The 72,089-nt window shown below is 42.0% G+C and overlaps 1 protein-coding gene across 1 annotated transcript; it reads right to left on the minus strand.

The window, feature by feature from the left end:
* Positions 1–20,168: 20,168 nt before the first annotated feature.
* Positions 20,169–59,748, minus strand: MTAP (methylthioadenosine phosphorylase). The gene is made up of 8 exons (XM_063457237.1): positions 59,655–59,748; positions 56,426–56,512; positions 35,539–35,597; positions 30,548–30,715; positions 25,169–25,268; positions 23,044–23,283; positions 21,951–22,073; positions 20,169–21,013 (listed from the first exon to the last, which is right to left on the minus strand). The coding sequence occupies exons 1-8, from the start codon at positions 59,676–59,678 to the stop codon at positions 20,975–20,977; spliced, it is 840 nt and encodes a 279-aa protein (XP_063313307.1). The 5' UTR covers positions 59,679–59,748; the 3' UTR covers positions 20,169–20,974.
* Positions 59,749–72,089: the final 12,341 nt, after the last annotated feature.

Consider the following 72,089-nt stretch of genomic DNA (forward strand, 5'->3'; position numbering starts at 1 on the left):
AAGTATCAATATACTTCTGAAGATACGGTCTCCAGTATGGAGTACAATACTCCAAGTGAGGACTCACCAGTGTTCTGTACAATGGCATGAGCACTTTCCTCTTTCTACTGCTCATACCTCTCCCTATACAAGCATTCAGATAGCATTTTGTGCTGCTCCAGAGCATTGTCTGCCTACCTTTAAGTCATCAGAGGTTAGGACTGTATGAAATATTCTATACTCTGCCCTTGGGTTTTTACGCCCAAGATAAATTATCTTGCACTTATCCACATTAAATGAAAGTTACTACAGCCTTCTATGAGCCCTCAGTGTCAAAAGCCTTACTGAAATCTAGGTAAGCAATGTCTACAGCACCACCTTGATCTAATATTTTAGTTACCCAATCAAAAAACTCAATAAGATTAGTTTGGCATGATCTCCCTGAAGTAAACCCATGTTTTCTCTCATCTTGAAATCTATGTAATTTTAGAAGTTCAACAATCCTATATTAAACATGGTTTACATTACTTTCCCCACTACTGAAGTAAGCCTTACTAACCTATAGTTATCTGACTCCTCACTACTATCTTTCTTGTGAATTGCCACTGAATTACATAACATATTTGTTGATTAATGTAATTAAAGTGCAACATCAGAAATTATATCAGAGTAGAATCTGCTTCTCTGTGATGCAGCCTCAATATAAATAGTATGTCATTACATTCACAAATCTGATTTTAAATGATCACTCTAAGCACACCTCTCTATTCCCGGATTTACAACCCATAAATGGTCACTGGGCTGCTACTTTGAGACACCTGCCTTATATTAATTAAATAAAAAAAACACAACAAGGACTAAAAGCACTACAGAGCACTGCAGCTGTACGGTGCAAAAAATGTGTTCTAACACCCCCAAACGTTTCTACATTTTTGACAACTGACCAAGGGTCCACTGGTTAACAGTCACTTTTTTATGAAGCCAGAAGCTCTCTGCTCTAAGATAAGCCTAGATCAGGTATAGGCAACCTTTGGCACCCCAGATGTTGTGGACTACATCCCCCATAATGCTCTTACAACCATAATGCTGACAAAGCATGATGGGAGGTGTAGTCCAAAACATCTGGAGTGCCGAAGGTTTCCTATGCCTGGTCTAGATCATTGGTTGAGAGCTTACAGCTGTAGGCTTTATCTCAGGAGCACTAGCAAAAGTTCCAAGAAGGAGCTTGTGGCACTCACTGGCGGAACAGACAGATGCCTGTTGAATCTCAGTCAAGCAGTCAAACAATTAGCAATCGGATTGACAACTTACACTAGGTGGCATGAAGTGGAATGGAGAACTCAAATATACTTTTGACTATATATGTCCGTATGCCCCCGTTGGTTTACCGAACCCCCTCGCTGTGTGGCCACTTGTTCGCACCTTTTAATTACTGACCACCCCTGGCTGTTACCAAAAATTGGTTATTAAAAAATTGGTTCAAGTGCTTTCCCTGTGTGGCCGCCGATCGTATAATCGAACGCAAGTGTTCAAACAATGGCATTCCCAAACCAACAAAGGGATCGGAGTGATATTTTGGCAAAGTGTGCGCTCAGATCCAAGCTATTTGGTGATATGACTTTCGTGGGGTTCCAAAGTTATTAAAATGTATTTTTGGGGGGCTTTAAAATATTGTAGATTTTTCTGTACCTGAGAGAGAATTAAATTGTAGTTTTTGTCTCACGCAATTATCTCTTAGGCACAGAGGATCCTGGGAAGAAAAGCCCTGTAATTGTGACTGAGAAACCACATCCTAGGGGCAATGCATAAAAGCTGTGTGTGGCAGGAATAAAACCAGTTGTACTCCCAGAGCTGTGTGTCGTCCAGTTGCTGGGGAGAAGGTGTGATATTTATTTGATGTTTTCCTTGTTCTTGATTATACTCTGGTGAATCCAGTGGAGAAGAGTCCCTGCTAGGACTAGGGCTCCGCTACATGGCATTAGGGTACTCTTGGCATCAAAAGCACTACAGTATGCTGTATACCATGTAAATTAAAAGTTACATAGTTATAATGGGAAATAATGCCATGTTTGGGGTTTTGAAGACATTTAATCCAATCAACCATTGATCTTGTGGTTTATAAATATGTCTCCCCTCTATGGCATTATTATCCCAAAATACATACTTCACTGTTTTTTAATCCTCTATATTCAGCATTTCTTGTATAGTGCTTCTTTCTATCTATCTAGGAAATTTTAATCTATTTGTATGTCCACATAGTGCCAATTACCATTTCTTATGCTTTTGGGTCAGTTTTCGCTGGAATAGTTTCATTATGGCAGCCTTATCCCACACTGTACAGCAGCCATTTTATGACAAACATCAAGGCTGCAATGTCAGTATGAGAGAGGGCTCACACATACCCTCTTGATGTTACATATTTGATAACTATACTGTATGTAACACAAATTCTACTTCTGCTTTAATGCTAATATTTAAAATCCTGTAACACTTTTTGGCAACACCGGTCTCAAAGTTATGCTTTAAATGTATTTATTTTTAAAGTTAACAACCTCTTCTGACCCTGGCTGAAAGATTGCAAGCTTAGGGATACTGTGTAATCTCTACATCTTTTAACTTTTTAATAATATCAACAAGTAAAATAAAAATATATTTTTTGTATATAAAAATTTATATTTGTGTGTGTGTGTGTGTGTGTGTGCGTGTGTGCAACTTATACAGGGTAATGCTATGTTTGTGTGCTAGCTACTAATTGCATTTTTTTTATTATTAATACAATGCTATTTTTTTTTTTTTAATGTAAAGATGTTGGTAAAGGTAACTGCTGATTTGATAAAGTGTACATCAGGCAGTGGATGAACATTCAGGGATGTTTCTAAGGGGGGATTCTTAATACATATGACCTATTTATTTTCTTTCCTAACTGCACTATAGTACACCCAATAGATGGGTTAGAATAGATGCAATGCATACAGTAAAAAGTGATTTGGGGTACATGTATGACATTTCTCAGCTCCTTCTGTACATCCAACTTGACTTGTTGTTGGTCTCCTTATTGTACAGCGCTTCTGAATTTGTTGGTGCTTAATAAAAAACAATCATAACAATGTAGAGCAATATACAAATATAATAAATTATTTCTGTTACGTATACTTCACTTCATGGGTTTGGAAACGAACCTTCCTCGCGCTCTGAAGCTGCTTCCCTTTTTTTTGTAAAACCGTTTATTGTGTTCAAAAATTGCACACATCACAAGCAGTACACAATAAAATTGGAATATGACGTGCAGCCATTTTGTAGTGATAGGCATCCTATGAAGTACTGTGGAGAGCCATATAATTTGCACCAGTTTAAACTTTAACAGTTAACAAAATAACATTTAAGGAGTGGCAGTCGTGTAAAACCACCTAGCCACCCTATACCGATATACATTTCTCCTTTCTGAAGAATTCCCCTCACTCAGCCGTTTTCATTGCATTTTTATTTGCATACAAGTTGATAAATATTAAGTGATACTATGGGATTGGCTGGGGTCAAACCAACCAGCCAATCACAGTGTCTGATAGAGCGGGACTATTGAAATGTAGGGATCAGAACGCTGCATTAAAAAGCACACAAAGTATCAGTGGGGGATAGAATCTTCACGTACTCTACAGGAAGGAGAATGAAATCTATCACTGAATGACATCGCGTCCGTTATATACCCGCCCTGAAGAACACCACAAACGTTGCGACCTTAGTCAGAAGGTCCAAAATAATGATCAGCTGATCTGATAGCTGACTCTGAAATGGCAGTGTACATACGTGATCACTCCGGGCTGCTTAAAGGCTGCCTGAGCATAATAGGAAAGGGAGTTAAAAGACCCCAGGTTAGTCTTATCTGTTGTGTGCACTTACCTGCAGCCACTGACAGCAAGTGTTAAGGCTCTCTAGCTGTTTCTTCCCTCACACTCTATTTCTGTCTCTCCCTAGCAACAGCATCACTCCCATCACCCTAGTCCGCCTACTCCCAATCAGAGCATTGTTGTATGGCTGGAGATTGAATCAGTGGGTGGTGTCTGTGAGGAGAGCATTACGCCGGGTGGGGGCAGAACCCAAGCCCCATCCCCATGCTGCTTCCAATGAAAAGCATACAGATCAGTCGACATGCCAGCTGGGCGTTTTCTTCCCAAGGGCACAGAGATGGGCAGACATAAAATAACACCAGGAAGAGGACGGTGCCAGGATTAGGTGAAATCTGCACTAGAGCTGAAAACCATAAACCTGAAAGAGTAAAGGTAAATAGACATGTATCAGGAACTGTATCTAGATGTGTCAGTACTCATAGAGACTGCCTTGCAGTGTCTCCTCCACTCTTTGCTCTGGAAAGTCCCTATGACTGGAGACGATACGTTAAACAAAAACAAGCTGAAGTGGTTTCCTAAGGCTGCCTAATGAGAAGAATGGCTTCCTGGTTGTGATATTTACAAAGACTAGTCACTCCATGGCCTATCATGATATTTACACCAAGGGGTGATCCTTGCAGAACTTCAACGCTCAACTTAAGCTGGCAAAGCATCATGGGAGTCGTAGTTCTAAACCAGCTGGAGATCTGCCTTTCTGGGCAGCACAGGTTTATTGCATGAAGCCCTGATCTGATCTACCCTTTGTACAGCGCTACGGAATCTGATGGCGCTATATAAATAATAAAAATGATAATCACAGAGACACATTTAATATATTATTTTTTTCACATATTATAAATCGGATAATAGTTCAACAGATCAATTTGATCAGCATAACATGCATCATCCTTTCAGTATATATAGAGAGATGAATACTTCGGCATATAACCTATGATAGATTACAATAATACGCATGATGTGTTCTTCCAATGCACCCTTTTACCTGAAATAAACACAAGAATCCACACTAATTGTGTTTAGTTTGGGAAATGCGTGAAGGCCCATTTCCGGAGGGGACACCTTATAAATAATTTACCTTTGTATTGATCCTGGTTTATTACTGCTTCATACTTCATGTGATCCATAGTTTGTTTTTCCAGTGATAAAGAAATAATGAAGTAAATCTAAACGCTTTAAGCCTGCCTGCGGGTATTTAGAGATAGAGATAGCTCTCTCATCCAACTATATTGGAGTGTGTGTGATAAAATACACACAACAAACTATAATATTTTTATTTTTTTGCATTTTTGGAAGAGATGTTTCTGCTAAATAAACTCAGACCTAAATCCAATCAGTCAAACCAATAATAAAACTGGGTCATTTATAATGGCCTATACTTTGGATCTATACAATACATTCATAATAAATTAGCTCAAGTTCCCTACTAAAACTTGCAGTTTTCCCCTCCAATAGTAACATGTGTCGGAATCAATGAAAATTAAACAAAATAATACATATACACGTTTTAACCAATGATTTATTTTTTATTTTGTTAATCACCATTTTTATTGATGCATTAAACGTATAAACAATGGTGACATTAACAATTGCAATTACACCGAGAATTCCCAGGCCTCATTTTATATTCAAGGAAACAAAAAGTAAATTACACAGTGCATAGAGGTTAAAACAAAAGATTGAGGTTAAAACTAAAAAGATAAAGTGACACAAAGCTACAACAATTATTTAATTCAGCTAATATTATATACTGGGAAAGTGTGTGTGTGTGTGTGTGTGTGTGTATCAAATATACACCCATCTTAAAATATTGATAGTCACAGTGGATTTTCTTGTTCTCTAAATTATATTGTGAGTGCATAAAAAAAACATTTAAGCAATCAAAAAAAATATAATAAAAAAACTAAAAAACAGAATGGCACGTGACATTGTATAATGATGATCATTGTATAATGATGGGGATTAGGGCATGTCACTGGCATATTAACAATTGTCCCACTAAAATTAAATGCATGCAGTTTTACCTCTGTATAACCCTACGGAATGTGTTGGTGCTTTAAGAATGTTAAATAAATAATACAAATAATATTAATAAATAATAATAATTCAGCCATAAAATAAAAAAAAGTAAAAGTGAGAATAGAATGCCATTTGAGTTTTATAGAACTCCATGCAGTCAATTATAGCAAATTGATCGTAAATATCTACATTTTAAACAAAGGTTTTCAATGTGTTGAAAATAATTGTATGTATCCACAGCCGACAAAGCGTATTCATGGAAACATGGTCCCTTCGTTATCTTTAATTTAATAATCATTGCAATCCTCTGACGTGTATTAACCATATATTAATTTATGACAAATCCATTGCATTAAACTAATGAGGCATTATCTAAATATGATGTCAGTCATCAACATTTAAATCACAGATTGAAGGAAAAATAAAATTTCAATCCAAAGGCAAGTTGAGGATATTTTTTCTCACTTCAGCTATTTACTTTTGGCCTAGAATTTACCAGTAGGCTCTATAGTTTCAAAATGGTCAGTTTACGCCCTTCCTTCCCCATATTCCTAACATACATATTATATCTAATAGACAGAGGGATTGAAAGAGTGTGTGTATTAACCACTTCATGACCATGGTTGCACTGTGTTGTTCGCCCTAAAAGGGTTAAAGTGACAAAGTGACAGGTTTGGCCCACAGTGTTGGTCAGGAGGTGTAGCACTGAAGAAAGGCCCTTACTTGTCTCTATAGTTACACAGACATCAGGACAATGAGCTGAGGTCAGTGGAAAGCGGTTAAGTGCTGGAAAATCCCTTCCTACTTGCTCACAGCAACATCTGCACTTTTTACATATACAGTCTCATTTGTTCTTTTGAATACATGTAGCAATAATTATTTTCAGTTAGAGTCTTTCGAAATGAAAGAACACAAACTACTGATTTAAAGCAAGGTTAAAGAAAACACACTGATGTAATAAAATGAAAGCATTAAAAAAACAAAAAACAAATCACATTGATGCAATATATTTATTATCACAACTTTTTTCAATTGACTATAATTTGATTGCTTGCCCCAATAATGTGGCATCAGTCAGGGCCTTGGCAAAAAGAAAAAAAAATAGTTTTCACGTTTTCCCAATTATACAATATATTGTTGTGCCTTTTCAAACTCTTACTCAAAGGGTTGACATTCCTAACAATGTATGCCAGCCAATATGTATTAACCTTTAAAATGCCACAGTCATGCCATACTATGAACTACTCTGGAGTCAGTATTATGTGATACAAAGTGTTAAGGAGATCTATTAATGCAAAGTACCTGGAAAGGCCAGGACTATGGGCGGCTTGATGACAATGTTCCTTCTTGTTTCAGGGGCCATTGTGTGGCTCTCAAGAGTGAGAAAGCTCAAGAAGAAAAGTTTAATATATTGATTCTTTATAACTTCAGGGAAAATCGTTATTGCCACCAGTACAGTAAGTGTTTTGTATAAAGTACAGAACACGGAAATACCAAGTCAAATTACCCAATGGCCTACTACACCATGCTGAACAAGAATATTCAAGCCATCACTCAGAGATTCTCACTTGTTACCTTCATCATCGTCTCCAATCACATGTAAAACATAAGGAGCTTAGTGCAGGAAATGGCAATCTGGAGAGCGTGTACGTAAATATTTCGCCATCGCACAGATATATTTATATTTACAACTTATCTGCAGGCAATAATGTTTGTATGACGACATTTTAATTCCTTTCCCCCCACTACTTTAATAGCAATCCGATTTAAATGTTTGTTTTTTTTATTTCATCGTGATTCATCAGAATAAATTGATCACTTATAAGCTCTAACTATAACTGATATAATTGTTTATTGTTTTTCGATTTTTTAAAAAAGTATGTAATAATTTGAAACTGTTTTAATATATATGTTTCTGATATTTTTACATTTTCACGTATAATATATTTTTATATTTTACTTTAAATATAAAAAAAAGCCAAACAAAAAACCGTTTTAAAATATTATGCAAAATGTGACATAATTTCAACAGCGTATCCAGAAATATTAAATCGAGGTTTGAGTTGGAGAATTTGTCCAAATCAGCCATTAGTGCCGAATTTCTAGAATTCGGTTTGCAATTCAGTATAGTTAGTCAAACTGCTAACTTATTTTGATATGGCCATTTGATTTGTCTACGTACTTGTTACGCTTATACATCAGATAATTATTATGTCTCTGGTATTTTATTTAATTTGTGTATTTTTGGTGGCTTTTTATTACAGGTCTTGTATGGCGCTATGCCCTTCATAATGCAATTTATCTACTTGTGATCCTAAAACAATTAAACCTACCCCTGTTAACCACTTTACTGAATACAAACAGATACATTTAGCTTAATATAGTAACATCAACGTATTTATGAGTACTGATGTATGGGGTATATACTGCGTATACTATATAGTTATTTAAATTACTGTCTGGGAAGACACATCCATGGTATATTTGCATTACTTGCATATTTGTTTTTTTTTTTTTAAATCATTTCTTTTCGCAAACTGAACATTTTCGTGAGTACTCAATATAACAATCTGCATGTGATAGAGTTATGATCTGTATCGTTTTTTATTCTAAAAAAATATACATTATATGTCCCTATGTTTGAGTGAACAATAAATGCAGAAATTACATGACAAGCAAACTTTATGTTAAATTCCTAGGGGTAGGAATATGTAGCTCAGCAAATGTCATTGTAAAAAAAAGTCAGAGATCATGTAAATAAATATCGAAAAATAAATATGATAATATTGTAAAAATGAGACACGCATAAACAACAGTTACTACAAGTTTAAGAGGTATTACTAATACTGATTATATACAGGGTCTACCCCAAAATATATACACGCTAACAATGCTTATAAAGTCAGTGTTTTTATACCAGAAAGGTCATCAGTTTGAAAACAGCTATTGATAAAAAAAATAATAATAATATATATATATATATATATATATATATATATATATATATATATATATATATATATATATATATATATATATATATATATATATATATATATATATATATATTAATTTCTGTAGTTTGTTTTAAATTCTGAAAATGAATTATAAAATTATAATCGTTCAAAGTGTGGGGAGAATTTAGTTGGTGAAGTGTTTTACTAGCTCTTTAAATTACTTAAACAATGGATCATGCAACTAGTTTTGATAACCAGTATTGAAGTCGTACAGGAAAAGTATTGAAGTCGTACAGACTGAAAAAATGATGAACTGACATTAATACGTTAATTTTTTGCAGGAAAGCTGCGTTTTCTTGAGTCTACATAAAAAATGCTGAAGACCAAAAATAATTGTAATTGATTTTAAATGATCACGTTAAAAGTACGGAATGTCTATAATGTAAGTGTGGATTATGTGACGATCACACGCAATGTGGGAAATTTTGTGATTAATAGATGTGTAAATATAACTACTAATTAGCAAGTGCTACTAGGTGAGGTATGCACAGAAAGGACCAGTAAGCGTTAATTTCGAGATAAGGGAAAAACAGAGAGAGAGCAGAATTAGTAAGTAAAAGGACAATAGGATTTACTCACAAAATCGCATTTAATTGAAAAAGCTGTGAACATTCTTCCACTCGGCTACACTGATAGTGACTATATTAGACTACATTTTACAATTTGACTACTAATTACAGTAACAATTTGGAGCCCAATGGAGCTATTCACTGAACCAATAAATGTGAAGAATTGTCAAGTGAATTGCACATTTTAGGCGACACTATTTATCTGGAATTATTTTGTAACTGTATTTCTGTATTTTAGGTTCTTCTATTTCTGGCCTTACATTGCACTTCTCTCATCAATTCTTCAGTTGTTTATTTGTTGACTCAGCCCCAGTGATATCACATAAGTGGAGCAGTCAAGGTCATTCCCAGCCTTCGCCTTGTAGTTACATTTCATGCTGTATAATGTTTCTTTTTAAACATGGTTAATTTTTTCAAAACATTTGTTACAGTATTTTGCTGGTGGATTTACTTGCTATTCATTTTATGACCAGATAGAAAAGAAGTATGAAATTATGAAGTATAGACTTAAAGGGATACTATAGTCACCACAACATCTACAGCTTAAGTAGTTGCTCTGCTGAGTGTAGTCAGTTCTGGTGGGCATTTTGCTCTAAAGACTGTCTTTTCAGAGAAAATGCAGTGTTTACATTACAGCCTAGGAAAACCTCCACTGGCCACTCGTCAGATGGCTACTAGAGGTACTTCCTGGAGCAGTGCTGCGCAATCTGCTGCACTGCCATTCAGTGTCTCCACCCTCTGCATGGAGACACTGAACTTTCCTCATAGATATGCATTAATTCTATTCGTCTCTATGAGGAGATGCTGATTGGCCAGGGTGGCATATGGCACTACCCCTGGCTGAGATCATCAGAATTTACAATCTCACAATCTCACAATTCACAATTTCCTATGGGAAAGCATTGTGATTCGCTAAGATAATCGTTTCTGATCATGCCAGCCAAGGAGGCATATCGGGGCAGAGCAAGCCGGCTGACGAGGGTCATCAGAGCTGGACTGAGGTAAGTGACATAAGTGGGTTTTAACCCGAGGGAAGGCGAAGCACTATAGTTTCTCTTTAAAGAAAGAGTTAGTCTAACAAACTCCCTTCTTTAGTGTTCGGTTGTCCGTGTCCCTCATTCGTCTCCCGAACGGACTGTGTATGGTCCCCCCTTGTTATACCCTTCGAATGCTGACCTCCCATGGCTCCCCAAATTGTTGATTCACTTGAGTGCTTCCCTGTGTGGCCGCCATTCGTATAACCGAACGCATATGGTCCAGTGCAGGGTGGCCAGTTTGTCTCCAAAACGCTGGCAGTGGTACCTGGTCGTTGAACACCTGGAACTATTTTCGGCCTTGCGTTTCCGCAAACCCGGGCAAATATGGTACCAGGGGCGGACTGAGAACCCTCAGGGCCCCCGGGCGAAATAAATCAAGGGCCCCCTTACAGGCCCCACCCATACTCCGCAGCAAGCGCCACCCATGTCCCGCCTCCATGCACCGCCTCCAGCCACAACCTACACAATCTTTAGACACAAGGAACAAAAGTGCAATAATCCCTTCAAGGCCCCAGTAGAGACTACAATTGAGGGCTAATGGGCCATGGAGGGGGGTCTTTCTAGCAGAGGCTATCTCAGTGTCCTTTAGAGAGTGTGTTAGAAAGAATCCCCTCCAGGCCCTATTAGAGACTACAATGGAGTCTAATAGGCTTGGAAGGGGGTCTTTCTAACAGAGGCCATCTCAGTGTCCCTGCTGGAAACAGTCGCCTCCAGGCCCCAGTAGAGACTACAATTGAGGGCTAATGGGCCATGGAGGGGGGGAGCATTCTAGCAGAGGCTATCTCAGTGTCCTTTAGAGAGTGTGTTAGAAAGAATTTCCTCCAGGTCCCATTAGAGACTACAATGGAGTCTAATGGGGCCTGGAGGGGGTCTCTCCAACACTCTGGTTCCTATTCACAATATAGCAACACAACATAGCTGATACCTAGGCCAAGTTGGCTCCTCTTACCTTAATTACTGTTGCTGGCTGGCAGTCTGTGGGCTTGCTGGAAGGCTGTGGGCTTACTGGCTGCGGCTGGCAGGCTGTGGGCTTGCTGGCAGGCTGTGGGCTTGCTGGCTACTGCCGGCAGGCTGTGGGCTTGCTGGCTGCGGCTGGCAGGCTGTGGGCTTGCTGGAAGGCTGTGGACTTACTGGCTGCGGCTGGCAGGCTGTGGGCTTGCTGGCAGGCTGTGGGCTTGCTGGCTACTGCCGGCAGGCTGTGGGCTTGCTGGCTGCGGCTTGCTGGCTGGCAGGCTGTGGCTTGCTGGCTGCGGTTGGCAGGCTGTGGGTTTGCTGGCTTTAACCCCTTAAGGACCAAACTTCTGAAATAAAAGGGAATCATGACGTGTCACACACGTCATGTGTCCTTAAGGGGTTAAGCCTAACTGGTGGCCTGTAGGCTGGCTGGCTGTCTACTGGCCAGCCTGTGGGCTGGCTCGCTTGCTGGCTACTGGGGCACTCGCAGATTATTTAAAGAAATAATCCATGCACAATAACCACTACTACTCTGTGTAGTCGTTATGGTGCCAGGAGGGCCGGGCCCCCCTCCCAGAGTAAGTAGTCAAACCGTTTAAGAACAGTTTGACAACTTACCTGGGGTCTGCTGGGATATGAGGCTGTAGTAGGGTATAGGAGCAGTGGTGCAATGTGTAAGGGGTGCAGTGTGTGTGAAAGGTTCAGTGTGTGTGAGGGGGTGTAGTGTGTGAATGTGTAGGGTGTGTGGGGCAATGTGTGTACGAGGGGGCTGTGTATGTGTGTGGCAATGTTAGTATGGGGGGCTGTGTGTGTATGGGTGGGCAGTGTATGTGTGTGTGTGTGAGGCAATGTGTGTAAATGTGTATGGTGTGTGTGGGGGCAGTGTGTGTGTATGGGGGGCAGTGTGTGAATGTGTATGGTGTGTGGGGGCAGTGTGTTTATGGGGCTAAAGTTCACTCTCACCACTGCGACCACCAGGAATACCTGGTGGTCACAGTGTTGAGAGTGAACTCTAGCCCGTAGCTCCAGGGCTAGAGTTTACTCTCGCAAGAGCCGTAACGTTGCCGTGGTAACCGCGTCAACGATCTGTGCTCGCGCAAGAAGGACCCAGAGGAGCTGCAGGCTGAGCTCCCGGGTCCTCTCTTCCTCCCTCCCCTGCCGGCTGCCCGCATGGTGCCTGCGGACAGGGGAGGGGGCAATTGCCCTCCTCTTACTCCCCTTCCCCCTCTTCTTACCCCCTTCTTACTCCCACTCTCTTCTTACCCCCCTTCTTACTCTCCCCCTCTTCTTACTCCCCCCTCCCCCTCTCCTTACTCCCCCTTCTTACTCTCCCCCTCTTCTTACTCCCCCCTCCCCCTCTTCTTACTCCCACCTCTTCTTACTCCTCCCTCTTCTTACTCCCCCCTCTTCTTACCCCCTCCCCCTCTTCTTACCCCCTCCCGCTCTTCTTACCCCCCTCCCCGCTCTTCTTACCCCCCTCCCCCCTCTTCTTACTCCCCCCTTCCTCTTTTACTCCCCCCTCCCCCTCTTCTTACCCCCTTCTTACTCCCCCCTCCCTTCTTACCCCCCCTCCCTCTTCTTACCCCCCTCTTCTTACCCCCCTCTCTTCTTACCCCCCTCCCTCTCTCTTCTTACCCCACTCCCTCTCTCTTCTTACCCCCCTCCCTCTCTCTTTTTACCCCCATACTCCCCTCTTTTTACCCCCTCCCTCTCTCTTTTTACCCCCCTCCCTCTCTCTTTTTACCCCCCTCCCTCTCTCTTTTAACCCCCTCTCTCTTTTAACCTCCCCTCCCTCTCTTTTAACAACCCCCCTCTCTCTTTTAACCCCCCCTCTCTCTTTTAACCCCCTCTCTCTTTTAACCCCCTCCCTCTTTTAACCCCCCCTCCCTCTCTCTTTTAACCCCCCTCCCTCTTTTAAACCCCCCTCCCTCTCTCTTTTAACCCATCTCTTTTAACAACCCCCCCTCTCTCTTTTAACCCCCCCTCCCTCTTAACCCCCCTCCCTCTCTCTTTTAACCCCCCTCTCTCTTTTAACCCCCCCCTCCCTCTCTCTTTTAACCCCCCCTCTCTCTTTTAACTCCCCCCTCCCTCTCTCTTTTTACCCCCTCCCCGTAGCGTGGCCGAGCTGCTCTGCGTCCGCGGTGCCGGCCGGAGTGATAGGAAGGTGCACACACACTGAGTGTGCACCTTCCTGTCAGTCCGGCCGGGTACAGGAAACAGAAACTCCTGTTCTGCGCGGAACAGGAGTTTCTGTTTCCTGTACCCGGCCGGACTGATAGGAAGGTGCACACTCAGTGTGCACCTTCCTATCACTCCGGCCGGCACCGCGGACGGCACAGCAGCTCGGCCACGCTACGGGGAGGGGAGGTGAGAAGCTGCAGCCGCCTGAGCGCTCTTAAGAGCAGCATTTAAAGGGGCGGCCGGGCCCCCCTCCCCCTCCTGGCCGGCCGGTCAGTCCGCCCCTGTATGGTACCTCTGACCCTCCCACTTCCCGACTAACTAGAGGAACAGTGTTCGGGAGATAGGATCTATTGAACAGGGGGAGCAATTGCCCCCTAACAGCCAGGGGGAGCATTCATCGGTGTTTGTATGAAAACCCCCTAAAGATTACCGGTCGTTGCCTTGTTTTCTATGGAACTATTTTGGGGTATCAACTCTTGGCCGATCAGTCAAAACTTCATGCGAATGGCGTTCCCGAACCGCCAAAGGGATCTGAGCACTTTTTTTTTTACAAAGTGGGTGTTTAGACCCATGCAAGTTGGTGATATGGCTTTTGTGGGGTTCCTATGTTATTAAAATGTATTTTTATGATGTTTTATAATATTGTATATGTTTCCTGTATCTGAGAGATAATTGAGTTGTAGTCTTCTCATGCAGTTATCTCTCAGATACAGAGACTCCTGGGAGGAAAACCCTTTAATTCTTGATGTGGAGACCCCATGCCAGGGGTCAGTGCATACAAACCATGTGTGGCCAGAATAAAATCAGTTGTACTCCCAAAACCGTGTCATCCAGGCGGGCTATTCACTTGGCTATTTCTTGTTCCTGAATTCCTGATCATAATAGAGGGAGAGTCCTGGTGAGGACAGTTAGCATAGTAAAAAATAGCTGTGAAGCTATAACACAGGACAACTTCAGGTAAAAGGCAGTGTTTACATTACTGCCTAGGGACCCCTGCAGTGGCAGTCACTCATACTGCCACTAGAGGAGATTCCTGGGTCAGTGCTCCACAATTCCCATAGAGCTGCATTGATGCTTGATAAGCATTTAATTGGCTGAGATCGTAAAGTTTTATGATCTCAGCCAAAGGGGCAGAGCATGGGTGGGGCCAGCCACTACCTGATCCGTGAGGCGGGCTGAGGGCACTAAACAGCTATTTAGACCTATAATGTCAGGAATAAACATTTGTATTCATGACACTATAGTGTTCCTTTAAGCTAAAGTTGTTTTGGTGGTTAGTGTGTCCCTTTAACACTAGAGTAGATGAATTGAAAGCATAGCTGACTTAGAGACTTGTTTTCAGTTTGTTTATTTTGACATTAAATTCGAAATTTACTCTGAATTCACTTTGAATTCTTACTTTAATGAATAATCCTGACAGACATTTTTCATAGTACAGCTATTTTCACCTCAAATTTGAAAGTCACTTTGAATCCCATTGTACAGGACGGCGAGACCCCAACCAAGTTGTGGCGGTTCGTGTGGTCTATGGTGCTTAGGGGGTCCGGTGCGGTGCTTATGGTCCTCAGCTTCAGCTAGGAAGCATCGATTGGCGGAGGTACCCAGTTGGGGTGCCAGCCGGTCCGTCACATAAGTAATTTATAATAATTTCAGTATCATTTCTGCATCTTTTAAATATGGCCCATGTATTAATTTAACATTTTAATTTTGGGATTATGGAGCGGTGTATAAAAAGCTATGTGATTACTTTTTAGGCTGTTTTTCTGGCTATTTCTATTTGTGCCTGTTTATTCCCTTATTTGCGCTCAAACATATTTTACTACACCCCTTTAATTACTTAATTTCCCTGTTTCATCTGGTTCCTTTTTTAAGTTCACAAATATGTAGTTTCTAATGTATAAAAAAAACTTTCAAAAGTTAAAAAGTTTGCCTTTTCTTCTTACAGATCCAAATTATTTTCTTTTTTCTTTCTCCCTAGTAATCATTTAGTGACTGTAACCAATTATAAAATCATGAGGAGCAAAAATCTGAATGAGGAATTGGAAGAAACATTGATTACTTTGTCACACAAAAAGAAGAATAAAAGTCACCAATATTCAAAGGGTGAAGTAACCATTTTACAGATTACAAAATGGTGCTTCTGCACAAAACTGACCCAAATATTGAAGAAAAAAAAGATACATTGAGTCATAGTGTCTTCATGCAGAGTGTTCAGAAAAGGAAGCATTTACACTCCTGACCCTGCAAAGATAGCTCTTTGCCCAAGAGCCATTACATTAAGCTGTAGTGGTTTTGGTGCATATCACAGAGTTTGCAGGAATCTATGATCTGCAAACTTTCTTTGTCTTAGGGATGAGCATAACCATCTAGCAAAGCTAGTGGGTATGCGGCAGCAACACGGAGATAATTGCTGCTGCATACCCACTAGTGCTGTGTTGCCCCTGCATAGCAGCAGCATTTCAGCCAATCAGATACTCAGGACAGCCATGCTAAGTGCAGGAGCCCTGATTACCTCAGATTTTTCCAAATCTGAGGTAATCAGAACTCCCATCCCCTGATGGCTAGCTCAACCAACCAAAGCACTGAGTATTTATAACCCATTAACAAAGATAACAATATAATAACAACTGCAGTTTAAAACACCCCAAATTTGATCAAGGTTGAACAGCAGAAACCATAGGAAGCAAGGTCTTACTGATCCTGAAATCATTGAAAACGATCTTTGAGGCCATTTTATTTTACCTTTACAGTCAATCAGAAAACATCTGTCTCTCCATCAGGTACACAATGCTGAAACAGAGTACAGAAAGTAATATTTTAACTATCTCTTAAGACTTTTTAAAAATAAGGTGAGGGGACTCACACTTGGTCGCGTAGGTTTTGTCTATGTCTTTGTCCTTTGTAGGAATAGTGTTTCGTTTATGAGATATAACTTAAGATATTTAGATAAATTACAGATGGAAAATCGAATATGGTTCTTATCTATGAATGATTTATTTGTGTTGTGTGGCTGGATGTCTTTGTTACCTATGTGAAAATTAATTAAAAAACAATTTTTTAAAAATAAAAAGAAAGTGAATCTTTAAAGGTATATTTATTACTGGTGGATTGGCACCTTCTAAGTTTGTTTTAGTTTTCATTTATATAGTAGCGCTACACCGTTGGATATATTAGAACTTGTGGCGTGTATTTGAAAAGATAAACACACGGTGACACAGGAGCTGATTGGACTACGTGTACGTACTACACGTGGATAATACGGATAGAAATTATCGCTAGTGCACTATAATTTTGTATTGTATTCTAAGGTTACAAATATACCAAAAAGAAAACAACCAGTGACCGCATACAAGGTTAGTGAAACTGAAGTAAACCTAAACATATGTAAAAGATACCAATACTACACATACATATATTTAATAACATATAAAGAAAACATATACAAGGAACATGAAGACTTATGAAAACTACACACAGTTAAACAGATAACAAGGAAACAATGTATCAGTGTCAAAACTACACTAAAACTGCTACACAATAAATTGCAACATAAGAATATTTTGTAAAATTAAGGAAGCAAAATGTAACACGTCTCTGACAGCTGGTTCTTGAATGCAAGGCACACATATAACTTCCAATTTATATACATGACTAGCATACAATCTGAGGTGGGTGTTTAATCCTGTCTAGGAGTGTGCTTGTAATCTATAAAAAAAAAATAGAAATAGATTAGGAATGGCCCGAAAAAAACCACAAGATAAACTTAACATCTTGAGAAAGCAAAACTACCACTAACAGGCAAAACCCTAATACTAAGGGAGTGTGAGACAGACGCTATTTCTCGGTGGTTATGCTGATCTCTAAGACAAAATAAGATTGCAAATCATAGATTCCTGCAAATTCTGCTTTGTCCACTAGGAGTAATAATCACCTAGCAAAGATAGTGGGTAGTAGAGGACACAACTGGTGATGGTCCAAAGAAATTGAAGGTGTCCAACATCTGATGGTCTACAAGGTTTTACTGGACGACCATCTTGCAGCTTTTTTAACATAATAGGGAGGGGAAGACCCTTTACTGCTGCTTTAGTAGCGGAGGCACACCCTGATAGAGTGACCATTAAAAAAAAAAAAATGTCAAGACCAGCCACAGATATAGGTCTATCAAATTCCTCTTATCGTGTTCTGGGCTATAAATGCACCCCAACCGTGATTTGATGTAATTTCCGGAGAACGGTGTCTAGAACTGGACCAGCTTTGAAAAGATGAATGAGCAAATGGTCTAGAAGATGAAGGAGAAGGACTATCTAGCCCCCAATGAGATGTCCTTTTTGTCTGAAAGGGGATTCTGGTGCTCAATACCCTCTTACACTTATTGCATCTAGTCCCTTTAATTTTTCACTTACTCAAACAAGTATGAGGGGAAGGAGTAGCAAAGAAATTATCCTCAGATATGGAACTGGTGGAAGAAAGCAGGCTTCTTTGCATATTGCGCCTTTTATGTGGAACTGGGACAATATCCTTCACCTTTTTAGAAGAGGATAGGTCCCTGGAAGGGGCTATGGAGCCTTCTAATATTGGTGGGGCTGCCTCTAGGAGAGGCATGTACCATATTTGTGGCAGACATGGATATGGAGTCCTCCATCAATGATGTCATTTTAAAAATCTGAGGTAATCAGGGTTCCCACACTCGGTTGTTCACACAGCACAAGCAATTTTTCAGCTCTGGCAATTATCTACAAATATATATGTATGCAAAGGCTGTACATATGCCATCATGCAGATTCTGGATTCTTGTATGTGAATTCATGCATTCTTAATCTTTGTAATTAATTAATTTATTTTTAACTATACCCAATCTAGTCTCATCTCCTACAGTTATTTTTTTTTCTGACACAAACTATTCATGACCCTATGCGAGAATGGTGTCTATTTTCTATCAGGCCTGTGTCTTATCTGCATTCATGTCTCTTTAACTCCAGTATTACAACTCAAATTTGAATTCTATGTGTCGTTTTTGCTCAGAAAATTTTTAGACTTGAGAAAGGGAGGTTCTCCAGAAAGCTTGTCATTCCAAATTTCTGTTAATACAATGAAATAGGTATTACAAGATACCAATTACATCTGTTATATTACATTTGCATCACTGGACTAATAAAGCTACAATCTCTACATTCACTGACTGACAACTCATGGGGCCCCCGGGCAATAGGAGATCATGGGGCCCCGTGTACCCACCAACTTGCAAGAGACACAAATATACATCACTAACACATGCATGTGTTACAGAAAGAGTTGTAATGTGTGTGTGTGTGGGGGGGGGGGGGGGGGTGGCTTCAGTAGGGGACAGGAGTTGTAGTGTGTGGGACTGGGGCTGTAGTGGGAAGATAAGGGCTCTAATGGGCAACAGGGGCTCTAATGGGTGGAAAGGTGCTGTAGAGGGGGTATAGGGGTTCTAATTGTAGATAGAGACTGTAGTGTTGGGTGGTTGTGGGGGGCAGGGGCTGTAGTGTTTTTAGGTCCCCAGACCTTTTTTCCTACCATTATAAAGTTATTTAATTTACGTTTTTGACCTAAATTAGAGTGGGTGCCGGTGCAATATTTTTTTTCGGTCCACCCATCATAAGGATGGAAAAAAAAAGGTACTAAAACAGTAGAGATATGCTGCTGCCATCTACTGGCTGTTTTCAGTATGACATGCAGATACAGGTTATACTAAAAATTGCATGCTAAATACATTGTGCTAGGTGCCAGACAACTGGCAAAGACCAGCACTGATCAAATTGTCAGGGTAGTATGCAGAGAGATTCTGACAGTCTGTTCTGACCCTGGGGGTTTCCCAAAAAACAGCTTCCTACATAGCATCACCGCAGATCAGTGTGACCACTCAGCCCCAATATTCTCAATTAATATAAAGATCTGTAGTCAGCTCATCAGACAGAGGAGCCCCAGCTATAAAATTACACTGGAGTCTCCCTGGTGTGAGCCAGGATTACCCTGTTCATAACACTTTGCTTTCAAAGGGAAGTTAAGTCCCATTTAAAGAGCAGCATGCCACATTGATTTTGTGCTGTATGCAACTCAACTGTCAATGTGGGGCCACTAAAAATGGCCCCAACAAACAGAAATAAGCCTTGGTACTGAATGTCACATGGGACTCACTGGTGTTATCAGGGATTTAACCCTGCTCACACGCATAGTAGCAATGAGGATTTAAAACCCCATTTAAATGCTTATATCCAGCTTACTTCATTATAAATGCACTTACCGTTTCTTTATCACGTCCACTGTGCATTTACTCCCACTGAAAAACTTGAAACCAGCAGTTCCACACACTGTTACACCACTGATCTGTATTTAGCTATACTGGTTCAATGCTTTATCTACCATGTATAATATGAAATTACAATTTCTCCCCCCCCCCACTAAACACAGTCCAAAGGCACATTACCCTAGAGATGTGAACATGGCCTTGTCATATATTAGAGTTAAAAATAAATAAAAAGCTACATAGAGTTCTAGATGGGTTTTAATCTGCTTATACAAAGCAAGCATACATCTTTGAACAAGAAAATACAAAGCATGACAAAATATTTGTAATTTTCGTTTCTCGTTGCGGTCAGTAATCCAATGCCTACAACACTATCTTCTTCCATGATATGCATTCAGGTCAAATTTAATGTGCAAGAAAAGCTGTGAGTAACTTGTATCATCAAGTTTTCCAGAGCTGTTTTCTTACTCAATAGCCTGACATAAATTGAAGCTTCTGTGGTTATTTAGGCAGACTATGCAACATACATTGACATGTTCACAAGGTTAAAAAAATCATGGTCTAGGAAATTACATAATATCATGTATATTTATGGGAGTAGTTGGATATATTGGTGATATACATACTGCATGAAACCATATGATAAAAAAAAGTGCGTAAACAGTAACAGTACTAAAGTAATGTTAAATTGACTTCCCTGTACATGCAAACAAGTAGCAATATCTTATATAGTGACCTATATTTAAAGCAACACTGCACCATAACCTTAACACCGAGCTGTATTGGTTGTGATGTAGAATAGCATTTTAATAAAATGTTTTCATGTGATGTACAGGCAAGCTATTTCAAAATGTAAAATATGGGTGTATACATGTGGTTAGCTACATAGTAACCATAGCCTGTTTGTAAATATATTCTTTGGTCATGCTTTATTAATCTATTCAAATATAGAAGATGCGAGCTGCAAAAAAGGATTTAGATTTTTTTTTTTGCTGTTTATTTTCCAGGCGTTTCTTGATCCCAATGTTTTCTGTCCAACCCTGAGAATTCAGTGTTTGGGTAACATAACAGAGAGCTGCAATGTACTCTAGAATAAAGAGAAACCAGTATTAAAAGGAGGGTAAATCTGTAAGTAAAACTTGAAATAAGTGTACTATAAAAAGTGGTTTTAGTTTTAATTAACATATTACACAGTTTTCGCAACTAAACACTATTCCTTTAACCCCTTAAGGACACATGACATGTGTGACATGTCATGATTCCCTTTTATTCTAGAAGGTTGGTCCTTAAGGGGTTAAATGAAATATACACACATCCTGTAATTTTCTCCACATCATGTCTGGTGGTAATCAAATTTAAAACAGATAAGACAAACTACATAAATAAATGGGGAAAAGCAGCACTATCTCTATGCTTTTTTTGCTCAATAAAATTTGTCCAACACTAGGACGTGTCTTCAAATATGCCCTTCCAATCCCAATTGGCTACAACACCTTTTATGACAAAGGCACAAATCTCATTTGATACGGGGTCCCATAATGGCTGCTCATTCAGTAATCACAAGATGCTACGATGCATCAGGATGAAAACAGGACCAACATAGGGAAGATGGTAAAGCTCCATCTTTTTAAAGAGGTTAACCATCAGTCACACTTGACAAAGCAAGGAGACTTTGCCATAGCAATTAGTTGAATACAAAATTAATTAGATGGATCTTAAATGAGGATCATATGTAAAGACCAGATAAAACTACAAAAACATTTAAAAGGGAAATTGGTGCAATTGTGATTTAAATCAGTCACAATGCAAGAAAGAATGTCAAAAGAAGTTTGTAAAAAATGTATATTAATAGGACTGAATTATAATTTTGTGCCTAGAGAAGGAGTCTTTTAAAGATGTCTAGCACAGGAAATAGTATTACTCTAATTCAAAACCATTTTTAGATTTTTCAGTTTTAGTTTTGAAGGTTGATAGTTTACGGAGCTAGCGATCTGAAATGTAAAGATGAAAGCAATCGTTACTACCTTCATAGTGCTGAGTGCTTCTGTCCAGTCCATGGATGCAATTTGAGGTATAGCAGTCAGGAGAATACTTGTTGCTTTATTCGCATTTTCCTTAAGTGTCTTTAGTACCCTGTCTACAGACACCTGCAAATATAAAAGAGCAAATAAAGTTTATTAACCTGCTAATTATCTATAATGTTATCCAGATATATCCCCTATGTTTAGACAAGATTATAAATACTAGGTTCGAAAGTGGCTTCATAGAGTTACAGCTTCTGCTGACATGACAGCTGCCGTTTTACCTGGATAGATCACAAATCATTTCTACACTGCTGAAAGAATAATAACAACAAAGTATTTAACCAGGAAAGGTACATTCAGATTACTCTGTGTTTTTTCAAATATATCCTGGGGATGTTACCATAGTCCAACATCCAGGGGTTGTTACTATTACCCAATTTAATGGTACTCATTTTATCTACCTTGGAAGGATGAAGGGCTGAGTCAACCCTGCAGGGATTTGAACCTGCAAAGATTGAACAGATTCTACTGATGATGCATTAGCCCACTGAGCTATCAGTCTGCATTATATTCAGATTTCTATAGCCAAGACTGTTCCATAGGATTAAGATAGAGAAGCATATTGCACATAAGGACAACAGATATACTGCTTTCTCATGTCACTCTCACTCATACTCCAAATGCTTTCCTTTGAAAAAAAAAAAAAAAAAAGTTTTAGTTTGATCTATGTTCTATGCATTCTTTACACCCAAATGCTCACAAATCTCTGGCTTATTAAGAATGAGATTTATAGTTCAATAGTATTCAGATTTCTCTGAACTCATGGTAGTTTCTTAAAGCAGACAGTCCAAAAAAATGGATCAGGTCATAAATGGTCATTGCGAAAAGCTCCTTAAATACTTTTGAAATCCCAGGCTTTGTTTCTTAAGATTGGTAAATTCAAAGTGAAATTTAGACATTTTTATAATAGAGAGACATACACAATAATGGGCGGTCCAGGTAAGCTCCTACCCAGAAAATCACCTCAATAGTGACTTCTTGCAGGAAAAATGATCTAGACAAGTGCAATTTAGGAAAACCAATATCCACTCACTGCTTCTTCATGTTCCTTCCAGCAGTCATAGTCTGTTGCCATTGCAATACTTGCATAACATATGCCAGCTTCTTTGGCAAGAACAACTTCAGGAACCGTGGTCATATTGATGACGTCTGCCCCCCAGAGGCGAAACATGTGGCTCTCCGCTCTAGAACTGAAGCGTGGTCCCTCTATGGTCAACATTGTACCCTTAGTGTGACACTTAATGCCAAGTTTTTTAGCAACATCGATTAATACCTGAAAAATAGCAATAATATAGTTATCCAGTAATAACCTGGACAATTTTTTTAATTTTTTTTTATAATTGCTGTGCATATCATACAAAACTTATTTAGGTTACAGTTTTATACCAACAATTTTCCAAGATTTATTCCAATTAGAATGTGAAGATAAAATGAAATCTCCCTAATCAAGTGAATTGGCAAATCTGGTGATTTGAGAAGAGAAAGAAACAACCAAATAAAGCTCTTAACTTGCAAGTGTGCAAAAGAAAAAGAAAAATTAAAAGGGGAGTATATTTCGAGAGAGGCATCAGCATGAATTGACCAGACTAGAATATAGGTATTTTCTCCCAAACAACATAAAGGAGCTTTATAAGGCATGTCTGGCAAAAATGGATTTCTACTAAAAAGAAATAAGAATGTTGCCACTGGAAATTCTATTTCAACCTAAGAAACACTAATCAACCATTAAAGCTTGCCAGAATGTCCTTGCTTATATCAAACCACTAGAGATGAAGTTAACCCTGGCAGGTAATTATTGCAGTTTAACTGCAATATTTACCACTGCATGGTTAAAGGGACCTGGGACACTGCACCCAGACCACTTCAATGAGCTGAGGTGGTCTGGGTGCCTATAGTAATCCTTTATTGGGGCACCCACTTGATCAAACATACAATGTAAGAGTATATGCCAAGTTATCCATTTGCAATTGTTGCAAGGACTTTGTTTTGTTATCGCTCCTCTGGTTTATTGGAGTTTTTGATGGTGCTTCAGTATGGCATCAATGGTCAGGAATTCCATAGGAATTCAAAGTAAAAGGCAAACTGGAAAAAAAAAAAATCTCCAAAATCAACAAGATTTGCAGTTTGGCTATTTTGGGCTAAAATATGAATTTCCCACAACTGACACTTTAATAACCATGCATGCGCTTTAAATTTCCATTAAAATCCATAGATGGAATGCACACAGCTGCTTTATGTGTCAATGCAAACTACTCCCCGATTCCCCTCCCAATTTTTTTTTTTAAATGCAGGTGATCCCAGACCCCCCCCCCCCCCCCCCCCCCCCCAAAAAAAAATATATATATATCAGATAGATAGAGAAAGTAGAATCAAGGAAGAAGAAGAAAAAAAAAAGGTAAAGTCAAAAGAGAAAATAAAAAAAAATTGATTGCAGATAATGCCAGAAAACCTGAGCGGTTTCCACCGACATTCAACAGGCAGACCCATGGAGTCAAAGTGGGCCTATGTGAAAAGATTCGGTCTAGGATATCTCCTATTTTCCCCCAAAATTGTGTTCGTGGGCATTCCCACCACATATGGAGATATGTTCCTCAAAGGCCACAGCCTCTTCAGCAATCGTCAGTCGGGGTCTGTTTCATACGATACAGCTTCACCGGTGTAGTATACCAGCAAAACAATCTTAAAGCATTTCTCCTGTAACCCTACACAAATGGAAGAGGTGGCATCTACTTCCCATATATCCTGCCACTTAACAGCCTCCAGTACTTCCGCTAGGTCCGTCGCCCATTGTGTGATATAAGACATTTGCTACCATTCTGACATTTCAGTGCAAAGATAAGAGTAAAGGAGGGTAGTCAGGCCCTTCTGTGGCGTCTCACTCAAACACAGGCTCTTGTAAAAGGATAACGCAGTGCCAGCAACCTCCCTAACATGCGTCTTAGTTACAATGTCTGATCTGTAGGTATCGGAAAAAAATCTGCTGGGGTAAGAGTATGCCTAGTTTTTAGAACGTCAAAGGGTAAAAAAAATAAAAAGTAGATCTGTACAGTAACATATGACCAGCACAATGTATGTATATTCATATGAAAACATGCAGTCCTGATTTTAACTGTGTTTTTGAGCAAAGAGTGATAAAAAACAAACATAAAAATCCATACCTCTCTTGTTTTGCTACAGAAAGGATCAGACATTGGAATGTGACATACACCGGGTAAACATGTCCCCCCATCGTAGAATGTTTGCTCTCTTTTAGTAGTCCTGGAAATATAAAAAAAAAAGAGGGTTTACTACGAATTGCATTTAGGTGAAAAGATGAATAAACTATATAATATGTGCTGTTGGAGTATTCTAATGAAACAGCATAGGGTGTAACTCTTGCATACAAACAAAAGTCATAAGACAACTATTACACCTGAGAAATTAGTGAGTCAGAAGATTGAAAACTTAGTAGTCTAATGATCTGTTTAACTCCCACACATCTGTTTCAGTCTATAAAATACCGTTAAGCTTGACACGGTCTTGGAGTATCTACCACAATATATTCCATTTGTTGCTCCCAAGTGCTAAACAGCTCATTGTGTTTATGTTTTCTATTTAGCTCTTTCCCCAGAGTAGAACTTGTTTATACCTACCGGCACTCCCACAGACACTCAGCCAGACTGAAAAGCAGGGGGCAGGGGCTGTAGAGGGAGGACAAGGGTAGAATGGTGGGGGCAGGGGCTGTAGAGGGGGGATAGGGGCAGAAGGGGGACAGGAGCTGTCTCTGATGACTTCACCTTATAGGTCTCGACCATCCAGAGGCTCCGGGCCTCCGTTTACAGGAACCCTAGTCCACTGGTGGACAGGTGATTCGCTGTCCCTTGACGCTCGCACCCAGACAGCGCCTAAGAAGGAGAAGGTTCAACTTTATCCTTAAACCCCCAATTCCCACTCCCCACCCCTTTTTAAATTTTATCCTTTTCATTTCTTTCTTCCTCTTCTCCTTGCCCTCTCTTCCCCCTATCCCACCGCTGACAATGTTGTTGGCGCCAGCAGATCTTACTATTTTGACTATCAATGCCTAAGGGCTGAATAAACCAGAGTAACGTTCAGGAACCCTACAGGACTTCCATGCAGCTAGAACCTCCATAGTATACATACAGGAAACTCATTTTTGGGAAGGCTCCAGGCCCAAACTGACAGAACACCATTTCCCAATGGGATATTACAGCGACCATTGCGCAAGAGGAGGGTGGCGATCCTTATAAACAGGAGGGTCCCATTCCATGAGGGGGCGGCTCTAACGGATCCAGAGGGTAGATACCTGTTTATAAAGGGAACAATAGTCGGGACAAAGCATACCTTTGCAAACATTTATGCACTCAATCAGAGGCACTATAGAGGTCTCTACCGAATGCTCAAAAAATGGAAGAGATTTTGGGAGAGAATACGGATACTATGGGGAGACTTCAAATCGGACCTTCGACCCAAAATGGGACTCATCCTCAGGAATGTCCCAAACCACCTGCGGGGCACGATACAATCCTACCTAGCGACACACACCTCCATATCTCAAAAAAAAGAAAAAAAGCTGACTCTAGACGAACCCATCACCCTTGCGGAATTGGCACAGGCTACGAAGACTTTGAAACTGGGCAAGAGCTGAGGTCCAGATGGCCTACCGCTAAAGTACTTAGCTGATATCCTCTACATGCCACTGCTGACCTCCCATAACTCCATAAGAGATGGCCCGACCATACCCACACAAGCCCTGACAGCTTAGATCACATCCTACCGAAAGAGGGCAAGGACGGAGAGCACTTTGGAAATTACAGACACATCTCCTTCATCAATTGCGACCTGAAACTAATGGCAAAGATTCGGGCGGAGCGGCTACAGGTGCATCTCCCCACACTGGTACACCTGAACCAGGTGGGGTTCGTGACAGGTCGCGAGGCCAGGGACAACACTATTAGGGGACTTACAGTCATGCATGAGAAGTCGGCCGGACACAAGGGCCTTCTCCTGCTAGCCACAGACGCGGAGAAGACCTTCGACAGGGTTATCTGGAACTACACGTTTCAGGTGCTGTCCCACCTGTGGCTGGGGCCGTAGGGGACGGGTTGGATAGAAGCGCTCAACAGGCAGCACAAGGCACATGTGATAGTCAATGGCACCCTCACAGATTAATTCTCTATCCATAATGGCACCTGTCAGGGATGCCCTGCTGTTCTTCGTCCTTGCCCTCAAAACGCTCCTTGCGGCAATAAGACACAATCCGGACATAACCGGGATAGAGAAGAGGACCACGCATTACAAGATCGCAGCATATGCGGATGACCTCCTCTTTATCATGAACCCAGAAATCTTATTCCCAAACATTTTGCAAGCCTTGCAAGACTATGGAGCAGTCTCCAACTTGAAAATAAACTTTTCAAAGTCCTTTGTTCTAAATATGCCTGTGCCCAGGAACAGAGCTGAATCACTTCGAAGCAGCTATGCGTTTCAATTGGCCAAGTCTAAAATCCGCTTCTTGGGCATATCGCTAACCAAAAATAGCGCAGACCTATTTAAAGAGAATTTTGCCCCAATGTTGAGCACGCTTAAGAGGGACATGCAGGAATGGTTCTACCCACACATCTTGTGGCTGGGCCGCATTCAAGTAGCTAAAATGAACTTCCTAACACGGCTGTTATATCTTACTTCAACTCCGTACGCATGGCACTAGGGAACTGGAAAGGGAAAAAAAAAATCAAGACTAAAGTACGACCAACTCACACAGCCCAAGGAGAGGGGAGGCCTGGCATTGCCAGATTTCTTTATTTACTATGTCGCATGCCATCTCCTTCAGATAGTGGAATGGTCTAAAAGTAAAGTGAAAAAACTATGGAAAAAAAGTAGAGGAAGCAGATATAGGCACTCCAGTAGCCCTGATTCCATGGTTTCCTGGAGGGCTGAAGGGGGCACCCTTATTTGTACACGCCACACTACAGGTCTGGCACAGGATAGCGGGAAGGAGCAGCCTTACCTCATACCCACCACCACTACTCCCACTAACACTCAACACAACATTTAAACCGGGCCTCGACCCTAGCGCATTTAAAGACTTCTTTCCTGACCCACTGTCCAAACTACGCCACCTATACCCAGAGACAAGGATGAAAACCCTGACCGACCTTTTAGGGGAATCGACCCCGGCCTTCATACAACTATTCAAATACCAACAGCTGAATGTTTTTATCAAAACATTACCATAGGGACAGGCGCTGAAACGCGTGCCTACAATATTTGAACAAACATGTATTGATCTGGAGCCGCTTCCGCATGACATGTCCTTCCTATATTCCATGCTGCAAACGCGCATACCACTCGAATCACCAGCATTTATGGGGAAATGGGAAACGTCCCTGAACCATAGGTTTGGAGACTGGGATTGGGAGAAAATATGCTACCTAACGCATAGGTGCTCAGTCTTCAGTAATACCCAGAAGACGGCCGACAAATTGCCAACCAACTGGTACCACACTCCCGACATGTTGCACAAGATTAACCCAGACCCAATGCTGGAGGTGTGGCACTGAGATAGGGATATCAATCACAATAAGATTCCTTAACGTAGCCAAACAGATCATACACCAATACTGGAAACCCCCACACTGGCCAACTGGTTCACTCAGATGGAGGACCTGAGGGCCATAGAGGACTTACTCATGAAGTCAGAAGACAAGACACAAAAATACATCGACATTTGGGCACACTGGTTGCCGACTACGGCGAGAACCGGTTTTCCTAGCAAACTCAATTACTAAGACAGCACCCTACACTAGGAACGCCTCCGACATAGGATATAATTCCCCAATCGAACGATAAACCCCAACAAGATGACCCAACTCACAGTGTACCATCTCCCCCTCCTTTAGTACGTCACACAATGCACCTTTATTTTATTCTACACTCCTATTACAGTTGAAGCTCAAATCTGTAAAAATCAGTAGCCATGCCCTTTACCCCAGATCAGTCCACCTAGCTCTACTGAAGTCTCCAGTCCAGATAATTCATTGGGAATCATAGCATCCATATAAATTTCCTGTTGGCACAGTCTCATGTATGTTCACCACAATACCTAGACTCGGAAAACAGATAATCTGCCAGCGTTCTGCATACATTTTTTTAATTCTTTCTTTTATTATGGCATATGCGTTATGGGGTACAGAATAGAAAGAGGAGGTATTTTGGGGTAACGCAAGTTGGTGATTACAAGATGGTTTGTAATACACTCCTAAGAAAGACTGCCATATTTTTGTTTTTAAATGACAAGTAAAGTAACAGAGTACAGCAGAATAGATTGAAATAGGGTAAAGGATTGCCTAAAGTGGTATAACAGGATTAGCAGAGCAGTGCTGAGGAAGTGTCAATGACAGTGTGATTGGCATAAATACCCTGTACTGGTTGTTATTGCAGGCTAGGATAGTATGATTATTCAGTTGCTTATTATTTAAATACAGGCTAGGACCAGGCTCTGGCATAGAAAAACTGAACAGAGGCGAAGTAATAGGGTTCTGTCCACGTTAATTGCATCAGGCTAGGTTTAGCAGGTAACTCTATTAAAATGAGATGCAGCCCATACATCAACATTGCGCCTTGCCATATGTGGTGCTTCAGTAGTTAGGCAGTTAGTTACAAGCTCTTCCCTGGACCCAGATTAACTATCTATGCCTCCCTTCCCCCCCCCTCCCGAGATAAAGACACAACATTATTAGCTTGTTAAGTGCAGATCCCCATATTCCTGACTGGTAGCTGGTAACAATAACTGAGTTACTAAGCACCCCCTTTATGTTGGCAGTCTCTTATATTTAGACAGTGTTTTATGCTTGCCGCTGGTATTCAAGGTTGCAGTCATATGTTCCACCTGTTGCTCAGGCGGGAGTCTCTGCAGCGTCTTTTCAGTGTTCTCTGTGGTCGGGGGGCAGTGTGACAATATTCAGGTACATTAGATGCTCACATCTGCAGTGTCCATACACTTTTTATTGCCTTGTAATGTGCTGCTGGGATAATAGTGGGTGCTCTTCTCATTAGCTGCGTTGGTTTCCTCGTTTTCGAGCAGGCGTCAGCTCGTTCTCTCTGGCGGCCCGCGCACATGGCGGCGGCCATCTTGTGGACTGGCGCCCGGGTGATGTTCCCCGCCAGGGTGGTTGATCGGCCCAGGTTGGTGCCCTGGTTAGTGCCTCCGCGGACTGGGATGACCCCCCCGGTCGGGGGGGGGGGGGGGGGGGGGCTAGCCGCCGGCCAGGAGACCCGGGAGAACGGCCGTCCCTCCCGGCTCAAGCCCCTGCGAGCTCCGTGCCCAACCGGGTTACTGTCTGTGCCGGACTGGTTCCCATGCGGTATCCCCGCTGTCCCCAGTAACTGGGGGTCTGTGTGGACGTTGGTGGGGTTTGCCGGTCGCAGCTTCCTCCGATTTTTGGGTCTTGGAGCGGGAGCTCAGACACAACGTGTCTGATCCCGTCGGCGGTCAAGCCCCGCCCCCCCGTTCTGCATACATTTAAGTCATGTCTTACCGGTCAATAAACTGATCAAGCATTACTACATCTCCAGGCTGAATCTCTTCTCTCAAAGATCCACAAGCCGTAGTCACCAATATGTGAGTACATCCTTCCATTTTTAAAGCCCAAATGTTGGCACGGTAGTTAACATTTGTTGGAGAAACTGTATGCTGCTTTCCATGTCTGTAAAAAGATGAAGATAACACTATCAAAAAGGAACTCATTTACAACTGTTAGGGGAGAGAATCATAAAACATGAAAAAAATTAAATACAAATAAAAGAAGATTATAAAGCACTATATAAAGAAATAAAACGAACAAAAGAATAGAAAGTAGAGTCACACGAAAATGACAAGGTTAAGTTCACATAGGTATAGTTATGGAGACCTTGAGAACAGAACAAGAGCAATGATAAGAAAGAAATTCATCTGCTGCAACAATTTGGTGATATGAAAACAGTATGTACTCTAATTATTCAGGATAGCAGTAGTGATTAGGTGGTTTTAACATTGCATGAGAGCGATGGCTAGAATTCTGCTTAAAGGATCACTATAGGGTCAGGAACATAAACATGTATTCCTGACCCTATAGTGTTAAAACCACCATCTAGCCCCCCTGGCCCCTCATGCCTCCAAAAATATAGCAACATCTACTGTATTTAAGCCTGAATCTGTAAATCTGCATGCTGTTTGCCTCGGTAAAACAAGCAGTCTGCTGACATCATCAGAAGTGGTAGCCTGATCCAATCACAGTGCTTCTTCACAGGATTGGCTGAGACTGACAAAGAGGCAGATGAGGGGCAGAGCCAGCATGATTCAAACACAGCCCTGGCCAATCAGCATCTCCTCATACAGCCGCTATGAGATTTCAAGACAAATTTATCAAATTACCAAATTTATTTGATGTCCGGCATCAGCATACAAGTATGGGAATGCTGGATGCCCTCAATTTTTCTATAGGAAAGTGGAGTGGACGATCATGGATTGCGCTAGTAATAAAGGTAAGGTACATTTAAAGGAACACTCCAAGCACCAAAAACAACTAATGCATTTGGTAGTTTTTGTCATCATTAATATTAAGTATTTTGCATGTTCAAATCTTTAAAGTTTTTTTGCACAAAATATGTTTTGCAGAACGCTGCACCATTTGCCTACCTCCTTAGCAACGCCCCTCATTACATAAACATTTCCTTACCAGAAGGTATGCACACAGCTCAGCCACAACAGCACTGAAGGAGTTTTTTTTTTTTAATTCACAACCTAGTTGCAGGCAGTTAGCAATATGCTTACTATATGTCTCACTAGGTGTCTTCTTCTAATGTAGGTTGTTTTGTTGTTCAGATCATTCAATACTGTAAGTAGCAGAGCTGTGTACCTTATGGATAAGGAAGTCTTTTTATGGAATGACGGTGTGTGGCTAAAGAGGCAGGCTTATAATGCAGCATTCTGCAAAACATGTAATTATTTTATGCAAAAACTATTAAGATTTGGGCATGTAAAAAACACAACGTATTAAAGGACCACTCCAGCTTAATGAAGTGGTCTGGGTGCCAGGTCCAGCTAGGGTTAACCCATTTTTTTTTATAAACATAGCAGTTTCAGAGAAACTGCTATGTTTATAAATTGGTTAAGCCTTCCCCCTAATCCTCTAGTGGCTGCCGCTAGAGGCGCTTGCGTGATTCTCACTGTGAAAATCACAGTGAGAGCACGCAAGCGTCCATAGGAAAGCATTGTAAATGCTTTCCTATGCGACCGGCTGAATGCGCGCGCAGCTCTTGCCGCGCGTGCGCATTCAGCCGACGGGGCGGAGAGGAGGAGGAGAGCTCCCCGCCCAGCGCTGGAAAAAGGTAAGTTTTACCCCTTTTCCCCTTTCCAGAGCCAGGCGGGAGGGGGTCCCTGAGGGTGGGGGCACCCTCAGGGCACTCTAGTGCCAGGAAAACGAGTATGTTTTCCTGGCACTAGATTGGTCCTTTAATGTAGCCCAAACCTATCACATGCATTAAATTGGTATTGGTGCAATTTTTTTTAAATTTATTTTAAAGAAGTACCAATAATTTCGAATTAACAAAAGGAACACACATCTCACATTTAATTTTAATTGAAGTGCTTCTTTTACCCCTTAAGGACGGCGGGCGTACTATGCAGTCCTTGGGTACCCGGTCCTAAACGCAGGGGTGGGCGTTTAAAAGTAAAAAAATATATATATTACATAGCTAAAACACAAATACACACACACCAGTCAAGCCATAAGACTTGCTTTTTCCCCACAGAAATCTCACTTAAACAGTGCTCTCACTACTGCAAGGGATTCTGGGTAGGCATATGCAAATGAGCTCAACAAAGAACCACATTGTGTGCTGTGTTGTGTTTCAAAGCTGTTGTATATAGCAGACACATACTCCAAGGAATCCATGTGTAAAGTGGAATTATGGGGCAAAAATGTGGTTCTTTGTTGAGCTCCTTTTCATTAATATATATAAAAATGATATATACACACATGTGCAGTGGCAGACTGAGCACTCTGGCATATCGGTCATGGACCGAGGTTCTGGGGGGCTCGTTCGTGGTGTAGGATGTAATGGCAGCTGGGAGTTCAACAAGCTCCCCAGCCAGCCTGCACTCACAAACTTCTGCAGGCCACTGCCGTTACAGAAGTTCCCCCTTGGTCGGCCATGCTATACTCCTAGTCAGCAGAGACGGCCCCTTTGTAGTACACTGAGAGACATCCAAGGGGCCTTATTAAAGACCCACTAGGTTGCTTCTCACTGTGCCAGTCTTGTGTAGTCTGTGACTTTTGGCTGGGGAAAAATATCAGCAAAGGCTCCAGGAGCAGAACAGAGATGAGAACAGCATGCAGGCTGCCTGTAACGTATCATGGCAACCCGTGTGGAGCTGCTTTATCAGTGTTTCAGGCAGCATGTCCTACAATTCCATGGCCAACCAGGGAGGGAGCTCTTCGGGACACTTGCATGCCGAGGAGGAGATTGGGCTCTTTGCACCACCATGGCATGGGTAAGGATTACCCCCTCCCTGGACAAAGGCAAGGCTCAAGGAGGGGGGATACATTATTTTAAAACATTTTTTTATTTTTTTTAATTACACGTTTTAGGCATATAAGCTGCCCAAACAGCTCCAATCCATCCATTTTGCTTTATTCACCTAGCCCCAGCACACACTACAACCCCCATCACATACTAAAGCCCCTATTACCCCTACACACACTACAAAACCCCATCACCCCCTACACACACACACACACTACAACCCCATCACCCCCTACACACACTACAACCCCCATCACCCATCACCACCTACACACTACAACCCCCATCACCACCTACACACAATACAACCCCCATAACCCCCTACACACACACACACACACTACAACCCCCATCAACCCTCACCCCCTACACACACACACACACACTACAACCCCCATCACCCCCTACACACACTACAACCCCAATCATCTCCTACAGCCCCAACACATACTACCGCACCTACTACTCCCTACACATACTACAACCCCCATTATCTCCCTACACATACAACTCCTATTACCCGACACATGCTACAGCCCCTATTACTCCCTACACATTCTACAACCCGTTACCCACTACAGCCTCTATTCCTCCCCTGCACCCTCAATAGCTTCTATTATCCCCTGCCTCCCATAATTCCTCCCCTCCCCCCCCCCCCCCCATTACCCCTTTCCCATTATAGCACCTATAACAACTACTGTCCCTGAGTTCACACACACACTACATCCAAATATGGCCTTGCATTTACACACACATACAGACTCTCAATACAAATATGTCCCTGCATACATACACTGTTATGGACATACTAGAATGAATTCCATAAAAAACAAAATGCATTTAAATGAACACTATAGGGTCAGGAATACATGTGTGTATTGCTGACCCTATAGTGTTAAAAACACCATTATTTAGGTTACCGGCATCCACTTACCCCTCTTGAAAAGGTAATAAACTTGCCTTTATTTTAGCACCACACAGGTCCGCCGACGCAAGCTCGGCCCATGCTCTGGCCCCTTGACTGAGATCATCAGAATTGATTATCTCAGCCATAACAATGCTCTCCCATAGGAAGCATTGGGAAGCTAATTGGCACACCGTTGCGCCAATCAGCATCTGCTCACAGAGATGTATTGAATCATTGCAATTCTGTGGGGAAAGTTCAGCGCCTCCATGCAGAGTATGGAGACACTGAACGTCAGTGCTGCACATTGTCTATCACTGACCCAGGAAGCACATCTAGTGGCCTGAGTGACTGCCACTGGAGTTGTCCCTACGCAGCAATGTAAACACTGCCTTTTTTCTGAAAAGGCAGTGTTTACATTAAAATGCCTGTAGGGACTGGCTATACATACCAAAACAACTACATTAACTTATTTATATTACACTGAATCCCCACATCCTGACACTACACACCAAAACATACATATATTCACTTAAACCAGGGCTCACAGTGAATATACACACAGAAACATACATTCACTTTACATGCATATAGAATCAAATACACGATACATACACCATCTTATATACCAGCATATACATTGGTCTGCCAGGGGCCCAGGTCCTAAAAAGTATTAAATGGCTAAAATCGTCAAGGGGGCGGGGCCAAACACCATTTTGGCCAATCAGCACCTCCTCTTAGAGATGCATTGAATCAATGCGTCTCCATGCAGAGTGTGGGGATGCTGAACGACTTACTGTGCAGCCCTGAGCCAGGAAGCCCCTCCAGTGGCCACTTGGAGGTGTCCCTAGGGGCAATGTAAACACTGCCTTTTCTCTGAAAACATGAAAATGCCTGAAGGGAGCTATAATATGTACCAGAAGAACTACATTAAGCTGTAGTTGTTCTGGTGACTATATGGTCCTTTAATGGAGATATTATTTTAAAATATTAGTGTACTTTTAAATCTTAAGACAGACATTTTTTTTAAACATATTTATTCAAGAAATAACATATTACCTTGCAAGCAGCACGCAATCAACATTTTTTATTTTTCCCAGAACCAAGGCGTCTGAAGGCTTAACAAAAACAAAATATATCATGTTAAATTGCAGTCACCAGAAATTATCTGAATTTCGTTTTCTCTTATATTATATAACTTTACCAAAATGATAAAAGCAAACAACACCCAAATGTGTCTAAGGTGTTTAAAAATAAATAAATAAACAGTTTAGATACAACAGGGTAGTCCTTAACCCCTTAAGGACACATGACATGTGTGACATGTCATGATTCCCTTTTATTCCAGAAGTTTGGTCCTTAAGGGGTTAAATCCTGGACTGGTAGGGTGTACTGGAGGACTGGGTTGGGAACCCTTTAGGGCAAGCAACACTGTTATAAAGAGGATTATTTCACATAAACAGCATTTCATAATAAAGCATTTAATAATATATTATATTAGAGGAACACTATAGTGTCAGGAATACAAACGTGTATTCTTGACACTACAGGTGTGAAAAGTCCATTAATGTGTCCAGCCACCCTTATCCACTGTTAAAAAGGTAATTTGATGGTCTTATTTTCAGCACCGTGTGGGTCTGGCCCTGCCCATGCTCCACCGCTTTGGCGGAAATCAATTTCGATTTATGAAAGCATTAAGAGGCTATTGCGCATGCACACCAAAATGCCACTCTGTGCCAATCAACAACTCCTCAAAGAGGAACGTTCAGCACCTCAATGCAAAGTGTGGCACATTGTTAAACATATCTAGTGGCTGTCTGAAAATGCCACTAAAGTTGTCCCAACACAGAAATGTAAACACATGCTATACACCAAAACTACTACATGAAGCTGCAGTTCTGGTGTCTATAGTATTCCTTTAAAAACCATGACAAAAAATGGTAAGCCACGGGAGAAGTCGGAGTACGTGATGACGTAAGACGCCACATGTGCTAGAGGTGGGCGGGTCCGGAACGAAGATGAGGAGAATGAACGCGGAGATGAGCTAACCATGCCGCTCCATGATCACTATTTGGCTGGCTGCTGAGAACAATCCGACGAAGTGGATTGAAGAGTTAGTGAGGCCAGTTTGGAGCAACATAGTGGCGCTTGATATTTGAAGTGCATACTAAAATACACCATTGACGGGCTTTAACAGAAAAAAAAGAAATCGCTGAAGGTTTATTTTTTCTACACAGGGAACAAGAGAAGTTTCCTTTCAAATAAACAAGAAGAAAGAAAAGAGAAAAAACAAGGGAAAAAAAAAAAGAAACCCTTAGTAATCTTCTAAACGGCCATAAATAAAACTGAGTACCTCTGAATATACTGCAACACATTACATTAATACATTAATATATTTGTATATAAATATTGGCTTGAGACAAAATTTTCATTAGAGGAGATTATTGTATTTGATTAATTAAATTAAGCTAATTACTCAAACTAAAAGTTATACATAAGGAAGGCTATTCAGTTGAAGTTTTTTTATGAAGAAGCAGTTAAGAAATAAAAATGACAACTAGAAAAACAACTACAGAAAAGAAGAAAGAAATTAAATTAGTTCAACAAACAGAAAATAGGTTCTCTGGCTTTTTTACAACTCCTATTAGAGACGTGCAGGAACAGAAAATTGAATGCAGACACACCCGACTAATACCTCCAATATTAACTTGGAAGTTCCAATTGCCCAATCTCCATCACAATCTCAAGCAATTGCTTCAATTAGCATACAAGATCAATTCAAGCAAGTGCTAGAGCTACAACTTAATACACTAAAACAAGATATGCTTGTAAGTTTCAACAACATAAAACAAGATATTAAAAATGTTGCAGTATCAGTGGTAGAAGTGGAAAAAAAAAATGTTTAGTGTTTGGAACTCAAATAAAAGCAATCAATATGGAAATGCAGTCTTTAACAAATAAAGCTGATAATCTTGAAAAGAAAATAGCAGCTTTGGAAGATAGATCAAGAAAAAGTAATATAAGAATAAGAGGGATTTCTTAAGAAATTACTAATGAAAAATTAAAAGAATACCTAAATAACCTATTCAAAGAAGTCCTACCTGAAATGCCTTCAGATGAACATCAAATAGAAAATGTCCATCGAATCTACAAACCTAATACAATTGCTTCACACTTTCCAAGAGATGTGATAGTGAGCTTTTCCTCATTATCAATGAGAAATAATTTAATGAAAGACAGTCGTATTAAACCCTGAACAACTTTTATTTACAAAGATTTAATTTTTTTGCAAGATTTATCCTATTTTACCAGGACTTGGAGAAAATCCTTTTCTACCGTGACAGACTTTCTAAGAAAAGATGAGATCAGATTTCAATGGGGTCTTCCGGCATCTTTAAGGTTTATTTGGAAGCAAGAAAAGAAAATCTTTTTGAATGCAAATGAAGCAAATAGCTGGCTAACCAGCAAAGAGAAAAGATGAAAAGACTGTTGCGACAGAAAAATAAAATGGAATAATTTATTTTTTTTTCTCCTCTCTCACTTTTCTCTTTTTGGTAAAGAGATTTTTAGACACAACTAAGTAGCAATTTTGTTTTGAAAGCTTCACTTGTAAACTTCATTTGTATAGCTGTTAAGCTTTCACTATTATATATAACTACACTTGTATAGCAAATAAGCTTTTATTAATATAGAACTAAGTATGCACAATAGTAATTTTTTAGGAAAATAATTCATCAAGGTATTAAAGGTATCTAAACATATGAAGCAAGGTGTTAAAAAAAAGAAAAACACGTTTAACCCCTTAAGACCGCAGCCAAATGTACAAGTTGTGAACCAAAAAATATTTAAACAAACCACAGATTTTGACTATATGTCTGTTCAACAATAATTTACCTCTTTCATATTAAATGCACCCACACTTATTATATATCATTTTATTCAAGGGAAACAGGGCTTTCATTTAACATCAAATATTTAGGTATGGAACATAACGTAATATTAATACAATATAAAAAAAATGAGAGAAAATACGATTTTTTAAAATTTTCTTAGTTCTATGTGACATTCTAACTGTGAATGTCATAATACTGTTTGCTTTTATTGCAATAAAATACACATATTTGTATTCAGCGATGTCTCACGTGTAAAACAGTACCCCCTATGTACAGGTTTTATGGTGTTTTGGGAAGTTACGGGGTCAAATATAGCATGTTACACTTTTCAGTTTTTTCACATTGAAATTTGCCAGTTTGGTTACGTTGCCTTTGAGACTGTATGGTAGCCCAGGAATGAGAATTACCCCCATGATGGCATACCATTTGCAAAAGTAGACAACCCAAGGTATTGAAAATGGGGTATGTCCAGTCTTTTTTTAGTAGCCACTTGGTCACAAACACTAGCCAAAGTTAACGTTAATATTTGTTTGTGTGTGAAAAATGCAAAAAACTAATTTGAAAGCCAATTTTGGCCAGTGTTTGTGACTAAGTTGCTACTAAAAAAGACTGAACATACCCCATTTGCAATACCTTGGGTCAGAGGCGGCTCTAGACTTTATGAGGCCTTAGGCGAAACGCAAACATGAGGCTCCACTAACAAAAAAGTGTCACATATACACATTGATGCGCTGTCTACCTGTGTATGTGCCTGAGAGTGTGTCTGACAGAGAGTATCCTTGTGTGTCTGAATGTATGTCTCTGTGAGCATGTTTGCGTTTTTGTCTGAGACCCTATGTGTATGGGGTAGCTGCTTGAAGTGTGTTGTGTGTGTATAAGGGGGGGGGGGGTGATGGTGAGAGGGGTGCGATGGTGAGAGGGAGAAGGGGTGCGATGGTGAGAGGGAGAAGGGGTGCGATGGTGAGAGGGAGAAGGGGTGCGATGGTGAGAGGGAGAAGGGGTGCGATGGTGAGAGGGAGAAGGGGTGCGATGGTGAGAGGGAGAAGGGGTGCGATGGTGAGAGGGAGAAGGGGTGCGATGGTGAGAGGGAGAAGGGGTGCGATGGTGAGAGGGAGAAGGGGTGCGATGGTGAGAGGGAGAAGGGGTGCGATGGTGAGAGGGAGAAGGGGTGCGATGGTGAGAGGGAGAAGGGGTGCGATGGTGAGAGGGAGAAGGGGTGCGATGGTGAGAGGGAGAAGCGGTGCGATGGCGAGAGGGAGAGGGGGTGCGATGGCGAGAGGGAGCGGGGGTGCGATGGCGAGAGGGAGCGGGGGTGCGATGGTGAGAGGGAGCGGGGGTGCGATGGTGAGAGGGAGCGGGGGTGCGATGGTGAGAGGGAGCGGGGGTGCGATGGTGAGAGGGAGCGGGGGTGCGATGGTGAGAGGGAGCGGGGGTGCGATGGTGAGAGGGAGCGGGGGTGCGATGGTGAGAGGGAGCGGGGGTGCGATGGTGAGAGGGAGCGGGGGTGCGATGGTGAGAGGGAGCGGGGGTGATGGTAATGTGAGAGGGAGGGGGGTGATGGTAATGTGAGAGGGAGGGGGGTGATGGTAATGTGAGAGGGGGTAATGTGAGAGGGAGGGGGGGTAATGTGAGAGTGAGGGGGGTAATGTGAGAGTGAGGGGGGTAATGTGAGAGTGAGGGGGATAAAGTGAGAGTGAGAGGGGGTAATGTGAGAGTGAGAGGGGGTAATGTGAGAGTGAGAGGGGGTAATGTGAGAGTGAGAGTGGGTAATGTGAGAGTGAGAGGGGGTAATGTGAGAAGGAGGGGGTGATGGTGAGTGGGGTGAGGCTGAGGGTGGTGACGGAGGGTTATGCTGAGGGTGGTGAGGGGGTGATGCTGAGGGTGGTGAGGGGGTGATGCTGAGGGTGGTGAGGGGGTGATGCTGAGGGTGGTGAGGGGGTGATGCTGAGGGTGGTGAGGGGGTGATGCTGAGGGTGGTGAGGGGGTGATGCTGAGGGTGGTGAGGGGGTGATGCTGAGGGTGGTGAGGGGGTGATGCTGAGGGTGGTGAGGGGGTGATGCTGAGGGTGGTGAGGGGGTGATGCTGAGGGTGGGAGGGGGTGATGCTGAGGGTGGCGGGGGGGTGATGCTGAGGGTGGCGGGGGGGTGATGCTGAGGGTGGCGGGGGGGTGATGCTGAGGGTGGCGGGGGGGTGATGCTGAGGGTGGCGGGGGGGTGATGCTGAGGGTGGCGGGGGGGTGATGCTGAGGGTGGCGGGGGGGTGATGCTGAGGGTGGCGGGGGGGTGATGCTGAGGGTGGCGGGGGGGTGATGCTGAGGGTGGCGGGGGGGTGATGCTGAGGGTGGCGGGGGGGTGATGCTGAGGGTGGCGGGGGGGTGATGCTGAGGGTGGCGGGGGGTGATGCTGAGGGTGGCGGGGGGTGATGCTGAGGGTGGCGGGGGGGTGATGCTGAGGGTGGCGGGGGGGTGATGCTGAGGGTGGCGGGGGGGTGATGCTGAGGGTGGCGGGGGGGTGATGCTGAGGGTGGCGGGGGGATGATGCTGAGGTTGGCGGGGGGATGATGCTGAGGGTGGCGGGGGGATGATGCTGAGGGTGGCGGGGGGATGATGCTGAGGGTGGCGGGGGGATGATGCTGAGGGTGGCGGGGGGATGATGCTGAGGGTGGCGGGGGGATGATGCTGAGGGTGGCGGGGGGATGATGCTGAGGGTGGCGGGGGATGATGCTGAGGGTGGCGGGGGGGTGATGCTGAGGGTGGCGGGGGGGTGATGCTGAGGGTGGCGGGGGGGTGATGCTGAGGGTGGCGGGGGGGTGATGCTGAGGGTGGCGGGGGGGTGATGCTGAGGGTGGCGGGGGGGTGATGCTGAGGGTGGCGGGGGGGTGATGCTGAGGGTGGCGGGGGGGTGATGCTGAGGGTGGCGGGGGGGTGATGCTGAGGGTGGCGGGGGGGTGATGCTGAGGGTGGCGGGGGGGTGATGCTGAGGGTGGTGGGGGGTGATGCTGAGGGTGGTGGGGGGTGGTGAGGCTGAGGGGGGTGGTGAGGCTGAGGGTGGTGGGGGGTGGTGAGGCTGAGAGTGGTGGGGGGGTGAGGCTGAGGGTGGTGGGGGGTGAGGCTGAGGGTGGTGAGGCTGAGGGGGGTGATGCTGAGGGGGGTGGGGGTGGTGAGGCTGAGGGTGGTGGGGGGTGATGGTGAGGGTGGGGGGGGGTGAGGCTGAGGGTGGTGGGGGGTGAGGCTGAGGGTGGTGGGGGTGGGGGTGGTGATGCTGAGGGTGGTGATGGTTGGTGATGGGGTGGTGAGGGTGAGGCTGGGGGTGGTGATGGTGGTGAGGCTGAGGGTGGTGGGGTGTGAGGCTGAGAGTGGTGGGGGTGATGCTGAGGGTGGTGGGGGGTGAGGCTGAGGGTGGTGGGGGGTGATGGTGAGGATGGGGGGGTGAGGGTGGGGGGTGATGGTGAGTGAGGCTGAGGGGGGTGGGGGGGGTGAGGCTGAGGGTGGTGGGGGGTGATGGTGAGGGTAGGTGGGGTGAGGCTGAGGGTGGTGGGGGTGATGGTGAGGGTGGTGGGGGTGATGGTGAGTGAGGCCGAGGGTGGTGATGGTGAGGGGGGGGTGAGGCTGAGGGTGGTGGGGGTGATGGTGAGGGTGGGGGGCTGAGGCTGAGGGTGGGGGGGTGAGGCGGAGGTGATGGTGAGTGAGGCTGAGGGTGGTGATGGTGGGGGGGTGAGGCTGAGGGTGGTGGGGGTGATGGTGAGGGTGGGGGGGTGAGGCTGAGGGTGGTGGGGTGTGAGGCTGAGAGTGGTGGGGGGTGATGCTGAGGGTGGTGGGGTGTGAGGCTGAGGGTGGTGGGGGGTGAGGCTGAGGGTGGTGGGGGGTGAGGCTGAGGGTGGTGGGGGGTGAGGCTGAGGGTGGGGGGGTGAGGCTGAGGGTGGTGAGGCTGAGGGTGGTGGGGGGTGATGGTGAGTGAGGCTGAGGGTGATGGTTGGTGATGGGGGTGGTGAGGCTGTGGGGGGTACGGCTGGGGGTGGTGATGGTGGTGGGGGGTGATGGGGAGGGAGAGCCTACCTTTCCCTGGTGGTCCAGTGGGCTCCCTGGTGGTCCGGTGGCCATTACTTCCGGTCTGCAGCTCCGCAGCGCTGCAGACCGTGTAATCTCGCGAGATTTCAGAGCGTTGCCGTGGTAACCCACGGCAACGCTCTGATTGGCCAATTCTCGCGAGTCACATGGTCTGCAGCTCTGCACACTGCGGAGCTGCAGACCAGTGTCTGCGGTGGCTGGCCGGCAGCCAGGAGGGGCCTCGCACCCGGCGGCATACCGGGCAAGCCGCCGGGCCCCCTCCTGGTGTCAGGTCCTCGGTCACTGACCGAGGACCTGACACACTCTGCCAACAGGCGGTTTAGGCGGCCGCGAGGCCCTAGCCAGCGCGAGGCCTTAGGCGGCCGCCTAAACCGCCTAATTAGAGAGCCGCCTCTGCCTTGGGTTGTCTACTTTTGCAAATGGTATGCCATTATGGAGGTAATTCTTATTTCTGGGCTACTATACGGTCTCAAAGCCAACGTAACCAATCTGGCGAATTTCATTGTGAAAAAACTGAAACGCAAGCCTTATATTTGACTCTGTAACTTTTGAAAACACCATACAACCTGTACATGAGGGGTACTGTTATACTCAGGAGACTTTGCTGAACACAAATATTTGTGTTTCAAAACAGTAAGAAGTATTACAGCAAAAATATCGTCAGTGTAAGTGCCGTTTGTGTGCGAAAAATTCAAAAAATTTCACTTTCCCTGACGATATCATTGTTGTAATATATTTTACGGTTTTGAAACACAAATATTTGTGTTCAGCGATATCTCCCGAGTAAAACAGTACCCCCCATGTACAGGTTTTATAGTGTCTTGAAAAGTTATAGGGTTAAATATAGTGCTAGCAAATTAAATTCCCTATACTTTCGGCCTGGGTTGTTAGGCAGGTCCCGCAAATTGTAATTAATAAAAAGGACCTAATCATGTAAAATTATTACATAAATATATATGTAAAATTATTACATAAATATATATGTAAAATTATTATATATACACGTGTGTGTGTATATATATATATATATATATATATATATATATATATATATATATATAGTTTTTTTACAATTATTTTTATTTATATATAGGTATACATATAGTGATGTATACGTATATACTTGGGTATATACATATATATTATTTCGTTCTACGTGTATTTTGAGATATATATATATATATATATATATATATATATATATATATATATATATATATATATATTAATATCAAAATACAGTTAGAACGAAATTAATTTTTTTATTTTTATTTTTATTTGGTGGGTAAGACCGCCCAGGACGTTCTATGCCGTCCTGCGGCGTTTAGAGCCGGCCAATTAAGGACGGCATAGAACGTCCTGCGGTCTTAAGGGGTTAAGTATTAATATAAATGTGACTTGAAATTTAGAATGATGGTTTAACGAACACGATCTGCACAGAATTAGAAGGATTTTAAATCCACACCCTAGTAATAGATAATAAGAATAAATACACTTGAAATCAAACAATATGGGAAATAATGATTTAATTTGTTTGTATATCGGTTAAAATAAGTACAGCAATTATTTTAAGAATAAACACGTTTAATTAGATTCAAAGGAGGAAATGGAGAAGGGGAAATGAGATTTAAGGCGTTAAAAAAAAGTTTTCCCCCCGGGGTAAAATTGTAAGCAATATCACTTCTTTCCGGACATACCTACTTAGTGTCTGACTTAAAGACACAGTAAAGACGGATTTTCTAAATGAAAATTTACAGTCTTTGTGCTAAGAAGGGAGGATTTCCTCCAATGATTTTAAATTTATGTTATTGGTGTTATGTATATGTTTTTGCAGCAATAAGGAAAAATAATAGTGATTATGGAGTGGAAAAGGATGCAAAGATGTCTTGAGAAGTAACATGATAAAAATGCTTACACTCAATGTTCAGGGAATGAATACTATAGCAAAAAGAGCTCTATTATATAAATATCTAAGTGAAAACCAATTAAATATGATATTTTTACAAGAAACCCATTGGAGGCAAATAGATAAACAAAATTGGGGAGGCAAAAGATTTCCGCTTATAATTCAAGCTTCTAATAAAGACAAAAAAAAAATGCGGGGTAGCTGTAATATTTGGAGAAAAAATTCAAGTTTAAATTATTCATCAGATACAAGATATTAAAGGTAGATATTTGATAATAATATGTAAAATCGATTCCATATTTTCTACATTATGCAACATATACCTTCCTAATTATTCACCAGTTTCCTATTTAAAACAATATTGGAAAAAGTAGACAAAATCAAAGTGGGGAAGTTAATATTAGCAGGGGATTTTAATGCTGTATTGGACCCACAGATAGATAAAAAATTGATGAAAGGAAACAATTTAAATCAAATGGTGATAAAACAAGCTAAAGCTTTAAAAAAGATTAAAGATGAGTACAACTTATTTGATATCTGGAGAATTTATAATCCCAATGAGAGAGACTACACGCATTTTTCTAAAGTCAATTTTTCTTATTCAAGATTGGATATGATTTGGGTAGATCCAAGCATTATTGATATGATTAAAAAAAACAAATATTAATGAAATAGTCTGGACAGATCACAATGGGGTGTCTTGCGAAATAGCCTTTTGTATACCTAAAAGAGAAACATATACTTGGCGTTTGAGCGATAATTTGCTTTGCTCTGAAATAAATAAAACCTATATAGAAAATAATATAAAAAAATGACTTTAAAGAAAATACTTCAGAAAATATTGATCCACCTATCTTGTGGTGTGCCTTTAAGGCTGTCATAAGAGGCCACTTTATTAAATTACAAAGTCAACTTGATACAAATATTACTCTCTTATTTACATACTGAATTAAGAAATATGACTCACATCAATAAACAATCTCCATAACCTGAAATCTATGAGAAAATATTAGTATTGAAAGAAAATATAAAGCAAAAATTAATAGAAAGGACGGCCAAAAATATGGATAGATTAAAACTTAAATACTATTCTAAAGGTAATCGAGCTGATAAAATGCTATCCCAAAAACTTAGAAAACAAAAAGGACAGAATAAAGTGGAAAAAATAATATATAATGGAAAAACAGCAACAACCCTAAAGAAATAGCAAAATATTTTAATGAATTCTACAGTAACCTATATAATATATCTCAAATCAACACAGATGATGATGATGATGATGATATCAAAAAATACTTAAAAACTATAAATAAGTTTCAACTAACAGCTACTGACAATGAACTTTTAAATAAGCCTATAACTATGGATGAGATTATAAAAGCCATTAATGAGTTAGAAAGATCAAAAACACCAGGCCCTGATGGGTTTAGCAACTTATTCTATAAAACATTTAAAGGGACACTATAGTCACCTGAACAACTTCAGCTTAATGAGGTTGTTCAGGTGAGTGCTACAGCTACCCGGAGCCTTTTTCTTGTAAGCACTGTATTTTCTGAGAAAATGCAGTGTTTACATTGGAAGCTAGGAACACCTCTTGGTGCAGTCAGACGGCCACCAGAGGGACTTCCGAGTTCAGAGGCCCTAAAAAGGCCTCTCGTCCGATGCATTCTGGGTGAATGCATCAGACGGGCTATCAGCACACAAAGCACTGTGAACGCGCTTTGTGTGCTGATAGCCTGTCAGCACTGCTGTGGGCGTGGCTTCAGCTGACAGCTTCAGCTTTAGCTGACAGCTGAAGCCCGAACCCACAGGGACGCTTACTGTCCACAATAGTGGTTGAAGGGGGGGGGGACCTACTCTCCTTCCCCCCCCCCCCGGCCCCCACCCCTGTGCGGCGGGTGGGGGCCCTAAAATTATCAATGAGGGGGGGGACCTACTGTCCCCCCCCGGCCCCCACCCTGTGCGGCGGGTGGGGGCCCTAAAATTATCAATGAGGGGGGGACCTACTGTCCCCCCCCCCGGCCCTAAAATGATCAATAAGGGGGGACCTATTGTCCCCCCCGACCCCCACCCCTGAGCGGTGGGTGGGGGCCCTAAAATGATCAATAAGGGGGGGGGACCTACTGTCCCCCCCGGCCCCCACCCCTGTGCGGCGGGTGGGGGCCCTAAAATTATCAATAAGGGGGGGGACCTACTGTCCCCCCGGCCCCCACCCCTGTGCGGCGGGTGGGGGCCCTAAAATTATCAATAAGGGGGGGACCTACTGTCCCCCCCGGCCCCCACCCCTGAGCGGTGGGTGGGGGCCCTAAATACAAAGGAGGGGGGGGACCCTAGTTAACCCTCCCCCCCCCCCCCAAAAAAAAAATCTCCCTACCTTCCCCCCTCACCCTAAAAATAATGAGGGGGGGAACATTAACTAAAAACCTGTAAAAAAAAGAAAAAATAAGATAAAATCAACTTACCATTCGATGTTTTCTTTCTTCTAAAATCTTCTTTCTTCAGCCCCAAAAAAGGGCAAATAAAAATCCATAATAACCGACGCAATTTAAAAAGCCTTGCCCCGCCCTGCAATTAGGCTAAGAACACTCTGATTGGTGGGTTTAAACCAATCAGAGTGCTCTTTGTCATTTTACAAGCGTGGGAAAGTTCTTTGGAATTTTCCCACGCTTGTAAAATGACACAGAGCACTGTGATTGGATGGATTTCAATGTGATTTCACTGTGATTGGATGGATTGGATGTGATTGGACAAGGGTGTTCAATTTTTTAAGACTTAAAAGTTATATGTCTATACACCTTATCACACCAAAATCTAATTTGAGCAATTTGATTGATTTATTGTTCACCTCAAAAAAAATCAATAAACCACTTTCTAAAGCTTTAATATTAAAGGAACACTATTGTCACCCAAATTAATTTAGCTAAATAAAGCAGTTTTAGTGTATAGATCATTCCCCTGCAATTTCACTGCTCAATTCACTGCCATTTAGGAGTTAAATCACCTTGTTTCTGTTGATGCAGCCCTAGCCACACCTCCCCTGGCTATGATTGACAGAGCCTGCATGAAAAAAAAACTGGTTTCACTTTCAAACAGATGTAATTTACCTTAAATAATTGTATCTCAATCTCTAAATTGAACTTTAATCACATACAGTAGGCTCTTGCAGGGCCTAGCAAGCTATTAACATAGCAGGGGATAAGAAAATCTGAATTAAACAGAACTTGCAATAAAGAAAGCCTAAATAGGGCTCTCTTTACAGGAAGTGTTTATGGAAGGCTGTGCAAGTCACATGCAGGGAGGTGTGACTAGGGTTCAGAAACAAAGGGATTTAAATCCTTAATGGCAGAGGATTAAGCAGTGAGGCTGCAGGGGCATGTTCTATACACCAAAACTGCTTCATTAAGCTAAAGTTGTTCAGGTGACTATAGTGTCCCTTTAACCAAATCAATGGTTAAGGATATAAATCCAACAGCTATATCTATATGGAAAAAAGACTTAAACATAGATATTAACATGAAACAATGAAGTTCTTCAATGATGGATGTTAAGAAGAACATACATTCACTAAACTTGTTAGAAACACACTTTAAAGTCCTAAATAGGTGGTATTTAGTACCGACGAAATTAAATAAAATATACCCTTTAACCAATCCTATTTGCTGGAGATGTAAAAGTGCTAGAGGTAGTTTTGGAAATTTCTGGTGGGATTGTTCTAAATTAAGAAATCTTTGGTCGATAATACAAAAGTTCATATCCAGTAATCTAAAACTCGAGTTAAAAATTTCTCCAGAGGTAGTTTTGCTACATCTAAATTGGCCACTTATGACGTATGAATTAAAGGTAATCCTCATACATCTCTTTTTAGCTGTTAAAATAGTAATTGCGAGATGGTGGAAAAAAGATTCAGAAGTCCCCTGGAAGAATGTAAAAAATCAACTAGAGTTTCAGATATAAATGGAGTTGATGTTGAGCAAACAAAAATTAAGTAAAAAAGTATCTGTTTGGTTGAAATGTCTTTAGTTGATTGATATGGGAAACACTTGTCATTAGTTGGAAGTAATTTACATTCCTTGAACATTGAGAATATATAAGCTACACCTAAAGCTCCCTCCACTCTACTTAGAGAACTATTTTTTTTCTCCTTATTTGCTGCTATACGGTTTTGTGTTATATTGTAAATTTGTATAATATACGTATTATTAGATATTTAATGTTAAATTCTATTTTAAAAGAGGTCTGTATTCTCCTCTTTTCTTGTAAACAAAATCTGTATCAATTGAATATTGACTAAAGATTATACAAATATTGCAATTTGTTAAATGTTTCAAATAATTGAAAAGAAAGAGAAAGAAAAATAAAGATTTTAAAAAAAAAATGGTAAGCCACAAGTTACTACTCAGAAAAACAAAACATGAGGAGCATTGTATTTCACATCGGGGAGAAAGCGGTTTGACATCATGGGCGGAGGTGTGGGTGGAAGCTACGATGGAGTCTCAAAACAAAAGGTTAGTAAAAAGCATCTTTGGTGGCGATTACAGCCTCAAATATTTTTTAGTATGATGTGACAAGCTTTGCAATACTGGATTCAGGTGGTTTCTGACATCCATGTCTGCAGATCCTCTCAAACTGTCAAGTTGGATTGGGACTGTTGGTGGACAGCAATTTTTAAAGGGACACTATAGTCACCTGAACAATTTCAGCTTAATAAAGCAATTTTGGTGTATAGAACATGCCCCTGCAGCCTCACGGCTCAATCCTCTGCCATTTAGGAGTTAAATCCCTTTGTTTATGAACCCTAGTCACACCTACCTGCATGTGACTTGCACAGCCTTTCATAAACACTTCCTGTAAAGAGAGCCCTATTTATTTATTCTTTATTAAGTTCTGTTTAATTAAATTTTTCTTATCCCCTGCTATGTTAATAGCTTGCTAGACCCTGCAAGAGCCTCCTGTATGTGATTAAAGTTCAATTTAGAGATTGAGATACAATTATTTAAGGTAAATTACATCTGTTTGAAAGTGAAACCAGTTTTTTTTTCATGCAGGCTCTGTCAATCATAGCCAGGGGAGGTGTGGCTAGGGCTGCATAAACAGAAACAAAGTGATTTAATTCCTAAATGACAGTGAATTGAGCAGTGAAATTGCAGGGGAATGATCTATACACTAAAACTGCTTTATTTAGCTAAAGTAATTTAGGTGGCTATAGTGTTCCTTTAAGTCTCTCCAGAGATGTTCAATTGGTATCAAGGGTGGACCACTCAAGGACATTCACAGAATGGCTCCAAGCCACTCTTGCATTATGTTGACTGTGTGTTTAGCATCATTGTCCTATTGAAAGGTGTACCTTTGGCCCAGTATGAGGTCCTAAGCGCTCTAGTTTTCATTAAGAATATCTCTGTATTTTGCGGTGTTAAGTTTTCCCTTGACCAGTCTATCAAACTCTGCCACAGAAAAAACTCCAAAGCAAGATGCTACAATCAACATCTTTCACTGGATGACACTGCACAGATGATTATTATTACTTAAGATCAGAGAATCCTGTTCCTCAATCTGAGATTCATTTAGGTGCTTTTTTCTTCTTCAAATTTCAAGTGTGTCACGCGTTGAGGAGATGCTTCAGTCTGGCAACCCTGTCAAAGTAAAGATCGGTGGAGTGTTGCATTTATGGTTGTCCTTCGCACGTTTTTCCCATCACCACACATGATCTCTTGGTCACCTCTCTTAGCAAGGCCCTTCTCCCCCAATTGCTCAGTTTGGTTTGGTGACCAGGTCCAGGAAGGGTCATGGTTTTTTCAAGACTTATGGAGGCCACTGTGCTCTTGGGAACCTTGAATGCAGACAATTTTTTTGTAGCCTTCCCCAGATCAGTGCGTCAACACAATCCTATCTTGGTTTGTACTCTATGTATTTACAGCTTGGAGACGTTGTATAGAAAGATGTGTGCCTTTCCAAAATCAATTGAATTTGCCATAAGTGGACTGCGATCAAAGTGTAGAAACCTCTCAAAGATAATCCAGAGAAATGGAATGCATCTGAGCAGGATGCATGTGTCATAGCAAAGGTTGTATATACTTATTTTAATGTGATATTTCAGATATTCTTTTTAGTAAATATTCAAAAATCAGTTTTGTGCTTCTAAATATAGGGTATTAAGTGTAGATTTATGTTAAAAAAAAAAACCACACACAATTACAGCATAAAGCTGCAGTATAAAAACTAGAAAAGCTACAATTTCTGGGGAAATTGTGTGAAGTGTTCTTGCCTCCACCAGTAGTCTACAACTGGAGTGGGCGGAGTAACTGTTATTATTTAAATAGCACATTTAATTGCAACGTTGTTGCCCAAAGTGCTTCACAGTTACATTAAAACATACAGTTATAAAAACATTAGCAGGTGTACAAAAGGCCCTGTCTATGACATCACTTGCTGCTGCAGCCTGGCACAGGTCAGAGTATTTTGGTTGTTGCCATCTTAAAACGGTCGTATTTTAAAAACTATACATCCTACATCGAAGAGCTTTATATTGTGAGAATCACAAGACCCAGATCTACTTTGTGATGTATAGTATGTCTCTGAAGTATTAAAAATGAAGACACAGTCGCAGTTTAGAAATTGCCCTTCAAATGTGAGCTTTGCAGAGTGGAGTTTCAATGAATGTCAATGGACGGCGTGAGTTGCAAACAAATGGTCATATTGTGAAAACTATTTGGACTATGGCTTAGCCGTGGACATTTTTAGTGGCAGCAGGGATAGCTGAACGTTTTGATATAAGATTTGTGTAAGTGGGCTTGAAAATGAGGGAGTGGTGGCAGTTTAGAAATCATGTCCTGATTTTTCAGCTTTTGCCAGCTCCCACTCTAGCTTTGCCATTCATTCCTATGGGACAAATTTCGCCACAAGAACGACGATATTCCGTGAACCATTCAGCGAAACGTTCCACAAAGTAATAGCACACCAATCGGGAACAATCCGCACGTTGCGGTATATTTCTGTCTACGTAGTGTAAAAACTGTGGGAGGAGTTAGGGTGGTAAATTTGGCTATAATAAGAATAATAAGAACTAGAAAAGCTACAATTTCTGGGGAAATTGTGTGAAGTGTTCTTGCCTCCACCAATAGTCTACAACTGGAGTGGGCGGAGTAACTGTTATTTATATAGCACATTTAATTGCAAAGTTGTTGCACAGTTACATTAAACCATACATTTATAAAAACATTGGCAGATGTGCAAAAGGCCCTGTCTATGACATCACTTGCTGCTGCAGCCTTGCACAGGTCAGAGAATTTTGGCGGTTGCCATCTTCAAACGGTCATATTTTAAAAACTATAAATCCTACAGCGAAGAGCTTTATATTGTGAGAATCACAAGACCAAGACCTACATTTGATGCATAGTATGTCTCTGCAATATTAACAATGAAGGCACAGTCGCAGTTTAGAAATTGCCCTTCAAATGTGAGCTTTGCAGAGTGGAGTTTCAATGAATGTCAATGGAAGGCGTGAGTTGCAAACAAATGGTCATATTGTGAAAACTATCAGGACTATGGCTTAGCCGTGGACATTTCTAGTGGCAGCAGGGATAGCTGAACGTTTTGATATAAGATTTGTGTAGGTGGGCCTGAAAATGAGGGAGTGGTGGCAGTTTAGAAATCATGTCCTGATTTTTCAGCTTTTGCCAGCTCCCACTCTAGCTTTGCCATTCATTCCTATGGGACAAATTTCGCCACAAGAACGACGATATTCCGTGAACCATTCGGCGAAACGTTCCACAAAGTAATAGCAATCCGATCGGGAACAATCTGCACGTTTTGGTATATTTTTGTCTATGTAGTGTAAAAACTGTGGGAGGAGTTAGGGTGGCAAATTTGGCTATAATAAGAATAATAAGAACTAGAAAAGCTACAATTTCTGGGGAAATTGTGTGAAGTGTTCTTGCCTCCACCAGTAGTCTATAACTGGAATGGGCGGAGTAACTGTTATTATTTATTTATATAGCACATTTAATTGCAATGTTGTTGCCCAAAGTGCTTCACAGTTACATTAAAACATACAGTTATAAAAACATTAGCAGGTGCAAAAGTCCCTGTCTATGACATCACGTGCTGCTGCAGCCTTGCACAGGTCAGAGTATTTTTGCGGTTGCCATCTTCAAATGGTCGTATTTTAAAAACTATAAATCCTACAGTGAAGAGCTTTATATTGTGAGAATCACAAGACCCAGACCTACATTTTGGTGTATAGTATGTCTCTGAGATATTAACAATGAAGGCACAGTCGCAGTTTAGAAATTGCCCTTCAAATGTGAGCTTTGCAGAGTGGAGTTTCAATGAATGTCAATGGAAGGCGTGAGTTGCAAACAAATGGTCATATTGTGAAAACTATAAGGACTATGGCTTAGCTGTTGACATTTTTAGTGGCAGCAGGGATAGCTGAACATTTTGATATAAGATTTGTGTAGGTGGGCCTGAAAATGAGGGAGTGGTGGCAGTTTAGAAATCATGTCCTGATTTTTCAGCTTTTGCCAGCTCCCACTCTAGCTTTGCCATTCATTCCTATGGGACAAATTTCGCCACAAGAACGACGATATTCCATGAACCATTCGCCGAAACGTTCCACAAAGTAATAGCAATCCGATCGGGAACAATCCGCACGTTTCGGTATATTTCTGTCTATGTAGTGTAAAAACTGTGGGAGGAGTTAGGGTGGCAAATTTGGCTATAATAAGAATAATAAGAATAATAATAATAATAATATATATGTGAGATAACATTAAGTGGTCTTGCTATGCAAGAACACTTAATAATAATAATAATATATATGTGAGATAACATTAAGTGGTCTTGCTATGCAAGAACACTTAATAACTAGAAAAGCTACAATTTCTGGGGAAATTGTGTGAAGTGTTCTTGCCTCCACCAATAGTCTACAACTGGAGTGGGCGGAGTAACTGTTATCTTTTATATAGCACATTTAATTGCAAAGTTGTTGCACAGTTACATTAAACCATACATTTATAAAAACATTGGCAGATGTGCAAAAGGCCCTGTCTATGACATCACTTGCTGCTGCAGCCTTGCACAGGTCAGAGAATTTTGGCGGTTGCCATCTTCAAATGGTCATATTTTAAAAACTATAAATCCTACAGCGAAGAGCTTTATATTGTGAGAATCACAAGACCAAGACCTACATTTGATGCATAGTATGTCTCTGCAATATTAACAATGAAGGCACAGTCGCAGTTTAGAAATTGCCCTTCAAATGTGAGCTTTGCAGAGTGGAGTTTCAATGAATGTCAATGGACTGTGTGAGTTGCAAACAAATGGTCATATTGTGAAAACTATAAGGACTGTGGCTTAGCCGTGGACATTTTTAGTGGCAGCAGGGATAGCTGAACGTTTTGATATAAGATTTGTGTAGGTGGGCCTGAAAATGAGGGAGTGGTGGCAGTTTAGAAATCATGTCCTGATTTTTCAGCTTTTGCCAGCTCCCACTCTAGCTTTGCCATTCATTCCTATGGGACAAATTTCGCCACAAGAACGACGATATTCCGAGAACCATTCGCCGAAACGTTCCACAAAGTAATAGCAATCCGATCGGGAACAATCTGCACGTTTTGGTATATTTTTGTCTATGTAGTGTAAAAACTGTGGGAGGAGTTAGGGTGGCAAATTTGGCTATAATAATAATAATAATAATAACTAGAAAAGCTACAATTTCTGGGGAAATTGTGAAGTGTTCTTGCCTCCACCAGTAGTCTACAACTGGAGTGGGCGGAATAACTGTTATTATTTATTTATATAGCACATTTAATTGCAACGTTGTTGCCCAAAGTGCTTCACAGTTACATTAAAACATACAGTTATAGAAACCATTAGCAGGTGCAAAAGGCCCTGTCTATGACATCACTTGCTGCTGCAGCCTTGCACAGGTCAGAGTATTTTTGCGGTTCCCATCTTCAAACGGTCGTATTTTAAAAACTATAAATCCTACAGTGAAGAGCTTTATATTGTGAGAATCACAAGACCCAGACCTACATTTTGATGTATAGTATGTCTCTGAGATATTAACAATGAAGGCACAGTCGCAGTTTAGAAATTGCCCTTCAAATGTGAGCTTTGCAGAGTGGAGTTTCAATGAATGTCAATGGACTGCGTGAGTTGCAAACAAATGGTCATATTGTGAAAACTATAAGGAATACGACTTAGCTGTGGATATTTTTAGTGGCAGCAGGGATAGCTGAACGTTTTGATATAAGATTTGTGTAGGTGGGCCTGAAAATGAGGGAGTGGTGGCAGTTTAGAAATCATGTCCTGATTTTTCAGCTTTTGCCAGCTCCCACTCTAGCTTTGCCATTCATTCCTATGGGACAAATTTTGCCACAAGAACGACGATATTCCGTGAACCATTCGGCGAAATGTTCTACAAAGTAATAGCAATCCGATCGGGAACAATCTGCACATTTTGGTAAATTTTCGGCTATGTAGTGTAAAAACTGTGGGAGGAGTTAGGGTGGCAAATTTGGCTATAATAAGAATAATAATAATAATATATATGTGAGATAACATTAAGTGGTCTTGCTATGCAAGAACACTTAATAACTAGAAAAGCTACAATTTCTGGGGAAATTGTGAAGTGTTCTTGCCTCCACCAGTAGTCTACAACTAGAGTGGGCGGAGTAACTGTTAGTATTTATTTATATAGCACATTTAATTGCAATGTTGTTGCCCAAAGTGCTTCAGAGTTACATTAAAACATACAGTTATAAAAAATTAGCAGGTGTAAAAGGCTTTGTCTATGACATCACTTGCTGCTGCAGCCTTGCACAGGTCAGAGTATTTTGGCGGTTGCCATATTCAAACGGTCGTATTTTAAAAACTATAAATCCTACAGTGAAGAGCTTTATATTGTGAGAATCACAAGACCCAGACCTACAATTTGATGTATAGTATGTCTCTGAGATATTAACAATGAAGGCACAGTCGCAGTTTCGAAATTGCCCTTCAAATGTGAGCTTTGCAGAGTGGAGTTTCAATGAATGTCAATGGAAGGCGTGAGTTGCAAACAAATGGTCATATTGTGAAAACTATCAGGACTATGGCTTAGCCGTGGACATTTCTAGTGGCAGCAGGGATAGCTGAACGTTTTGATATAAGATTTGTGTAGGTGGGCCTGAAAATGAGGGAGTGGTGGCAGTTTAGAAATCATGTCCTGATTTTTCAGCTTTTGCCAGCTCCCACTCTAGCTTTGCCATTCATTCCTATGGGACAAATTTCGCCACAAGAACGACGATATTCCGTGAACCATTCGGCGAAACGTTCCACAAAGTAATAGCAATCCGATCGGGAACAATCTGCACGTTTTGGTATATTTTTGTCTATGTAGTGTAAAAACTGTGGGAGGAGTTAGGGTGGCAAATTTGGCTATAATAAGAATAATAAGAATAATAATAATAATATATATGTGAGATAACATTAAGTGGTCTTGCTATGCAAGAACACTTAATAATAATATATATGTGAGATAACATTAAGTGGTCTTGCTATGCAAGAACACTTAATAATAATATATATGTGAGATAACATTAAGTGGTCTTGCTATGCAAGAACACTTAATAATATATATGTGAGATAATATTAAGTGGTCTTGCTATGCAAGAACACTTAATAATAATATATATGTGAGATAACATTAAGTGGTCTTGCTATGCAAGAACACTTAATAATATATATGTGAGATAACATTAAGTGGTCTTGCTATGCAAGAACACTTAAATATATATGTGAGATAACATTAAGTGGTCTTGCTATGCAAGAACACTTAACTAAAGGAATCTGAATACACTGTAGAAAGGGGTATGAAAGGGAAAAGCAGGGAGCAATGATTGAGAGAGGTGACATGGAAGCGAGGATAAGATGCATTCACACACAATCAACAAAAACATACCTCTGCATTGACATGCAGACACTCCACACAAATACAACCCTTACACTTCATATATATATATTCCTGCATTCACAGACACTTTATTTCAAGTTAAAATAGACAGAGCAACACCACATACAGCCAAATAAAGTAGTATTAACCTTTCCAAAGGGTGTATCTACGTATTTTTCTATTCTTCCTTCCAGTATATCAGGGTCATCCAGTCCAGATCCACCGATTATTCCAACCTAGAAATTAAAACACAAGTGGTAGTATATAGACTGGATAAAGACAAATTCTGAACAACTTCTTGTAAAGTTAGCATGTTAAATTTCTGTTAGTGCCAGTGTAATGCTTTCAACGAATTACCCCATTACCACCTTTTATTCCTCATTCTTCGCAGAACCGGAACCTTATTTAGGCTGCCACTCCGTTTCACAGAGTTGGACTAAATAATGTCAGTGGCATTTTGTCAGTGCCTTCGTCTGCCCGGATTATGCAACAGGGTCTAATTCCAGTGCATACAAGATTTAGATCAACACTATGCAGTCATTGGGCATACTTAAAGGATGCCCCGTGACCAGATTTGGCAACTAAGGGATTGTGGGGAGGCACTAGAGGAGACAAAGCAAATTCGTAGTCATAAGGGTGAGAACTTTTAATAGCAGTGCAATGTGTATTTTGTTGCAAGCAACAAAACATTTACTGGGATTAGGCAGCTCTCAAAAATTATGCAAGTTGATCTTGCAATGCTATGGAGGAATGACTGGATGGAGTATTGTGGAAAACGTTTACTTGAAAAAGGATGTGGAGCTTCCTTAACCCCTTAAGGCAGTCCATATGCAGCCCTTAAATTAGATAAAATGCGAAAAATTTACTTTTCAATTCAGCATTTTCCTTTTTACAGAGTATTAAGGCATTGTGGGTTGCCATCAAATGCCCACTTGTTATAGCATGCTGATGTTATGCATGATTAGGTATAGCTTCAGCAGTTAATCAGACAGGTCAACACCCCTCATGTGCTTATTGTACTGATATAGGCAGACTGGCACAGGTTTAGTTTCCTGCCTACCCCAGATGGTGACCATATGCGTGTTCACAGTGGGTTAGGAGGAACAACTCATTTTTATCCTTGTACTTCAATGCCAGAAGTCCTTCCTGGTTTTGTGCCAGATACTGTTCACCGTAAATATTAGTCTGGGAGACCATCTCCCATAAAATATCAGCCAGTATGCCATGACTTGCAGTTAAGGCAAGAATATCAAGGGTACATTTTTTAGAAGGTACCCAGTCACCTTCGCCAGGGGAATCAGCGCTTTCCCTGCAGTATCTGGCAAATGGTCACATCCACTAGCAAAACTCTCTGAGGCAGTGTCGGTCGCCTCTGGGTCTGCCTTTAAAATGATATAAGCCTCCTCAGCAGAAGAGCATTGTGTTCAAAGTTAACTTTAAAGGGACACTCCAGGCACCCAGACCACTTCAGCTCATTGGAGTGGTCTGGGTGCCAACTCCCACTACCCTTAACCCTGCAAGTGTAATTATTGCAGTTTTTTTAAAACTGCAATATTTACCTTGCAGGGTTAAGTCCTCCCCTAGTGGCTGTCTATTAGACAGCCACTAGAGGACACTTCCTGCTTCATAGCACAGGTTTTCTGTGCTAGAGCGTCGCTGGACGTCCTCACGCTGGAGTTTCCCTTTAAGTAAATAAACAAATTTTTTTTTCTCCCAGTTTTCAACCCTAACAATAGTAAATTCCCCAATTTCCCTCTAACTACTACCCACTCCAATTAACTAAATCACAAAATGTAAAATAAATAAATAAATTCAACCCTTAAGGGTAAAATAAATAAATAAATCACAGTAAAGTAAGCAGTGATCAAAAGGTAGAGAACGTTTTTTTTTTGTTTGTTTTTTTAGAGAAGAATCATTGAACGCAACGATGCTTTATACCAAACCATGACGGCACTGTGCATGCGTGCATTAGGTCAAAGTATGCTTGGGTACGAGAGCTAGGTAATAACCGGTTTAGCTCTATTATCCCAAGGGCTTGCAGGCACAACTTCTATTGGATGGAACACTCCAAGCACCATAGCCATTACAGCTCGCTGGTGTCCTAGCACTCCCCTCCCTATTGTATGCAATCAAAACGTTATGGAACGATTTGACTTCTCATCTGGAATTCGCCAGGCGCTGCTCCATGCCTCCCTTACGGGTTTCCTCAGCAATTACAAAATGTTGGAAATTCAGGGAACTTCAGATTTTAGTCCTAAACATAAGAACTGAAAACAGCTCATTTGGAGATTTTTTTTTTCCAGTTGATCGGTTTTGGTCTCATTTCTGGAATACAATTTAGTTAGTTTTTGTTTGTTTTTATCGCTAGATGCTAGTTTGTTGCAGATTAAAATCCCAATGGCAAAATTCTGCTAAAGACTGATAGCCAAACTAACTTTAAGCCAAGTAGACTTTCATCTATGAAATATCAGCCATTTTCCCTAAAATATGCCATTCACACATCATTTAGCTACTATGTAGAGTTAAATGAAACCCCCCCCCCCAAACTGCAGTAATAGTCTTAAATGTAACAAAACCTTTATGGAATTAACAACTACGGATATAAGATCACAACTTTTTTAGCCAGAACTCACATGAATGGAGCTAGTTTTAGCACAAACTAGAAATAAATGTGTGTGCAGCCTTGACATTATACAGCAGCATACTTGTCAAAGATCCAAGGCTGATGTTTATTTTGTTTATAACTGACTCAGAACATTGATACCGCTACAGCTCTAGTAACCCCCTACCCCCCTCACTGGGCTACACTGTTCCTCGTGTCTGCATGTTGTATTCTAAAGCATGGAACGCAGATCAATTATAGAACAGGAAGAAACCTCACATTTTTGTTCTTCTGGTTCTATGATGTATTGTTACAGCATCCTGGGGGAGTAACATGCACTCCATGGCCTGGTAGGCCGCTGCTCGATTTCCATATGAAATCACATTATGACAGACAGCATGTTGCCTGGCACGGAGTACACAATGACAGGTAGAGCAGACCAATGAAGGTATAGGAGTTAAATCACACATTGTAAAGACGGCAATCAGGCTGAATAAAGGGGAGGGTGTACATTCCAATAATTGCAGGCTGTTGGCCATCCGTGCATTAATACAGGGCGATCTCACTGGGTGGTGACACCGCATGGCACACAATGTATACAGACCAGCCTCCATCAGTCATTGGCATGCTGGGACACCCGCCTTCATTCCCTGCGTGATCTGGGTGAGGCCAAGGCATGCGATCACTCCCTCCGTGCCAGCATTGTCACACAATGACAGAGACTTAAAGAGCAAGCAACACATCAGAATAACCACAGAGCTAGCTGCCAAGCTCACCTTTACACTATGCGATTCAGCCATGTCAGCACGCTGGAGAGAGAGGGAAATAGAGGGACCGCCTCCTTCCGCATTTATGGTCCCGCCTCAAACCTGCAAGCTCTGTCAATTTGATCTTATTTACACCTCTTGCTCAAAACAACGCTATCTGCTGCCTGTCCCCTTCTATGTACTCTGGTATGTGTATTGTGGAGTCAGTGGTATAGCAAACCATAGCCCTGCAGGTATTGTACTTTGCACACTGTTAAATTAGTCATTAATAAACTTGGTGGCTCACATTTGCTAAGAAAGACCAAAATGAAAATTGAAGAACATTACAAAAACATGACAATTTATGTGACTTTTCCAAGCCTGGTTAGTTACAAGTGAAGAGCTAATCTCAGGGACTTGCTGTTAATTTCATACCACTCAATTGCCCTTATTTGGGAGGGCCAGTTCATATTTTCCTCTATCAGACCACCACCTCCTATCATTTGTTCTTGAATGCCCCGCTATATCCAGGGTACCTGGAGCATTTGGCACCCGGGGGATCCTATATTTGTGAGAGGTTGTGAGAGGGAGGGGGTGATGAGGAGAGGGAGGGGGGATGGGTGATGATGTGGGGGGGTGAAGTGAGAGGGAGCTCAGGGAAGGGGGTGAGGAGGTGATGAGGAGAGGGAGGGGGGTGATTGTGAGAGGGGGGGGGGGTGATGAGGAGAGGGAGGGGGGTGATTGTGGGAGGGAGGGGGGTGATGAGGAGAGGGAGGGGGGTGGCGGTGCCATCTCGCCGGTATTTGGTGCACAAAGACATCATTCAGTAGTTTTAAACTACAGAACAGGGGACACATTTAACAGTAATTATTTTACATATAGCCTGTATGTGTTCTGCGGAATCTAAACCGTATCTTCCAAACTATGCTTGAGAGCATTCATATGCTTCTCCGGTTCGGTGGATTGGTGACTACAGTAGCTGTGCCTGTGTCTCTGGAAGGGGAAAGATCTACTAAACGGCTTTTAACCCCCTTTTATGCCTGGGGGTGCCGTTACAGGGGGTGATTGTGAGAGGGGGGCGGGGGTTGATGAGGAGAGGGAGGGTGATTGTGAGAGGGAGGGGGTGGGTGATGGTGGGGGGTGAAGTGAGAGGGAGCTCAGGGAGGGGGGTGAGGATGAGAGGGAGGGGGGTGATTGTGAGAGGGAGGGGGGTAATGAGGAGAGAGGGGTGTGTGATGGTGTGGGGGGGTGAAGTGAGAGGGAGCTCAGGGAGGGGGGGTGAGGATGAGAGGAAGGGGGTGATTGTGAGAGGGAGGGGGGGTGGTTGTGAGAGGGAGGGGGGTGATGAGGAGAGGGAGGGGGGGTGACTAAAAAATTACCTTAAATCCCTGGTGGTCCAGTGGGGTCCCTGGTGGTCCGGTGGCCCTCATTTCCGGTCTGCAGCTCCGCAGAGCTGCAGACCATGGATCTCACGAGACCCAATCAGAGCTTTGCCGTGGTAACCCGCGGCAACGCTCTGATTGGACAGTGCTCGCGAGACACATGGTCTGCAGCTCTGCACATTGTGGAGCTGCAGACCGCCGGTCTCAGCGATAGGCGCAGGAGGGGCATTGCAGTCTGCCCCGGGCACCCCCCTAGTGAGTGGCTCCCGGTGCGGACCGCCCCCCCCTTAGTACGCCACTGCCTATATCCCCAACCTAATCCCCCTCAACTCAGGAGGAACAGCTCGACTGATATCCATTCTGAACTCTCATCCATCCCAACAGTCTCCTGTCCCTCTCTGGCTATCTCCTCATATTACGCTACCCTCACCTCTGCCCTAGATGCTGCAGCCCCGCTCCAAGCACGCACCTCAAGGAGGGCGCGCCTCCAACTGTGGCACACTAAGTCAACCCGCTACCTGCAAAGATGCTCCCGTTCAGCTGAATGCTGCTGAAGGACGTCTCGCACCTTGTCAGACTTCCTAAATAAATTTGTCTTGCATTCATACAGGGAGTGCAGAATTATTAGGCAAGTTGTATTTTTGAGGATTAATTTTATTATTGAACAACAACCATGTTCTCAATGAACCCAAAAAACTCATTAATATCAAAGCTGAATATTTTTGGAAGTAGTTTTTAGTTTGTTTTTAGTTTTAGCTATTTTAGGGGGATATCTGTGTGTGCAGGTGACTATTACTGTGCATAATTATTAGGCAACTTAACAAAAAACAAATATATACCCATTTCAATTATTTATTTTTACCAGTGAAACCAATATAACATCTCAACATTCACAAATATACATTTCTGACATTCAAAAACAAAACAAAAACAAATCAGTGACCAATATAGCCACCTTTCTTTGCAAGGAAACTCAAAAGCCTGCCATCCATGGATTCTGTCAGTGTTTTGATCTGTTCACCATCAACATTGCGTGCAGAAGCAACCACAGCCTCCCAGACACTGTTCAGAGAGGTGTACTGTTTCCCCTCCTTGTAAATCTCACATTTGATGATGGACCACAGGTTCTCAATGGGGTTCAGATCAGGTGAACAAGGAGGCCATGTCATTAGATTTTCTTCTTTTATACCCTTTCTTGCCAGCCACGCTGTGGAGTACTTGGACGCGTGTGATGGAGCATTGTCCTGCATGAAAATCATGTTTTTCTTGAAGGATGCAGACTTCTTCCTGTACCACTGCTTGAAGAAGGTGTCTTCCAGAAACTGGCAGTAGGACTGGGAGTTGAGCTTGACTCCATCCTCAACCCGAAAAGGCCGCACAAGCTCATCTTTGATGATACCAGCCCAAACCAGTACTCCACCTCCACCTTGCTGGCGTCTGAGTCGGACTGGAGCTCTCTGCCCTTTACCAATCCAGCCACGGGCCCATCCATCTGGCCCATCAAGACTCACTCTCATTTCATCAGTCCATAAAACCTTAGAAAAATCAGTCCTGAGATATTTCTTGGCCCAGTCTTGACGTTTCAGCTTGTGTGTCTTGTTCAGTGGTGGTCGTCTTTCAGCCTTTCTTACCTTGGCCATGTCTCTGAGTATTGCACACCTTGTGCTTTTGGGCACTCCAGTGATGTTGCAGCTCTGAAATATGGCCAAACTGGTGGCAAGTGGCATCTTGGCAGCTGCACGCTTGACTTTTCTCAGTTCATGGGCAGTTATTTTGCGCCTTGGTTTTTCCACACGCTTCTTGCGACCCTGTTGACTATTTTGAATGAAACGCTTGATTGTTCGATGATCACGCTTCAGAAGCTTTGCAATTTTAAGAGTGCTGCATCCCTCTGCAAGATATCTCACTATTTTTGACTTTTCTAAACCTGTCAAGTCCTTCTTTTGACCCATTTTGCCAAAGGAAAGGAAGTTGCCTAATAATTATGCACACCTGATATAGGGTGTTGATGTCATTAGACCACACCCCTTCTCATTACAGAGATGCACATCACCTAATATGCTTAATTGGTAGTAGGCTTTCGAGCCTATACAGTTTGGAGTAAGACAACATGCATAAAGAGGATGATGTGGTCAAAATACTCATTTGCCTAATAATTCTGCACTCCCTGTACAGTGCAGCCCTCACCCTTGCCAAACAGTCATACTTTCCCTCTATCATTAGTTCATGCTCCCACAATCCTAGTCATCTGTTTAACACTTTTAACTCTCTTCTTTGCCCTGCTGTGGCCACCCTACAAACTAATCTTTCAGCTGATAGCTTTGCATGTGACTTTACTGATGAAATTAAACAGTTAAGGAATTAATTCTCCCCCCTTCTACCCTCTCTATCTCAACCTCACTTGGACCATACCATCTCCACCCTCCCAGACTTCTATCTAGCTACTGAACAGGAAGTGGCTGTGCTTCTCCTTTCCTCTTGTCCCACCATTTGTCCACTTGTTCCCATCCCGTCCCACCTCATCAGACCTCTCGCCCCTTGTCTGGTGCAGTCCTTAACGCACATCTTTAATTGTTCTCTTTCTTCAGATGTTGTCCCAGCTCCCCTTAAAACATGCTACTGTTGTACCTGTCCTCAAAAAGCCATCTCTTGACCATACCTCTCCTTCCAACTATCGTCCCATATCCCTGCTCCCATTATTATTATTATTACCATTTATATAACGCCAACAGATTCCGTAACGCTTTACAATATTATGAGAGGGGGGATGTAACTATAAATAGGACAATTACAAGAAATCTTACAGGAAAAATAGGTTGAAGAGGACCCTGCTCAAACGAGCTTACAGTCTATAGGAGGTGGGGTATAAGACACATTAGGATAAGAAATGTCAATCAAATAAGGTGGGAGTGAAGCAGAGCTGGAGGAGAAAGTAAAGCGCTGCCCTATAGGAGAGAGCAAGAGACAGGTATGTAAGGTAGAGGTTACTCTGGGAGGCCATAGGCTTTCATAAAGAGATGGGTTTTAAGGCACTTCTTAAAGGATTGAAGACTAGGGGAGAGTCTGATGGGGGTAGGCAGGCTTTTCCATTGGAAGCTTTTGGAAAGACTTGTCTTTACCCCTCTGACTTGCTTCCTCAATTCAAACTCTCTCCTTGACCCTCTTCAGTCTTCCACTCCCCCACTCCACAGAGACTGCTCTAACTAGAGTTACAACTTATCTAATTGCAGCTAAATCCAAAGGCCACTACTCCATACTAATTCTTCTTGACCTCTCTGCTGCCTTTGACACTGTTGATCATGGTCTCCTTCTCCTAACTCTTCAATCTCTTAGTCTCTGTGACAGCCCTCTCTCATGGTTCTCCCCCTATCTCTCCCAACACTCCTTCAGTGCTTCTTTCTCCAACGACACCTCCTCTCCTTGCCCTGTCTCAGTTGGAGTCTGTGGCGAACAGAACCTCGCCATGGGCTTTTGGAGAAGTCTGCTTGCCAACCTCCTGCCCCAGGACTTTGGGCCCTCTAAAAACTTATGTGATTTATGTACTTTTGTGGCCCTAATTCCCTGGAATTGTTTTGGGCATAGGACCATGTGCACAGTCAGTCAAAATGATGACTTCCATGGAAATCCCAAACCCCTGAGTCTCATCTCATATGTGGAGGTGACATCTATATTCACTCTGGGGATTGCTATATCACTATACTCCCCTGGGATTATAATCACTTGCTCTTTTAAGACCATATTGCTACACTCTCTTGGAGGAGACGTCTGCCCACTGGATACTGGATTGTGGTCTTGGGTCCAGGCTGGGTGAAGGACAGAGAGACCCCAACCAAGCTGTAATGCTGGAAGTGGGGACTACAGTGCTGATGGTGTCTGGTTGAGTGCTTGGAGTACTCGGTGAGCACTGGGAGCATCGATTGGTGGAGGCACTCGGTCGGGGTGCCAGAGAGTCCCTCAAGGTACAGTTCTTGGTCCCCTTTTGTTTTCTCTCTCTATGCTGCCTCTCTTGGCAAACTCATTAATACATTTGGATTCCACCCATATATACCTCTCCTCCCCTGACCTCTCCCCTGGTGTCCTACAACATGTCACCAATTGCCTTTCTTCTATCTCTGATTGGATGTCCTCCCGCATTCTGAAACTCAATCTCTCTAAAACCGAGTATCTTATTTTCCCTCCTCATATCACTAACCATCCTCCTTCACTCTCCCTGCAGGTTGACCCCATCCTCTCAAGCTCGCTGTCTTGGTGTCATTTTTTATCCTGGCCTCACCTTTGCACCTCATGTCCAGTCTGTTGCTAAAACCTGTCAATTCCAGCTTAAAAACATTGCCCGCATACACCCCTTTCTTACGCAAGATGCTACCAAAGAGCTTGTTCATGCTCTAGTAATCTCTCGCATGGATTACTGTAATTCTCTCCTAATTGGTCTCCCCAGAAGCCGTACTGCCCCACTACATTCTGTGATGAATGCTCCTGCTAGGCTGATCTTTCTCTCCTGTTGCTCCTCTCACACCTCACCCCTCTGTCAATCCTTACACTTTTCTTCCTGTATCCTACAGGTGTCAATTTAAAATACTAACCCTTTCCTATAAAGCTCTAACCAACTCTAGCCCCTCTTACATTTCTTCACTGATTCATAGATATGCCCCTTCTCGGTCTCTCCGCTCTACTGGTGACCTTCTCCTGTCTGCTGCTCGCACCCTTACTGCAAATTCACACCTGCAAGACTTCTCACGGGCGTCTCCTTTCCTTTGGAACAACCTGCCTACCCCTGTCAGACTCTCCCCTAGTCTTCAATTATTTAAGAAGTCCCTCAAAACCCATCTTTTTCGGGAATGCTTATGGCCTCCAAGAGTAACTTCTGTCTCTCAAACCTTCCTCTTGCTCTCTCCTAAAGTGCCACACTCCACTCTCACATCCAGTTCTGCTACTTTCCCACCATGTCTATTTGCTGTCTCCCGCAATACCCTTCCTATTGTGTTTTTATACCCCACCTCCTCTAGACTGTAAGCTCGTTTGAGAAGGGTCCTCAACTACCTATTGTTCCTGTTACATTTTGTTATTGTCTCATTTGGTAAATTCCCCTCTTATTGTAAAGCGCTGCGGAATAAGCTGGTGCTATATAAATAATAACTAGTAATAATAATAATTAATAATAATTAAAAGGATATCACAGTACAGCAATGACACATAAGCTAGTCTTCTTTTCTATCCTGATACCCCTCTTTTCTAGGAGGTGGTGAGCTTCACAGCAATACAACTCACAGTAGTGTATCTTTAACCCCTTAATGCCGTTACGGCGTTCTATGCCGTCCCCAGTTAATTGGGCATTAAAGCTGTTGCGGCGGCATAGAACACCGTAATGGCTTGCTGCCCTGGAGCCTCAGGAATACTTGCCTTCCCGGCGATCTGCTTCAGGAGAACTGCCTGACAGCTCAGACAGCCCTCCCACGGCAAATCAGGCTCTCGGAGGCCATGTGATCGCTCTCAAAGAACGATCACATGGCCCCCTATAGCTGGCTGTGGATCTGCCAGCAGGGAGACTGTCTGGGCTGTCAGACAGTCCCCCTGCTGGTGGGAGGTGTAAAAAAAAAAAAAAATATTAAATGTGAGAAAAACAGCATTTCCTAAACTTTGTTCGGAGACAATATTTAGGTTATTTCCCCATTTTCGTTTAATTGTTCGGTAGTTTTCAAACTACCGAACCACCGACCACCCCTCTGGCTCATTATTACAAAAGGAAATCATCAATTAAGCGCTCTCACTCGGTGTGGCCGCCATTTGTATAGCTGAACACCACGTGGAAGAGAAAACGGCGGCCATCTTGTTTGCACAAAAGGAGGCAGCAGGACTTGGTCGACAACACTCGACTTCCCGTACATCGCTCAAACTAACGAAAACCTGCTCACTTTTCCCGAACAGCTAGGAGAGCGCTGTTCGGTAATTTGGTTCCCACGAGCCAGGGGAACGATCGCTACTATAAGTCAGAGGGTTCCGTTCATGCATTTGTTCAGTTTTGTGACTTGGCAAAATAAACCGACTGCACAGCCTAAACACATGGAACTGTTTCTGGGCAGGAGCCTTGTGTGCGGTCGGTCAAATGGGACTTCCATGAAATTCGAAAACCCCTGAACTGATCTGGGTGATTTTTGGATATGTTGGTCACCCAGATCAGGGCTATCAGGGGATGTGACATTTATGGGGGTCCTGTATGCTTTAGCGTCTTTTCTAAGTTTCAGGAAAATTATGTTACCTCTGCCTGGAGATAATTAAGTTATTACTTTATCTGACCCAATTATCTCCAGGCAGAGAATTAACTGTTTGTACAGGGAGTGTCACTGTTTGACCCTGTACTGTCATTGGCTGTAATAAGTTATGTCCCTGTCTTCCATCAGGTCCAGGGGGTGTTCCTCTGGCCTGGAGAAATGTATAAAAGCCAGTGTGGCACAAAAAAAAGATTCATTCCTTTTACACCCTTCATCAAGTTTCGGCTGATGGACCGCTACCTCCACCTTTGTGCAAAGAGGAACAGGAGGAGCACTGCCAGAGCCCTGCAAAATGACCTCCAGCAGACCACAAATGTGCATGTGTCTGCTCAAACGGTCAGAAACAGACTCCATGAGGGTGGTATGAGGGCCCGACGTCCACAGGTGGGGGATATGCTTACAGACCAACACCGTGCAGGACGTTTCGCATTAGCCAGAGAACACCAAGATTGGCAAATTCGCCACTGGCACCCTGTGCTCTTCACAGATGAAAGCAGGTTCACACTGAGCACATGTGACAGACGTGACAGAGTCTGGAGACGCCGTCGAGAACGTTCTGCTGCCTGCAACATCCTCCAGCATGATCGATTTGGCAGTGGATCAGTAATGGTGTGGGGTGGCATTTCTTTGGGGGCCGCACAGCCCTCCATGTGCTCGCCAGAGGTAGCCTGACTGCCATTAGGTACCAAGATGAGATCCTCAGACCCCTTGTGAGACCATATGCTGGTGCGGTTGGCCCTGGGTTCCTCCTAAGGCAAGACAATGCTAGACCTCATGTGGCTGGAGTGTGTCAGCAGTTCCTGCAAGACGAAGGCATTGATACTGTGGACTGGCCCGCCCGTTCCCCAGACCCGAATCCAATTGAGCACGTCACGTTGCACCACAGACAGTCCAGGAGTTGGCAGATGCTTTAGTCCAGGTCTGGGAGGAGATCCCTCAGGAGACCATCTGCCACCTCATCAGGAGCATGCACAGGCATGTAGGGAGGTCATACAGGCACGTGGAGGCCACACACACTACTGAGCCTCACTGAGCCTCATTTTGACTTGTTTCAGGGACATTACATCAAAGTTGGATCAGCCTGTAGTGTGTTTTTCCACTTAGATTTTATGTGACTCCAAATCCAGACCTCCATGGGTTGAAAAATTAGATTTTTGTGTGATTTTGTTGTCAACACATTCATTTATGTAAAGAAAAAAGTATATCAGAAGAATATTTAATTCATTCAGATCTAGGATGTGTTATTTTTGTGTTCCCTTTATTTTTTTGAGCAGTGTACATATATAGATAAATATATATAATTACATTAATGATAACATAAGTATACACATAGAATTGAAATACATATATATGTATATATTAAAATTCTACGTGTATATTTAAGTCATCTTTTATCATAAATTATGTGAATTTATTAATTAAAATTCGACTGACATGCCTGACAACCGCAAGCACTATATTTAACTTTGTAACTTTCCAAGACACCATAAAACCTGTACATGGGGGTACTGTTTTACTCAGAAGACCTCGCTGAACACAAATATTTCAAAACAGTAAAATGTATTACAACGATGATATTGTCAGTGAAAGTAGAATTTTTTGCATTTTTCACACACAAATGGCACTTACACTGACGATATAATTGTTGTGATACGTTTTACTGTCTCCCGAGTATAACAGTTCCCCTCATGTACAGATTTTATGGTGTTTTCAAAAGTTAAAAATAAGGTTGCGTTTCTTTTTTTTCACATTGAAATTCGCCAGATTGGTTACCTTGACTTTGAGACCGTATGGTAGCCCAGGAAGGGAAATCACCCCCATGATGGCATACCATTTGCAATAGTAGACAACCCAAGGTATTGCAAATGGGGTATGTCCAATCTTTTTTAGTAGCCACTTAGTCACAAAGAGAGTAACACAAAGAGAGTAAAAAGTAATGGAGGGTGCCGTTTTTCGGCGTCTCGCGATCACTTCCGTGTTCGTGAACTTCTGGTCACCTGATGTGTGCGTCATTGCGGTACTTCCGGGTTTCGCCGGATTTACAATTCATAGCAGCTTTGTCTAAACGATGTAATTCACCATTTTGGAATAGGGCAACAATGTCCATATCACAAGTCCCTAATATATACTGTGTTATATATTACTGTTGTGGTTTATATATTAGGGACTTGTGATATGGACATTGTTGCCTTATTCCAAAATGGTGAATTACATCGTTTAGACAAAGCTGCTATGAATTGTAAATAAAAATAATTATTTAATAACACCGCAATGATGCACACGTCACGTGACCGGAAGTTCACGAACCCGGAAGTGATCTCAGGACGCCGAAAAACGGCGCGCAATTCAATCACAGATGAAGATAGATATAAAGCACCAAGAAAGGACATTCACCATGCACTTTGAGAAAGACCCCAAGGTCGAAACGTGTTAGTGCTGGTGGATTTTTTATTTGTATGCAGTTGGCTTATGCTGTATGCCTTCTTTTACTTTATGTCATTGTATCCAGTAAAGTTTTTTATCATTTATTCTGGATCCTGCTATTCTTCTTTTGGCACTGAAAAGGAGACATCACGTGGGAATTCTACAGCCTGAATAAGCTGATTATTCAACTGCTATCTAAGCCAGAGCCTGCTTGTTGTGGCTCTGGAAAGTGTGAGTGACCCAATACCTCTGCAATAGATCTTTTATATAAGATGTTCCTCAAGTATACTATTTAAAACTGTTGTATTATTGTGCATCGTCCATTACTTTTTACTCTCTTTCTAAACACTTAAGTGCTTTTTGAGTGACTTTAGACACTGGGGGTAGTTGCATTTTTTCTGTGTACACCACAGCGCAAATCCACCATTATTTTTTCCTGTTTGGATTTAATATTTTCTTACTTAGTCACAAACACTGGCCAAAATTGGCGTTCAAATTAGTTTTTTGCATTTTTCACACACAAACAAATATTAACACTAACTTTGGCCAGTATTTGTGACCAAGTGGCTACTAAAAAAGATTGGACATACCCCATTTTCAATACTTTGGGTTGTCTACTGTTGCAAATGGTATGCCATCATGAGGGTAATTCTCATTCCTGGGCTACCATACGGTCTCAAAAACAACGTAACCAATCTGGCGAATTTCAAAGTGAAAAAACTGAAAAATGTAACCCGCTATATTTGACCCTGTAACTTCCCAAAAAAACATAAAACCTGTACATACGGGGTTCTGTTTTACACATAAGACATCAATGAATACAAATATGTGTATTTTATTGCAGTAAAAGCAAACAGTATCATGACATTCACAGTTAAAATGTCATGTAGAACAAAAAAAAAAAAAATTAAAATAAAATCCAATTTTTTACAAATATTTTATACATATTAAATTATGTTTCATAGCTAAATATTTGATGTCAAAGGAAATCCCTGTGACTGCACTTAGTGTGGGTGCACTTAATATGAAAGAGTCAAATTACGGTTGAACAGACATATAGTCAAATTCCAGATTTTGCTTACGTTATGTTTTGATCACAATGTGTACATTTGGCTCAGTCCTTAAGGGGTTAAAATAAACTTAAAATATAAATGTGTTTAGAATCAGTCTGTGTAAATAAAATGCATTGTTCCTATTCTAAATGACATTTTAGTTGCATACATTGCTATTAGTACGTCACCTAAAATTGATCAGAAAAGACCTCATAACAACACCCCACACACCAGAAATGTAGAAGTCACATGGAAGAAAAAATATCTACAACACAGGTTTTTGGCTTCCAGCTCCCTGTTCAAAATTTAAGTCAAAGGCCCCACACCCACTTTTCTCAGTGCTCTCTGCTCACCATTATATATTAATATTATTTAACATCCTAACCCACCATGGTCTCCTATATTCATGTGCATTATACACTGACAAGGAAATTCAAACTGGAAAAAATCTCTAATTCAGTTATGCTTTCAGTATAGCTACTTTGGCCTCACATTTAACCCCTTAAAGACCTCAGACGTACTAGGTACGTTCGACAAAAAACTGTCGTTATGGACTGCAGACGTACCTAATACGTCCGCGGCAAATATTACCTGGTGATACCATGGTGACTCACCATGATCACATCACCGCAATATGAGTCTATGGAGCTGCCAGCAGGGGGACTGCCTGAGCGGTTTAGGCAGTCCCCCAGGCTGCTAAAAAGTAAAAAAATTAAAAATAAAATAAATATATTTTACATCTATAATATCTTATAAAATAATCAAAGCATTTTATAATATATTATACATACATACATATATATATATATATGTGTATATATATATATATATATATATATTTATACACAAACACACACACGTATTATATACACACGTATTATATATGTATAGTTGTGTGTATGTATACATACATACATACATACATACATACAATACCAAAAGGTTCTGCACTCCTGCTATCCCTTGAAATATTGCCCGGTGCTCGACTACACAATGTATAGATGGATGAAAAAAGCCAGCATTCTGGGTCTTGCAAATAAAACTTCTCGGGTTTTATTCCAATAGTCAATAGGACTATTGGAATAAAATCCGAGAAGTTTTATTTACAAGACCCAGAGTGATGGCTTTTTTCATCCATGTATATACATACATACACACATATTATATGTGAGTGTGTGTGTATGTATGTATATATATATATATATAAGTATATATATATTTGTAGTCAGGGACATACTCGGTTGTGGTGTACAGTCGGTTGTGGTGTGCTGGAACCGACGTATGGGGTAGGCCTGTAATAAAAGAGGGCCTACCCATAAATGGTAATAGAGGTTTGTG

This window comes from Pelobates fuscus, chromosome 5, assembly GCF_036172605.1.
Source record: "Pelobates fuscus isolate aPelFus1 chromosome 5, aPelFus1.pri, whole genome shotgun sequence".
NCBI lineage: Eukaryota > Metazoa > Chordata > Amphibia > Anura > Pelobatidae > Pelobates > Pelobates fuscus.

Bases quoted from the DNA above. Each gene is read 5' to 3' on its own strand.
- MTAP (XM_063457237.1), bottom strand. From the start codon at position 59,678: ATGGCTGAATCGCATAGTGTAAAG. The intron at 30,716-35,538 runs GTAATATGTTAT...ATCTTTTTACAG, and splicing joins GATTGCGTGCTGCTTGCAAG to ACATGGAAAGCAGCATACAG. The intron at 23,284-25,168 runs GTATGGATTTTT...GCTATTTTTCAG, and splicing joins TCTGTAGCAAAACAAGAGAG to GTATTAATCGATGTTGCTAA.